Source organism: Mustela nigripes, chromosome 12 (assembly GCF_022355385.1).
Source record: "Mustela nigripes isolate SB6536 chromosome 12, MUSNIG.SB6536, whole genome shotgun sequence".
Taxonomy (NCBI): Eukaryota; Metazoa; Chordata; class Mammalia; order Carnivora; family Mustelidae; genus Mustela; species Mustela nigripes.
Window position 1 is genome coordinate 146,380,016 of NC_081568.1, and position 71,816 is coordinate 146,451,831.

Genomic DNA, 71,816 nt, shown 5'->3' on the forward strand with positions numbered 1-71,816 from the left:
TGGCTCATTCTTTTTTTTTTTTTAAGATTTTTTTTTTTAGATTATTTATTTATTTATTTGACAGAGAGAGATCACAAATAGGCAGAGAGGCAGGCAGAGAGAGAGAGGAGGAAGCAGGCTCACTGCTGAGCAGAGAGCCCAATGCGGGACTCGATCCCAGGATCTTGAGATCATGACCTGAGCCGAAGGCAGCGGCTTAACCCACTGAGCCACCCAGACACCCTGGCGTTGGCTCATTCTAAACATGCTATTTTTTTAAGGTTCATTTATTTGAGAGAGAAAAGAGAAGATGAGTGGGGATGGGGGCGCACAGTGGGAGAGGGACGAGCCGACTCTGTGCTCAGCGTGGAGACCAACGTGGGGCCCGATCTCACAACCCCGAGATCAGGAACTGGGCCGAAACCACGAGGCAGACGCTCAGGGGACTGAGCCATCCAGACACCGCTATGTTTTAGTACTCTGGTTTCTCTTCAGATAGCATAAATCTTTCACCTTTTCCTAAACATGTTGCTACTTTATAAACTCTCCCAATGGCTCCCCCCCCCCCCCCACACACACACACACACACACACACACACACACACACACACACACACACACGGAGAAGGAAAGAGCAAAGGGAGAAAATGAGCATGCCAGGAAGTCACCGGAAAAGAACTTTTTGGTCTGGGAGCCAGGAAATGTCAAGGAAACAAATGTGGCTACGACTGACCCTCCCATCTCCTGCTGTGCCAGTGGGATTCAAAACTGGTTCTTTATTAACGCGTTCACCGTAGAGTGGTCCTGACATGTGGCAGGCCGCTGCAGAGGCTGAAAAAGCTGCATGTGATTCTGCGTTTTACGGTAATTTAACCAATACATATAGTAGTCGATGGTAGGGGCGGAAATTCTTGTTTTCAAACTGATTGGTCTGGACAATGGAAGACCAAGAGCCAACAATAAATCCATTGTAAGCTGGAAATGCTCTCCTCTGAATACGGCTAAATATTTCTTTAATCCTTGCATTAAATTTGTTACTGGAGTATGAAAGCTATTTTATTTACTCTAAAAATTTAAGCTGGTGTAATACTGTAATTATAGGTATAATGAGTGGGGGGGTGATGACTCCGGGAACCTATTTAAGGCACTTTAAAAACATAACATCAGAGGCCTGCTGTGCATTTATATTTTGGGGTCATAAGGAAGATATTATCATTAATGATTTTTTTATATTCCGCAAACCGTTTCTTTCATTTTTGGATCATGGGAAGGGTCTTTAATAGTCCCCCAGTTAGCATGAATATTCCTTTTTTGTAGCTTGTCTATCTACATTATCAGGCACATCAGCCAGTCCCCCAAAAAAGTTATGTCATAGTTCTGTTCCCAAGGGAACAAAGACATCGGGTCCCCTATTAACAGTGGCTTTTGTTGGCTTATTTTTGTAATTTTTTTTTCCTGACATTAAAGTTGTGTGTGGTTGGCAAGGATTTCTCTTCCTCAGTTTGGATGTGGTTTCTGCCTCTGAAACTCTGAAAACAAGCTTGTTGATAAAGGACAAGCTGCAGGCATAACTACTTCAGCAACAGACTCCAAAGAGGCTTCGCTGGAAACAAATCGGAACTGAAAGCCATGTTCAAGTTCAAATGTTCTTCCCTTCAGAGATTTTCAGCTCAGTATTAATTTGTCCTTCCTATATAACCGTTCAAGAAAAGTGTCTTTAGGGATGCCTGGGTGGCTCAGTTGGTTAAGAGGCTGCCTTCGGCTCAGGTCATGATCCCAGCCTCCTGGGATCGAGTCCCACATCGGGCTCCTTGCTCGGCAGGGAGCCTGCTTCTCCCTCTGCCTCTGCCTGCCATTCTGTCTGCCTGTGCTCGCTCTCTCTCCCTCTCTCTCTCTGACAAAAATATAATCTAAAAAAAAAAAAAAGAAAGAAAGAAAAGTGTCTTTACAGGGGCGCCTGGGTGGCTCAGTGGGTTAAGCCGCTGACTTCGGCTCAGGTCATGATCTCAGGGTCATGGAATCGAGTCCCGCATCGGGCTCTCTGCTCAGCAGGGAGCCTGCTTCCTCCTCTCTCTGCCTGCCTCTCTGCCTACTTGTGATCTCTCTCTGTAAAATAAATAAATAAAATCTTTAAAAAAAAAAAAAAAAGGAAAGAAAGAAAAGTGTCTTTACATCTATTTAAAGTCAATTACCGGGGCACCTGGGTGGCTCAGTCGGTTAAGCACTGTCTTTGGCTCAGGTCCTGGGCTTGAGTTCCACGCCTCCTACACACACCCCCCTCCCCCTGGCCTCATCTGTGCCAGGGGGCTTACATGTCCCATCCAGTGACACTGGTGTAGAACAGCTTGTTGCAGGAACAGACTGGTGCCCTGGGAGAGAGATGCCTTCTCACAGGGGTCCCCAAATAGCCAGAAGCTCAACTCCAAGTGCACTGAGCCGTGGCATCTCTGATTCTCCATCCTCCAATCTGTGCATCAAGCGCATCTGCTCTTCAACTAACTAAACCCAACTAAGCCAAGTTTAGTTACCTAGAAATACAGCCTGCCCACTGAAAGTCCTGAGCTCACACTAGCCTGCGGGATGCCCTGCGGGATGAATTTCAAGTGGAAATCCCTAGATGTGAAATTTGCCCTTTGCCTTTCTAACCGAGAGCAGAGAAACTGGGACAGAGACGGAGAGACATGAAGTCTCACCCAGGTGGTATCAGTGCCACCGGAGGGGGACAAGAATGAAGCCCCTGCAGTCTCTCCCCTCCGATCCTTAATCCTCAAGATCCAGGGCTTGGGGAAGCCACCCTTTTCAGCAGTGGTTGCTTTGCCAGGACATCAGCCCCGTTCCCACCACCATTAACCTGGACACAATTTGCAGGTTCCTTGTAAAAAGGTTGTACCGGGATTTCTGATGGACTCAGTCTGGGCTTGCGGTTTATTTTTACTAAGAGGGGTCTCCTCTTGGAAAGAACGGCTCTGGTTATTGCACTAACAGATAGAAATGTTCCTGGGCCTCCATAAATCAACTCAACACCCTGGTCTCTAGGGACTTGCCAAAAAAGACAATGGCCTGCAATTATAGAAGCCTCAGCACCAGTCACCAGTGGGACTCCGGGGAGACTTCCGAAGTCTGGGGCACTTTCAAGACGAAAAGAAGGAAATTGACCCAAGAACCAGCAATTCTGCCCCCAGAGCATGCTGCTGGAAGAGAGGTAACACTGGCTTCAATTAAACTCATAAGAAATAAGTACCTGGGACTAGAAGGTGTGGTGCAATCTTCTCCCATTTCCCCCCAAATCCCAAATGCACTCAACCATGGATACACATGGGATGCATGAGTAAAGATCACAGCTCGCACAGTTGAGGGGAATGGCCAGTAACAGGCCAGGCCTATCTTTCTCTCCTCTATCTTGAAACCCTAGGGCTTTCCCCCACTACAACTGAGGGTGCGCCCCTAGGCAGTCTACTGGGGATCTGCTTTTCCCAGGAGGAAGGGGGTGGTTCAGGCAAGGGAGGTGAGCACAACCAGGAGACCCCCTGGCCAGTTCACCCGCCTGTCGGTTCCCTGGGGAGGGGCACTGCCGCACAAAACGTGGAGGTTTTCACGAACATGATGGATGGATGAGGGTTTTGAGGTTCTAAGTGTGGCGTCTGCTTTGAAGACACACGGCAAGCGATCTTAGCACTCATGTCACAGTGTCCTCTATGACACTTCCAACAAGTCCAAGAAAATTCAGATATATCTGCACCGTTTGGAAGCCAGAATCGTGTTGTTGGTGGTGGTGGTTTTTTTCTTCCCCTCATTCTACCAGGTTTCGTTGGCACTGGGTGGGCACTCAGCTCTAAGAGCTTCAGAACACCGCATCTCTAGGATGGAGGGGCTCGGAACCCTTTCTGGAGGGAGGTGGGCAGGGAAGGTGGGGCTGGCTATAACCCTCTAAGGGCCCAGCCTCGGCTTCCCTCCGCCGTGGCCGCCGGCCTGCTCGGGAGCCCGCTCTTCTCCAGGTACACCAGCACGGGGAACAGTGGCTGCCAGGCTCCCGGTGACGAGTCACCCGACACTTCCCACACGAGCCAGGCACATTAGTCCGACACCGCGAGGCCAAGCGCTCAGCGCCGGCGGGAGGCGACCGGTCCGAGCGCGCACCCCCGTGGAGACTCGACCCCAAGTCTGGCACAATATCTAAGCCCGCAGGCACTCTCCTCCCTCTCCCTCCCCGCGGCTCGTTCCCGAAGCCGCCCGTCCAGCTCGCGTTTCCCGCGGCCGCTGCGCCCGCGACCGCGCGCGACCCCGCGGCTGGAGCGGAGACGCCAGGACCCCCTCGGGCACCGGCCCCCGCAGCCTCCCGCCGCCGCGCAGGCCCCGGGTGGACGGGCGACCCCTCCTCAGGGGGACGGCCGCCCAGCCCGCGCCCAGCCGCTGTCCCCGGCCGCCCTCGCGCCCCGCGCCCCTCACCTCGCGCAGCAGGCGCTCCAGGTGCGGCTCGGCCCAGGCGGCCAGGGCGCTCGGCGACCCCGCGCGCCGCAGCAGCTCCCGCTCCTCCTCGAGCGCCGCCACCCGGCCCTGCAGAGCGGCCGCCTGGGCGCCCAGCAGCAGGCAGGCGGCAGCAGAGCCCACGGAGAGCAGCAGGCACACAGCGCTCACCGCCCAGGCCCCGGCTGCCGTCGCGGGACGCCCCACGCCGCCGCCCGCCGGGCCGTCCTTCCGCGCGTCGCCGCCGGCGCGCTGGCCCGAGCTCATGGCGCGCGGGTCGCGCGTGGGTCTCCGAGCGGGCGGTGCGAGGGAGCCGCGGGCGCAGGCGGGAGAGTCCGAGGCACGAGGTCGGCCGGGCGCGGGGCTTGGCCTCGGGGCAGTAGCGGAGCACGGCGCACGCCCCCCTCTCCGCCGCCAGCTCTTCACAGCGGCCACTTTGGGCAGTTTCCTCTATGCAAATAGACCCTGCCAGAAAAGGAGCCGGGACCCACCCAGGGGAGGAGCGGCCCGGCCGGCCCCGCGCGGCGAGGGGCGGGGGAGGGACGGGAGCCGGCTCCTCCGAGCCCCCACCCACCGCGCGCGCCCGGCGGACCCCTGGCGCGGCGCGGACCTCCTCCTCACCTGTCCCGGGGGTCGGGCTGCACCCCGCTGCCGGACGCGCACCTCCGCGGCTCCCCAGGCCCGGGTGCCCCGCGATCCCGAGAGGACTACAGTGCGTCCTCTCCTCTCCTCGCCGAGAAGACACGGCGTCTTCTGCAGCCCACCTCTGGCTGGAGCATCATCCGTGCCTGGGGGAAATGCCCCTAAACTTGTGAATTAACCTTTCTGACACCTTTTTTTTTTAAGTTGAGAACTTCGAACCCCGTGGAAAACTTAGTGGGTCCGGCCTGGATGGTGCCTTGGCGCCGCTCGGTGGCCGAAAGCGATCTTTGCGCACTCGCGCCTGGAGACGCGGTTGGGTTTGTGATCTCACCAAGCAGAATCTCAGCGCTCTCACCATTTATTAGGTGCCAGACATGGGGTGCTGGAAGCAGAAATTGTTAAGATCTCGCCGCTGACCTAGAGAGGGTTTTCGTTTGAGAAAATCGAGACTATCACGCATGGAAAAGATGGGGGGAAAGAGCTCCAACTTTTGTTCAGGTGATGCCTTCATTCTGTTGTGGAAGCACCGCTTGGCCCAAAATAATAATCCAGTAGCAACTCACTGAGCTATCCCGCGGTCCTGCTGCAGACTTAGATAGGAAGGTCTGAATGAGAACTAATAAGCCCTTAGTCTTTTTAAGAAAGGGAAGAAAGGCTGCAAGTCAGGCGGGGTCTCTGCCTGGTCACACATTCCTATCAAGTGTACTCATATCCGAAAATGGGTCTCACTATTATGCTTCCAGTATCGTTGGTAATACTCAAAGAAAATCACGCACTGCTGGCTTGGAACTTTGTGATTTGGGCAATTCCACAACCATTCATTCATTCATTCATTCATTCATTTAAGAAAAAGACCTGTTATATCTTCCCCTTGCTCTCTGGGTGTCTGGGGATTATTCATGTCAGTGGCTAGATTAGTCATCTCTGAAAACTGTTGAGGACATCCAGCTGGTATGTCCCTCCTTATTCCCTTAATTCAGAGGGTGAAAACCACCTCTGAGACTGGGATAAAACAGAAGTGATTGGCATCTTACTACCTCTACAACTTTGTAGCCATGACCTTCCTTCGGTAAATGAGGCTCATGTAGATCTTGGGGCTATGCTAAAATCCCGTGTGTGCCCAATAAATAGGCTGAAGAGCACTCCCTAAGCAAACTAGATTGTCTACTCAGAAAGAGGCCAACACCAGATTATAAGTCTACCCACACATAGGCTAGTTGCCCATCACCTATGTTAACATTACTGTCTGTCCTCATGTTTGTAGCAGTGTTATCTACAATAGCCAAATGATGGAGGCAGCCCAAGTGTCCCCCGACTGTTGAATGGATAAGGAAGAGGTAGTATATCTATACAATGGACTATTACTCAGCCACCAAAAAGAATGAAACCTTGCCTTTTGCAATGATTTGGAGGGAGCTAGAGAGTATTACGCTGAGTGAAATAAGTCGGTCAGAGAAAGACAAAGACCATCTGATTTCACTCACATGTGGAATTTAAGAAATAACACAAATGATGACAGGGGAGAAAGAGAGAGAGAGAGAAACTGAGAAACAGAGCAAACTGATGGTTGCCAGCGGGGAGGTGGGTAGGGGGACGGGGGAAACAGGGGACGAGAGTAAAGGGGGAGGTTGTCATGATGAACACGGCGATGTAGGGAAGTGTTGAATCTCTATACGGTACACCTGAAGCTAATATAAAAATGTATATTAATAACTGTAATTTAAATGAAAACCTAAAAAAAAAAAAAAAAAAGCCAAGCTCATTGATCTGCTAGGCCCTTGCCCTGGCCTACTACCTCACTATCTGGAATGCTCTGCTCTCAGATCTTTGAACAGCAAGTTCTTCTTCAGGTTCTCAAATCTCTCCGGCCCCGAAGGACCTTGCAGGACCCCCACCCTAAGGTAGCTGCACCCACAGCACCCCTCCAAAGGATTACTGGAGGGATCAGACCCCTTATTGCTGTTTGAAGTTACCTTTCCGTTAGCAAGACCTTTGTCTTGCTGACCACTGTTTTCTCAAAAAACAGAACAGGATCTGACACATGGCTAATGCTCGGTAAATATTTGTCAAATGAATTAAGGCAAGGCGAAAATAGGTTTGCTGCCTGCAGCTCACTTTAAAGGCCAGAAGAAAATACTCTATGTTTTTGTTAGTTGGGGTCCTGGAAGGAACAGACGGCCTTCTTGGACCACAGACAGCCTGACTGTAAATACCCTTCACAAAGTGGGGCAGTTGAAGGGAAGCCGACAGGGGAGGCTTGAAGATGGCCCCTGGGGTGGCAACAGTGGGGAGCATTCCCATTCTTGCTGAAGGGATGAGGAGAAGCTCCTCTTGGGGGGACCCTGTGAATGCTTGGAGCTATAAAAAGGTCTGTAGGGAAGGAGCTGTGGACTTTGGTTAAGGGACACTGTGATTTGGAAAGTGGAGGCTGGAGGGGTGGATGGACAGTCTTTCTCTCCTCCTCCTTTGTGGTCTGCTGGGACTACAGCCAAACCCACAGGGCAGGGAGCCCAGGTGTTGGAGGGCAAGAGGGGAGTCTGCTAGATGGAAGCAGCTCTGTAAAGGGCGGGAAGAAAAAAAGAGAATCTTCACCACATTAACTTAACATGAATATAGCACTCAGCAAGCTCCATATGCCTATGGCTGTGTCCGAATGGCTAACCTGTCAGCACCAGGTGCCAATCCTTGGGGAGCCCAGCTGGTGGCAAAACAACTATTTTGGACTTCCTCCATCCTGGAAGGGCCAGTGATTTGCTCCTCCTGGGGAGAGCCAGCTAGTTGGCTAGTCTTTCCTCTCTGTAGAGCTTCAAGCCTGACTGCTGTCCTGACAGACGGCCCGGTCCATAGGTATGGAATCCCATACCACATAGCATCAGAATGAGGGATCCACTTGACAGTGGGAAGGAGTCCATGAGCGAATCCACGGGTCGGATTACATCCTGCGCCAGCAGAAATAGCCAGGCTCACGGGACACTGGAACCACCTTCCAAAGGCACAGGAACCAACTCCTAATAATCAGAGGCAAAATACAGGTGCAATAAAAGTGCCCCTTTATCCACTGGGGATACATTCCAAGACCCCCAGGGAATGCTTGATGCTGCAGATTGAACTGAACCCTAAGTAAACTTTATTTTTCTCCCATACAGACATTCCTGTAATAAAATTTAATTCATAAATTAGGGACCATAAGAGATTAACAATAAAAATAGGACAATATCCTGCAATAAAAGTTATGTGAAAGTGGTCACTCTCAAAATATCGTATTACACGTGTTCTCCTTTTTTTTTTCTTTTTGGGTGATGGTGTGAGATAATAAAATGCTTTTGTGCTGAGAGGAAGTGAGGCGAACGATGTCGGCATGGTGAGGTAGCATTACTTTTGACCTTCTGATGATACCTAAGGAGGATTTTCTTCTTCCAGACGGTAGTTGACCGTGGATCACTGAAACCCCAGAGCAGTAAACTGCAGATAAGGGAGGACTCCTGTACTAAAGGTCTGCAGAGCGGCCTTTCTGGTCGTGTTCCCAATAAAATATGGTGGTAGGAACCAAGGAGCAGAAACGAGAGTAGTCCCACGCCCCCCTATGACTCCCTGGGGGGGGGGGGTTGTACTGGCTGTCCTCACCACTGTGGGTCCTGCAGGGTTGCAGATGCTAGTTCTCAAAAGGGTTTCACTCTTGCCAGGGGATACAGCAGGGGTCCATTCAACCACAAGCTACTTGCCACCCAGGGCACACTGAGCTCTGTGTCTGGGAACCTGAAGTCCGTGAGTCATCATTTTGGTGGCGGTGACTGGCCCTGATCAGCAGGAAGAGGTAGGGCTGCTTTTAAACAGTGGGGGCAGGGAGGAAGAGGCCAGATACCTGGTGATGCCTCTTTGCCCCCATCTAACTGTGAGCAGCAGTGGGCAGCGACACAGCCTCATGATTCACAAGGGTACAAACTTTCCAGAACAAAAGGGGCATTATAAAGTATTTTATTAAAAAAAAAAAGAGAGAGAGAGACATTGTTTGGGGGCAGATAGGGTTACTAACCACTGCAGAAGATGATAAGTAATGTTGATCATGCAAAAGTTCCAGGGGCACCTGGGTGGTTCAGTGAGTTAAGCCTCTGCCTTCAGCTCGGGTCGTGTGTGATCTCCGGGTCCTGGAATCAAGGCCCGCATCGGGTTCTCTGCTCAGCAAGGAGCCTGATTCCCCTCCTTCTCTCTGCCTGCCTCTCTGCCTACTTGTGATCTCTGTCTGTCAAATAAATAAATAAAAATCTTAAAAAAAAAAAAAAAAAGAAAGCAAGAGTACTTACTCATTTTTGTTTAATTACTGCTAAATATGGTTTAAATTATTCTATAAGGTTTAATGGGCTAAGCTAGAGTCCCCAGGGGAGAGGACCGAAAAAATTCTTTGAATAACCAAAGGCTGAAAAACAATTCCAAATATGATAAAAACTATAAACTCACAGATCCAAGAATTTTAGGGAACCCAAGCATAAAGAACAGAAAGACAACCACACCACCAAGCATGTCATAATCAAATTGCTTAAAAATAATGGTAAAGAAACAACTTTAGCAACTAGAGAAAAAGACAGGTAGACTTTCCACTGGAAACAATGCAACCCAGAGTAGAGGGAAACAGTATCTTTTGTCAGGCCGGAATTCTATACCCAGTGCAAGCAGCTTTCAAAAACCAAAGTCTAAACAACTACTTTGATACAAAAGCTAAAAGGATGTATTAACAGTTAGCCCACAATAAAAATAAATGTTAAAGTAATTCAGGTGGAAGGAAAGGTGGAAGGAAAAGTGTGTGTGTGTGACACACAGGGAGAATTTTAGGTAATAAGCCACCAACAGGGGGCACCCAAGTGGCTGAGTCTGTTAAACTGCTGACTCTTGATTTTGGCTCAGGTCATGATCTCAGGGTGGTGAGATCCAGCCCCATGTCTGACTCTGCACTAGGCATGGTGTCGGCTTGAGGTTCCTCTCTCCCTCTGCCCCTCCCTCTGCTCACATAAATGATCTCTCAAATAAAATCTTTTTTTTTTTTAATTTTTAATTTTTTTTTTAAGATTTTATTTATTTATCAGAGAGAGAGAGAGGGAAGAGAGCGAGCACAGGCAGACAGAACGGCAGGCAGAGGCAGAGGGAGAAGCAGGCTCCCTGCTGAGCAAGGAGCCCGATGTGGGACTCGATCCCAGGACGCTGGGATCATGGCCTGAGCTGAAGGCAGCTGCTTAACCAACTGAGCCACCCAGGCGTCCCTCTTTTTTTTTTTTTTTTTTAAGATTTATTTATTTGACAGACAGAGATCAGAAGTAGGCAGAGAGGCAGGCAGAGAGACAGGAATGGAAGCAGGCTCCCTGCTGGGCAGAGAGCCCCACGCAGGGCTCGATCCCAGGACCCTGGGGATAATGACCTGAGCCGAAAGCAGAGGCTTTAACCCACTGAGCCACCCAGGTGCCCCTCTCAAATAGAATCTTAAAAAAAAAAAAAAAAAAAAAAAGGATATAGGGAAGAAATTGTGAAATAATAGCTATCATTCACTAGCACTTTATGTAAATTATTTCCTTTAATCTTCACAATCACCCTTGGGAAGTCAGGTATTAGCATGCCAGCTCATAGATGAGACTACAGAAGATCTGTACCCTGCCCACCTACCTAGGTAATCCCAGGGTGTGCACCCAGTCTCACTCTGCAGACAAGCATTGCCATGCCGACCAGATTGGGAGACACACATAATAAGGTCAATGTTTCTGAAGCAATTTTAAAAACATAAAAAAGAAATAGTACAATCTTTTTAAAATTAAATTACTCTACCAATGACACAGGACTGTTCTAAATGTCATTCATTCAAAATCGTAGCTGCCCATGTTGTCTTTACTTAAAAGTAAATCCAGCAGTTTTTAAAAGCACTGGATTTTTGTAAATTATAAAACAAAACAAAACAAAACATAAATTTGATTTGTATTTCTCATTGGAAACATTTTAAGTAATGGGGTGAGGGGAGGGGCATGGGAACACCCCCAAATCTACAATTAATCTTTAATTCATCTCATTATATATAACTACTGTTAATAGTATCTGAAAGAATGAGGTCTGTAAGGCACCCGCCTCAAAGGATGTATTCAGGTTTCAAGTCTTCCTAATTAAATCTATGTCTGTCTTGTGATTATGTATGACATTCCCCCATCCCCCTAATTGCTATGTTTAAACCAAACTAAAACCAGGAAAGGAGTGAATGTAAGAAAATGCACCTGAATAGTAGACATTCTTGATTGGTAAAAACAAACAAAACAAATTTCTTTGAAAATGCTATTCTCCTCGACATTTCACTGAAATGTCACAACAAAAACTACAATTTAAGGGGATCAAAATAGAATTCTTTTTTTAAAAAAAATCAGAGAGAGTAGAGGGGGTGAGGCAGAGGGAGAAGGAGAGAGAGAGAATCCAAGCAGACTCCCCACAGAGAACAGAGTCAAACACAAGTCTCGATCTCATGACCCTGAGATCATGACCTGAGCCAAAACCAAGAGTCAGGCACTTAATTCACTGAACCACCCAGGCACCCCTCAAAATAGAATCCTTGATGGTTTAGCAATTTCTGGTGCCATAAAGAACAATTGACTAGGGGAAAAAAAAAGTCATCTGGGCTAAAATGTTTACAGAAAACAAAGTAACTGCTTTTTATTACTGGGACACTAAATGCCAGGTAATCTGCCAGATGCTTGTAATCACCTGATATTATAGATATTAACACTAAGAAATTCCAAGTAACAAAATAAAGTTACTTTAAATCGTATGCTCCCCAAACACAGAGAAGACAGGGGCTGACCTTGGAACCATGCTGTTAAGAAGTCTGAGCTCTTTCAATTCACTGAACTCTTACCCCCAAGGAATTAGCTGATAGGTGAGAAATAGACACAAAGGGCTGGAAGCTTCTTTACATTTTGGTGTTTCAACCTGGAGACTTGATTAGAGCTAGGTCTACCCAATGGTTTTAACCTCCACTGAGGATTGCTGCCTGGATCCATTATTTCATTAACAGTTGCAACATACTGCCTTTCTAACATCCCTTCTGTTTATTAGAAGGAATTCTATTTTTTAGACTCAAAATGGATGAAAGACCTCAATGTGAGACAGAAAACCATCAAAAATCCTTCAGAACACAGTCAGCAACCTCTTCAACCTCAGCTACAGCAACTTCTACCTAAAAACATTGCCAAAGGCAAGGGAAGCAAGGGCAAAATGAACTACTGGGACTCCATCAAGATCAAAAGGTTTTGCACAGCAAAGGAAACAGTCAACAAAACCAAAGGACTACTGACAGAATGGGAGAAGATATTTGCAAAGGACATGTCAGATAAAGGGCTAGTATCCAAAATCTGTGAAGAATTTACCAAACTCAACACCCAAAGAACAATCCAATCAAGAACTGAGCAGAGAATGGGGCGCCTGGGTGGCTCAGTGGGTTAAGCCTCTGCCTTCAGCTCAGGTCATGATCTCGGGGTCCTGGGATTGAGTCCCGCATCGGGCTCTCTGCTCAGCAGGGAGCCTGCTTCCTCCTCTCTCTCTCTGCCTGCCTCTCTGCCTACTTGTGATCTCTGCCAAATAAATAAAATTTTTTAAAAAAAGAAAGAAAGAAATGGGCAGAGGACATGAACAGACATTTCTGCAAAGACATCCAGATGGCCAACAGACACATGAAAAAGTGCTCCACATCATTTGGCATCAGAGAAATACAAATCAAAACCACAGTGAGATACCACCTCACACCAGTCAAAATGGCTAAAATGTACAAGCCAGGAAATGACGGATGTTGGCAAGGATGCAGAGAAAAGGAAACCCTCCTACACTGTTGGTGGGAACGCAAGCTGGTGCAGCCAACTCTGGAAAACAGCATGGAGGTTCCTCAAAAAGTTGAAAACAGAGCTACCCTACAACGGAGCAATTGCACTACTGGGTATTTACCCTAAAGATACAAATGCAGTGATTCGAAGGGGCACATGAACCTGAATGTTTATAGCAACAATGTCCACAAAGCCAAACTATGGAAAGAACCTAGATGTCCATCAACAGATGAATGGATAAAGGAGATGTGGTATATATATAAACAAAGGAATACTATGCCCATCAAAATAAATGAAATCTTGCCATTTGCAATGGTATGGGTAGAACTAGAGGGTATTATGCTGAGCAAAGTAAGTCAATCAGAGAAAGACAAATATATGATCTCTCTGATATGAGGAATTTGACAGGCAGGGCAGGGGGTTTGGGGGTAAGGAAGGAAAAAAAATGAAACAAGATGGGATTGGGAGCGAGAAAAATCAAGAGAGACTGTCTCACAAAACAAACCTGAAGGTTGCTGGGGGTGGGGGGAGTAGGGAGAGGGTGGCTGGGGAGGGTATGTGTTATGGTGAGTGCTGTGATGATTCACAGATCTGTATCCCTGGGACAAATACTACATTATATGTTAATAAAAATAATTTTTTTTTTAAAAGGAATTTTAGTTTTTAAAAATTCCATCTGGTGCCCCTGGTTGGCTCAGTCGGTTCAGTGTCTGCCTTTGTCTCAGGTCATGATCCCAGGGTCCTCGGATCAAACCCCATGTCAGTGTCCCTGCTCAGCAGGCAGTCTGCTTCTACCTCTCCTGCCCTGGCCCTACCCTCTCTCATGCTCTAATTAAATTAAAAATGAATTAAAATTTTAAAAAATTTTAAATCATCAACTTCATCAACTATTAGTTTACAGAATCAGTGGGGACTCTAGAAATGGACACTGCTCTGGTGTAATACTGAATATGGACAAATGAGACAAATGAGCCAGTATCATTAGCAAAGAAACAGAATGGCAGGAAGCAAAAGGTACACACCATGGTTCTAAAGGTCCTAAGACATATTAGCAATGTGTGGTTGCTGAGTCTTGATTCAAAGCACACAACTATAAAATACTTTTTTTTTTTTAAGATTTTATTTATTTATTTGAGAGAGAGACAGTGAGAGAGAGCATGAGCAAGGAGAAGGTCAGAAGGGGAAGCAGACTCCCCATGGAGCTGGGAGCCCGATGCGGGACTCGATCCCGCAAGTCCGGGATCATGACCTGAGCCGAAGGCAGTCGTCCAAACAACTGAGCCACCCAGGCGTCCCTAAAATGATACTTTCTTAAGACAAACTTTAAAAACAGATTCAGCATCAGATAAGAAATTATTTTGTTAGGTATAATGGCAGGGTATTTTTTAAAACTCCAACTGTTAAAAGGTAAACAGAAATATGGGTGAAATGATATGGTATCTGGCATTTGTACATAAATATGATAGGAAAATAGGTTGAGGAAGAGACAAAACAAAATTTGCCAAGTGTTCTGAACCCAGGCTGTTCAAGTATTTAGAGGTTCATCATTCTGTTGCATTATACATATATATTTTATGGTTTTGACAAATTGAAAGAAAGAGGGAGAGCACAAGCAGGGGGAGTGGCAGACAGGGAAGGAGAAGCAGATACCCCCTTGAGCCAGGAGCCTGATAAGACTTGATCCCAGGATCCTGAGATCGTGACATGAGCTAAAGGCAGACATTTAACTGAGTCACAGGTGCCCCACTGCATTCTTTTAAAAAATTAATTACCAATATAGAACTAGTCAGCTTCCCCACATGACTCAAATTAAGTGTATTCACATCACCTATATCCAAGTCTGGATTGACCAAATTGTAAAATGAACCTGTCCTTGACTTTACATTTCCTCTATCAAAAAAATAAAACAAAACCAATTAATCAACCAAACAAAACTTGAGCTTAAGGATTTAGCTGGAGTCAGCAAAAGAAAAAGAAAAAAAAATCAATCTTAAGAATTAAAAATTGTTTTGACCGATTTATTTACGAACATTCGATCATTTGATCTACTAAGCCAATTACTGACACTGCTCTTGGTGCTGTTATTTGAAATTAATCCTTCTGACCATATTTGAAAAGGTAGCTTGTTAAGTAGTAGTGGATGTTTCCATTTAAAATACTTCATCTGCATAAAGTTTCGCGGGAATCACAAACTTCAAATTGGGGAGGATTTAAAAAGTCAGTGCACCTTCCTGACGAAGTTTTGTCTTCATTTCGTCATGTCAAGATGAGCTTTAGGTACTGGTATGTGCCTACATACTTAAAATGTAATTTTACATTCAAATGACCATACCATTTTAACCACTTTGATGGCCAAAGCTATCTATCAACTGTAGTGAAGAAACGTGTGAAGGTGGAATCCAAGTAGTAAAACTCTCTATTAACCATTACTTTCCATTTCATCACAGCTCATTTAGCAGTAGAACTATGAACAAGAATCGAACTGATGGAGTTTTGGACCAATGATGTGTGCTTTCACAGAAAAGTGGAATCAGGGAAACTTGAGAGTTCAAGTCTCAACTCAGCCACGACCAAGGGACTTGGCCAAATCATTTCCAATTTCTACAGCATCTAGTTCTTCGACATTACTCAGAGGAATAGTTTTCAATTTTATGAACTATAACACTTCACAGGATAATTTGCTGCCAGGTAAGTAATAGCCGGTGTCAATTTTATTTACCTGCTCTGAACATTCTGATGAAAGAGAACACCTGAGAGAGAAGCAGAAGCTGAAACCACCTACTCAGCTGCACTTTAAAAAATGCCTCATAAAAACCTAGCTTTCACAATGGACCAGACTGAAATGTACTAACTGAGCCCATAAATTTCCTAGCAGCAGACATAGGCAGGCTTGGATTATTTGTCTTAGTGATGATTTTTTGTACCTGACACCAAAAGCGAAGGCAACAAAAACAATCATGAACAAGTAGGACTTCATCAAACTAAAAAGCCTCTGTGGAGCAAAGGACATCAGCAAAATGCCCTGGTAACCAGAGGTTCCTCAAAAAGTTAAAAAACAGGGGTGCCTGGGTGGCTCAGTGGGTTAAGCCGCTCCCTTCGGCTCAGGTCATGATCTCAGGGTCCTGGGATCGAGTCCCGCATCGGGCTCTCTGCTCAGCAGGGAGCCTGCTTCCTCCTCTCTCTCTCTCTCTGCCTACTTGTGATCTCTGTCAAATGAATAAATAAAATCTTTAAAAAAAAAAAAAAAAGTTAAAAAACAGAGCTACCCTACAACCCAGCAACTGCACCACTAGGCCTTTACCCAAAGGATACAAAAAACTGGCTCGAAGGGATACATGCACCCGTTTCTAGTAGCATTATCAACAGGAGCCAAACCATGGAAGAGCGCGCTAATATCCACCAATGGATGAACACATAAAGCAGATGTGGTATATGGATCCGACATAGTTATTACTCAGCCACCAAAACGATAAAATCTTGTCATTTGCAGCAACATGGATGGAGTTCAAGTACAATGCTAAGCAAAGAAGTCAGAGGAAGACAAATATAAGGATTCATTCATACAAGGGATTTAAGAAGCTAAACAAACATAGGAGGACAACCAATAAACCAGAGGCAAACCAAGAAACAGATAAGAGGACAGAGAACACACTGCTGGTTACCAGGGCCGGGGGTGGGGTGATTAGGTGAGAAACAGATGACAGGGAGCAAGGAGGCCACTGGCTGTGATGAGGACCTGAGCATCAGGTGTTGTATGGAAGCATGGAATTGCGGAATTCTACACTTGAAACTAGTACTATAATGTATGTTAACTGGAATTCAAATAAAAGCTTGGAACAAAACATAAAGCACCTTGTCACAACATACAGTTCAACTATTATGGCAGCTACTGTATGTGGACTGCATCAGAGACCTGCGATTAATTTATGCTGTGCTTCTGAGGCAGAATTTCATCTTTCTTAAATTCCCAGTCAAGTTCAAGAACAGGAGACTTGGGGCACCTGGGTGGCTCAGTTGGTTAAGCCACTGCCTTCGACTCAGGTCATGATCCCAGGGTCTTGGTATTGAGCCCCATACTGGGGTCCTCACTTAGCAAGGAGCCTGCTTCTCCCTCTCCCTCTGCCTGCTAGTCCTGCCAACTAGATAAAATTAAAAACAAAAACAAAAACAAAAAGAACAGGAGCCTTGTTATATTGGCAAATGCCTCCTGTGAATAACAGAGGAGAACCCAGCCTGGTTTCACTGTTTGTCACACAAGAAAATCCCATGTGTTCTATGTTTAAAATGTAAGCCAAACAACTCAAATCTTTGTATAATGCACTTACAAAAATGGCAGTATTTTTGACAAAAAAACCCCCCTGTATCTGAATAATCAGTTATGGTTTTTACAACAAAAAGTATTTCTACCCGGCAGTAGTTCTTACTAAATTAAGTAACACTTACCATGTAGTTTCTACTGTGAAGACAGGTAACTAAGAAAAAATTCCTATAGGCAGACAAAAAGTTTCTTGTGTTAGCCAATTATGGTCTGGAATATTCAGCAGAGGTTTCTTCCCAGGTGTTTTCCAAGCAAATCGTTGTTCTGCTCCATTAGAGATGTAACAGAAATCTAAACTGCTTCATGACCTTAACTGTCATAAGCTGAGGCTCAAATATTTACTTATTACTTCATGTGATATGGAAACTGATGTTCCATAATTTCAAAATTCCTCCACGTGGAATTAAAAATTAAATCCTCAGGCATCAGAATTCCTATTTGTTTGTGACCTGCCAGTTAGACTTGAATGCTAAATGAAGAGTGTATGTGGTTTTATCAAACAACCTGTCACGATGGACCAACTGGAGGCCTTTCGATGAGCGCTATTTATCATCACTGACATCACCCACTGAAGACAGAACACAATTCTTTTAAAATTTAATGAAATTCCAAGAGTAAACATTTTCCTATGGGTTTTGGTTTCCAATACCTGCCTACTGGGAGTTAATACTTATTACTTGTTCAACAATTACAGAAAAAAAAATTACAAAAAGTTTTGAATTTGAGGTATATAAAGAATATTCATTAAGAATAAAGTAGTCAAGATTGCCTTTTACTCAAAAAAATCACTTCAAAGAGTTGACCTCCATGTACAAAAGACAAGATCAATCACATTTATCACTGGACACAAAGAATATTCCAAAGATTTTTAAAAATGGTAATTTCAAAAAGGAAAATTAATTTTAACTTTTATAGTTCATTCATTATCAAGACCATACTTGCTTAACAAGGTAATTATACTATTGATACAAAACATACAGTATTTACACTTAATGTACAAAATAATTTAATGTTTACAAAAATATTAGAATGTTTAGAGTTGACTGACACAGTCTTAAGTAATCTCTTCTAGAGAAGTATATAGTAAGACCACTGATTTCCATTTCATTTCTTGTTTAATAAGTCAAAGAAAGGATGCTGCAAGGCTTCATCCAAGGTGATTCGTTTCACTGGGTCGTATTCTAACATTCTTCGTACCAGGTCAAATAGTTTCTCATGTTCTTCATCATGACAGAGCATAAATTCCTGGGGGGGGAAAATGTCTGTTTAAGAAAGAGATTTAAAAATAGTTTTTAAAAACATTTTTTTTAAACCACCTTGTATCTTTGCTCTTTTACCTTTAATGGTTTGCAGCGTCTCCTAACATATCGGCCAGCGGAACTGTGTTCATCCCAGTCCAGCTGGTTATGGTGGAAGTACTTGCGTTTTCTATAAGAAAAAGTCTGGGTCAGTAAAAACAACTGAAGAGCCACATGTTTACCCTGCCCCCACTGGAACAGATGGGAGCATGGACGGCTCTATAGACACACATACACATGCATACAATTTTTTCAAATCTCAGCAGTTACGGATCAGATACTTCATGGTGCATCTTCCTCACTCTCACACCCTCAGGGGTTTCAGCAGCCCACCTAAGTGGCTCATAAGTACCATACATAGACCAGTGTTGGCCTCCGGATCCAGTCCTCTAGGAGTTCAGATTTCACTAGATCTGGGAAGCAGTGGCGAAGTTCTGTTTGCAAACCATTCTAGCATCTTGTCCAAAGGCAGACACCTAGCTAGCAGTAGTCCGGAATACAAATAGATCGAGAGGACTCCAAGATCAAGCTCTTTTTACTACTCTCTGTATTATGTTTTTATCAAGTTAGGAAAACATTTATGCAAAGGTTAACCTGAATGTAAAAACCACCACCTCTGTTTACTAGATCACAAGGTAAATACTGCATTACTTTTAAAAAATTTGACTGCCTGGGGGAAAAGAATCCAAATCTGAAGTCCTTGGGATAAGCACTGACACCAAAGTTGGGTTCTCTATAGTCTGAATACAGGGCAATACACGTACCTTGTTTTCTGAATCATGTGTGTTGGTATGGGTCCTAGTATTCGTTCCATCATTGCGAGGTGCTCTTTACTATCATGAGTCTAAAACACGTAAGAAAAACAAATTTAGCACTTTCTCTTGTGCTACATGCACAATAAAGGAAAATACAAGAAAACAGCACTGACACAAAGGGCTAGATTAGACAGCTGCACGGCTGATATTACACTCTACTTCAAAGATGGAACAAAACTCAATGAGCCGTATTCTCTGTGGAAACCAGTAAAACCGAAGTCTTTCTGATACCCAACATTAAGGTTCTGGATAGCAGAAGACATGGAATTTAATGTGAAACTGAACGTTTTCCTTACTTTTTCAATTCATGCACTATTTGCTGAAAAACGACTAGGAAAGAGTATCAGAAAACTGGTCTCCTCACTTACTCAGCTGCTGACCCCAAACTGGCCTCCACTCACCAGTGAAAAGCAACATGTTAACATCTACTCTTTTCAGGCAATAAAAATCCAGGGCCAGTAATTCTCACAACAATCCTGAGCTCCATATATGGGAATGTGCGTGTCCAAGAAGCTGAGATACTAGCTTGTAAATGAGGAAAGGTGAATTATGGACCTAAGTCAAAACTCATATTATTAAGTCATACAGGAGCAGAGCTCTGGCTGAAGGAGAGACACCTGCACACTTACAGCTGAGATGGTGAACTCTCTGATGAGAGGGCAGCAAACTTTTGTGAAGGTCCAAACATTAAGTATTTTAGGCCTACCTGGCCACAAATGGTCTCTGTCACATATTCTTTTTTTTAAAGCAGGCATCAGGCAAGGGTATCATTTGCCAACTCTCAGTCTGAAGAGCAGAGGCTGTGGGTAATGCTTTTTAAAATCTATCAACTACTGTTCCTAGCACCCCACCTCCACCACGTGGAGTCCCAAATCCATGACAGGAGCAGGTAATACTAGCTCCACACATTTATCTTTATTAGATCTTAATCACCAGCCTGCAGCGAACTGTTCCTTTTTCAAAATCCTAGACACCAGCCCATATTTTCTGATACCTTGTTTTTAACTGTTGTGGCTTGCTGAATCAAAGCAGCTCATTTGATACAAGTTCAGGGTCATTTCCTTCTAGAATTAACTCATCTTTCTTGGCTTGATACTGAACCCTCAACACCTCGCCGCATCCCAACCCTTCTGGTGTATTTTCACCCAAGAAGGGTCATATTCAACAAGAAAACCATGCTCCTGAACACACTGTTGGGGAAATGAGCACACACAGACCTCATCTTGTAACGGAAGCCCAGTGTCCCTAACACCCTTGCTCATGTTCTATAAAGAACTACAGACAGGAAAGAACTGGCTACAGTTAAGGGCATTTCCTCACCATTGCCCCTGGGGCTCTTTGCAGTACTAGTGCATCCCTTTAGAGTGATTGCTCAGAACAGTCTTCATTCTCAGATGTGGCAAAAAGCTAGCTCCACATTTAAAAAAGAATTCCTTAGTTTAAGACTATTTTGGAGCGTGGAACTTAAAACAGAAAACAAGTCTCCTCAAGTGTTAATGATCTGCACTTAAGACCTCAGAGTGATTTACACTCACAAATCATGGGAAGCAACTTTTATAGGTATCAGAATGAAGGTGGCAAACCATCCGCTCAACTATTTCTGACCCTCACCTTACCGCCACAAACCAGATACACCACACCTCCAAGAACTCACTCGTCACCATGGTTCTAGATCTCAAACTTGTCTATAAACTCAGAGTACTTTTTTTTTTTTTTAAGATTTTTTCTTTATTTATCTGACAGAGATCACAAGTAGGCAGAGAGGCAGGCAGAGAGAGAGGAAGAAGCAGGCTCCCTGTAGAGCAGAGAGCCCGATGTGGGGCTCGATCCCAGGACCCTGGGATCATGACCTGAGGCTTAACCCACTGAGCCACTCAGGTGCCCCACTCAGAGTACTTTTAACAGGATTGCTGGGGATTAGCAACAGGAGAAGGCTGGTGACAGGCCCCACAAGCCTGAGACACACGATCTACCACAGCCACCACCCAAGTGACTCTGAACTCCTCACTCTTCCCCTTCACCCTTCAAGTCATCCTCAACAGGAAGCAGAGTGTGCCCAACCAGCACCCCCATCACTTCCAAAACAGATCACAACACTTCGGTCACACTACAACCCTACTGAAACGTCGTCAATGCGTATACAACTTAAAGCTTCTAGGAGACCGTTAAATTTCAGATGTAAGAAGAATTATGACAATAGAAAGCAGGGACTTAAATAAGGTTTCCTGCTTCGTTTTGCCAAGTAATGATTTTAATTAAAAAACAAAACAAAACAAAAAACTGCCAACAACTATTATCATTATTCCTTAAAAGGGACATTTTAGTACGAAAAACAAACAAAAAACCTGGAGGAATGATCTCCAAATAAATGCCAGAATGACAAAATCACAAAATCATTTTCACTTTGGATTAGTCTACATTCTGGATAACACTAACTTCTAAAAATAAGTACCTTTCTATCCAAACAGGTCCATTAGTCAGTCCCTGCATCATTTTCCCACTATGCAAGATTCTGACAGCACTGTTTATAATTCCCCAACCAGAGTACGTTCTTTTATGCCTCCACTCATTTAAGGGTCCAGCTTCCTCTTCCTAAGCCGACCTCCACATTCTCTGGTTTTCTGACAAAGCCCTCATCTTCCTTCTAGCGCTGGTTTAAACTCACCACACCTCCTCAGTGATGCCTTTTCAGAGGAATCGAACTGTCCATCTTTCCTGGGTTCCCACTACACTTTCCACATTGTCCCACGAGAGCAAATACACCACACTGTACTGTAAGCTCTCCCACGTCTATCTTTTGCACAACTTCCTTGAGGACAGAGATGTTCTTTTCATCTTTATACACCTAAGCGGCTTGAAATGTGCCTAGGGGGTCACAGATGCTTAATACAAACATCTCAAATACAATTTATTCTTCCTGAATCACTTTATAAAAAGGACTAAGTGACTTGCTCATGGTCGTGCTGACAGTTAACATAACCAGAATGGAATTAAAGCTGGCCACAATAAACTAATACAAACGTATGCAGGGACTCAATAAAAAAATGGAAACACAAGACAATATGAACTCCAATCACATGCAAAATGCACTATGACCATTCACTAAGAGTAGTTCCCCCAATTCTGGTTTTAGAGAAGAATGACCATTTTCCATATGTAAATTTTAACCTTAAGAAGAACATTACAGCAACTTGTTAATATGGAGGCCTAAATTTTCATATGCCTTTAACACTGAGAATTATGAAATGTTATTTATTAAATACATACCTGAAAGACTGTGAAACCAAGGTAATATTCAATAAGAATGCAACCTATGCTCCAAACATCACAAGGCTGGGACCAACCTAAAGCTGTAAAAACAAAAACACATACTTGTTTTGTTTTTAATTAATCTGACAGAGAGAGAGAGAGAGAGCGCGCGCGCGAGCGCGCGCACACACACACACACACACACACACAAGTAGAAGCAGCTGCAGACTCTCCGCTGAGCAGGGAGCCTGATGCGGAGCTGGATCCCAGGACTCCAGGATCATGACCTGAGCCGAAGGCAGACACTCAACTAATGGAGCACTCAGGTGCCCCCCAAAACGCAACACTTGTATATGCAACAGTTTTTAATTACCAATACCCTACAGCCTTCCCTGCATGGGGGCCCTTTTCACCTAGCCCATTTGGGAGAATAGGACAGTAAACTTAGGGTTTACTTTTTCAGTTTTATATAAAATGTTACTCAGTATGTTCTCATAATTCTCCACATCCTTACAAGTCAGTGCTTTAATCTAGGGCTGGGGGCATTTTATGTAAAATAAGAAAAGGGCTAGCAAATATTTTCCACATGTAACTATCGATTTGTACAAATACTCCATCATCTTTGAACTGCATGCAATGGGAAGCACGGTTATACCCAGTTCATGGTTGCTCCAGGAAAATTTACATTTGTACAGCAAATACAGGTTGACAATCATCCTCAAAATGTAATTACTAACCATTTATTATTATCAGCTTAAAGGCAGAGTTTATCTCTTGCATTAAAAAAATACCACAATTTTACATAAATTAGGATTGTAATGGTATCGTAAGCAGTTTCACTATAAGCAGAATTATAGAGCCATTTATAGTTCACAGGATCTACTTATTCTACTTATATATGTGCTTTTTAGGCTATCGGTACATGATTTCACGTATACTTTCTCTTTCATGATTCTCAATGGCAGTACCATTCAGGAAAGAATAAAATACCTAGTCTTCTTAAAGCCTACTTAATTGGAAAGGAGAAAAAAAGTAAACCATATGGATGTTTTCAACTTTTAAAGATCAAGCATTTAATAAAATAATAATGTATAAATAAAACCTACTGTAAAAGACAGCCCAATTACTTTCAGTAACGAAAAGCACATTAAAAACTTGACTATGATTTAGTCATTTTATTTACTTATTTCTTGATTTAGTCATTTTTGTTAATGCTCACAATGCCTACTATCCGAACAAATGGGTAACAAATGGGTTCTACCTACAGTGACACACACAAAAAATCTGCAAATGATAGATCTTAGACCTAAAATGAAGGTTTTCTTCTCTAGCCACTCCCATCTTCCAAAGCAGCTTTGTTCCCAGATGACCATAACCTTCTGCCACACACAGTTCTAAACCATCCCATTCTCTGGGAAGTCAGCACTCGGACTCTTTGGGATTTTCCACCATTCACATCTACCTACCTCTCTCAGCCTCATCCATTTACTACCAATGCGCAAGGCAGGTGACCAACTGCCCTCCTCAATGGCAGCCCCTGATTTCATCTTCCTCTTCAACCTAATTCTGCCTCAATCCTCGGGATCAGTAATCCAGAAACACAAAGGGCCCTTCTAATTGCCCAATCTGCTGACTTCTTTTCCTCAAGGGCAATAACCCCAATTCCGGATTTATAGCTGCTATCTAGTATGGCCAAACTTGGAACTGTGTTATGGTCATTCTTAAGAATTACTGTATTTTACCCAATCTAGGAGGCCGTTAACAGAAAGACACACAACTATTTTATGTACTAATAACAAAAAAAATGCCAGTTACTTTGTATTGTGTGTGTGTGGGGGGTAATCTGCATCTTAAAATTGACAACATAGGAAGTCGTATCCTTTCAAGATCTGAAAATAGCTCTCTGTCCATAGACTCTTCCCATACTTCTTTTGCCCTCACTGAAGCCTTTAGTCCTCAACCATGAATACACTTTCTAAACTACTGCAACATAATAGATGCCTGCAGACCATCTAAGCAGAAATCCTATTATCATCCATTTCAAAGACCAGTTGAAGACCTGTGCTGTCCAACACGGAAGCCACCAGCTAACATGAGGCTATTTACAGCTAACATTTAAACTAATATAAAATTTAAAATACAGTGTCTCAGTCACACCACCTACACTCCAAGTATGCAGTAGTCCACATGTGGTGAAGAGTTACCAAACTGGATACTGCAAATATAGAAACATGGAAAGTTCTACTGGCCATCACTGCATAATATTCTCAATTTCCTTATGTCTTTAGCAATCCTCTACTCCAAGTGGAGTTAGTTTATATTCCTACTCTTATTCTGAACTACCAACTCCTGTTGCACAAAAAAAAGGTAAAAAGAACAAACGGACTCTGCAAAAATGTTCTATCCAACCTCAGTTGGACCTTTTTGCTAACAAGCCTATTCCATGTAACCATGTCTCAAGAGCACCTGATCTGAACTTCAGATGGGGGATCCCATCTGAACCCCCAACCTCCTCTCTGACACTTCTCCACTCTATTAACAAGACCTGGTCTCTGACATTTCGCGGTGCAAGATATGCACTCCCTTACTGAAGTCCCTCTTCTTTCAAAACTTGGTACCTTAAAGTAATTTTCTTCTTTAATCTTTCTCAAATCAAGGATTATCAAACTGCTCCTCTTAGATGGGACCCTCTTCTTCTTGACCTCCACCTGCCCTTTACCTACATGTCTGCAAACCAGACCTTTAGCATTTCTACAGCACCATGCTATTGTACCATGAAAATTGGTACCCCCTTTACTTCACACTGCCGTGACACACCTTGTCACTAGAACATGCCCTTTTATGATCTTGTGTGGTTAACTTGCTTAAAAAATAATCACTTGGGGGGCACCTGGGTGGCTCAGGGGGTTAAAGCCTCTACCTTTGGCTCAGGTCATGATCTCAAGGTCCTGGCATCGAGCCCTGCATCGGGCCCTCTGCCGAGCGGGAAGCCTGCTTCTCCCTCTCTCTCTGCCTGCCTTTTTGCCCACTTGTGATCTCTGTCTGTCAAATAAATAAATAAATAAATAAATCTTAAAAAAAAAAAATCACTTGGGGGGCACCTGGGTGGCTCAGTTAAGCGTCCAATTCTTGATTTCAGCTCAGGTCTTGCTTGATCTCAGGGATGTGAGTTCAAGACCTGCTCTGGGCTCCATGCTGGGCATGGAGCGAGCATGCACACAAACATAATTAAAAAAGTAAAAATTAAAAACAACAACAAAAACCAACCACCTGGAATGTCTTTACAGATGGTATCACATTTTTCCCATTCAAAAAAAGTATTTGTAGTCATGTCCAGACAGTTTTTCTTAGGACACATAATCTATTTTCTGTACACTAAGAAAATCACACCCATCCCTCTATCTGTCCCCTAACAAAAGATGTGGAGGAAAAAAAAATCTCTTAATTATAGTATCAGGAAGGGTGGTGTCCACTGACCCAGAATGACCTCTGGAGCTCTGTAATGCCGTGTAGATACCAAAGTACTATGATGTTCATCATCATACGTTGCACTTCCAAAGTCAACAACTTTGATATCCGTATTTTTTAATGTGCGTTCATCACGTTTCTAGAAAAATACAGTTGAGTCAACATGAAGATCATTAAAGACACGAAATACTTTACAGCACTTCAAAAGACATGCACATGAATTATCTTTTTGATTTTCAACATAACTCCATGAGAAAGGTAAAGAAAGATTATCCTTTTTTGGTTAAATATCAAGATATAACCAGCCTCAGAAGTGAAAATAAAATTCCTTATCCAAGATCACCAAAACAAATTAAGTTTAAAAACCACCACCAAAATTAAAATAAAACTGTAACTTACCATTTTAGAATTATATTTGACTACATAGTCAGACTTCACAAATAAAATATTTTCAGGCTTCAGATCTGTATGGGTTAACTTATTATGATGCAAAACTACAAGAGAACAAAAAGACATTTTTAGTTTCACTTATGTATTTCATCTGTATTGGGGGACACTTAAGATTAATAGTGATATAGGAATTTCATCTTTACCTATAATGTGTATTTTTATTTTTTTTTAATTTTTTAATTTTTAATTTTTTTTTAAAAGATTTTATTTATTTATTTGACAGAGAGAGATCACAAGTAGATGGAGAGGCAGGCAGAGAGAGAGAGAGAGAGAGAAGCAGGCTCCCTGCTGAGCAGAGAGCCCGATGCGGGACTCGATCCCAGGACCCTGAGACCATGACCTGAGCCGAAGGCAGCGGCTTTAACCCACTGAACCACCCAGGCGCCGCCCTATAATGTGTATTTTTAGTAACAATATTTTGACATGTTGCTTATACAGTGAAAACTTAATTTTCTGGTGTTTAAAATTTATCAAGTATACTTACAATTTATAGACTGGCAGATCTGATATGCCATCTGCCTGATGTGGTCAATTTGAAATGGTAGAAAGCTATTTTCTTTAATGAAATCATAGGTACTAAGCCCCAGTAGTTCAAACACAATACAAACATGACCATGATGATCAAACCATTCTAGCATCTGGACACATCGGCTAAAACAGATCAAAATAAAAACAAGTCAGTTCACAGAATTCTGGTTATTTTAGGCAACAGGACAGATCACAGTTTAAGTTTATACTTACAAGACACTATTGGGATCAGTACTATTTAAATGCTCCAATACTTGGATTTCTGAACGAGCTGCTTCACGGTATCGACCTACATTTTTTACAATTTTCACTGCTACATGCATGCCATCCCTTAAAAACAAAATTAAGATGAAAACCATTTATGTATAGGAGCAGGATGAAGACATGTGTCCTCTAAAGCATAGTCTTACTGAGTATCAATTACTCTGTTATTATTCTAGAAGTCTTTCAGGACATCTTATATCCAATTCCACATAACATCCTTTCAAAACAACCTGACAAAACACAATTTCTATAAAGCAATTAATTCCTTAATACTCAAAAATTTTAATGTTTTCAGAATTTTACATTTACCTAGACTTCATACAAAAGTTAAAAAAAAAAAAAAAGATAAAAATAAAACCTCAAATAGAACATGCTACTGCTAAAAGCGTATGCTCAGACCCAACCTATGCCAGAAGGCGCACAGGTTGTTAGTGACAAAGACAAGGCTTGTCCCTATGCTCCTCAGTCAAATGGAAAAAACAGACACATGAACAACTTACAAGGTCAGAAGTACTTCCTAGGAGCTACTACACAGCAAAGAGATGGGCAAGCCTAACAATTAGGGGGCTAAGGGAGGCTCAAACTTATTCAGAGAAGAAGCTGACACGTGACTGAGCCCTGAAAAATAGCTCACAGTCTTTAAGATTTGGGAGGAAAAGTGAACACGTTCAAACAAAGGACAGACCATCAGTAAGTCATGAAGCCAGGAAAATATTTACTAAATTCACAGACTCAAGTGAAGAGAAACAGCTAGTGTGGGGCACAAGCTTTAGATCAGGGTATCTGTAATACTTTCTAAAACGTATCAAGTGGGGCACCTGGGTGGCTCAGTGGGTTAAAGCCTCTGCCTTCGGCTCGGGTCATGATCTCAGGGTCTTGGGATCGAGCCCTGCATGGGGCTCTCTGCTTGGTGGGAAGCCTGCTTCCTCCTCCCTCTCTCTGCCCACTTGCAATCTCTGTCTGTCAAATACATAAATAAAATCTTTTTAATAAATAAATAAATAAATAAATAAAACGTATCAAGCCATTTCTTGAGGAAACGGGTTTCTTCAAATTCCCTTTGTCTTCTTTTCTAAATTTGATCTTCCTGAAGATGAAATAGCACTCAAGCCTTTTTTTTTCTTTTTCTTAAAACTCTGGTCCTTCCACTTTACACAAGAAAAAAAAAACTTCATATCCCCCCATTAGTATATTAAGATATGTGCCGTAGGGGGCGCCTAGGTGGCACAGCCCATTCAGCAGCCAACTCTGGATTTCGGCTCAGGTCATGATCTCAGGGTCATGAGTCCAGCCTCAAGTCTTGCTAGGTGAGCAACACCGCAGAATCTGCTTGAGATTCTCGCTTTCCTTCTGTCCCTTCCCTCAGTCTCCCTCAAAACAAACAAATTAACCTTAAAAGAAAAAAAGAAAATATATGTGCCCTAGACTGTAAAATGAACAAACCAACCACCAACCAACCAACCTTGAGCTTTCTAGTGGCTGGACAGCAAACCTTTTTTCTAAGTCTGGTGGTTTCCAATTCACTGTTTTCAAAAAGCCCCAGTGAAACTGTGCCCTGATAAATCATTAAAAACTTATTTTCATGATAATCTCCCTATGACACTTTGCATGTATCTCAAGACTTCAAAGAGTTGCTATGAGACTTCTATGACAAAACTCTTTCTAGTATCATCTATGTATGACCCAAGTTTTCTCAGTGCTTATTAGCTCTGGGAATGAAAAATTAATAAAGCTGTTAGCTAAAACTACCTCAGTAATTACAATGAACACTTGTATACTTTCAACTTACAGATTACATGTCATCTTTTAAAAAAGGAAACACCTTTTTAAAAAGCTATTATTTATTTATTTATTATTTGGTAGAGAGAGAGAGAGAAAGAAAGATCACAAGTAGGCAGAGGTGGGGGGGGCAGACTCTCCCTTCTGAGCAGGGAACCCAATGTGGGGCTCAATCCCAGGACCCTGGGATCATTACCCGAGCTCAAGTCAGATGAAGCTTTAAACCACTGAGCCACCCAGGAGCCCTGAAAAAGGAAACATCTTAAGTTAAGCACTTGGAAGTGTGTTTATGACTACATATATTCCTTTTTTTAAAGATTTTATTTACTGGTATGAGAGAGACACACACAGTGAGAGCGGAACATTAGCAGGGGGAGAGGGAGAAGCAGGCTTCATGCTCAGCAGGGAGTCCAATGCAGGGCTTGATCCCCATGATCTCAGCCAAAGGCAGCCACTCAACCACTGAGCCACCCAGGCGCCCCATGTACTCCTTTTTTTTAAGCCCAAACTAACCCAATACAAGACACATTTCCAATTAACTTTTGTATTTAGGTCAAATAAGTATCAAAATTTGCAAAGATTTCTACTTAATCAATTGAATACCATTAATTGGAGTATCTCAAATACAATTTGGAATCTCAAGAAATTTTAGTTTATTTTTTTAAAAGATTTATTATTATTTGACAGAGATCACAAGTAGGCAGAGAGGCACACAGAGAAAGAGAAGGAAGCAGGCTCCCTGCTGAGCAGGGAGCCCGATGCGAGGCTCGATCCCAGGACTCTGGGATCATGACCTGAGCCAAAGGCAGAGGCTTTAACCCACTGAGCCACCCAGACACCCCTCAAGAAATTTTAAAGAACAATGATAGGGCACTGGTGAAGTCTGAGTAAGATCTGTAGATTATCTAAGCAAAATTTGAAAATATGACACGTGTATATACAGAGAATGAGAAAGAAAATGTAAAACGTTAACCCATGGAAAATCTGGACGAAGGATATTTAGGATTTTTTCTGTTCTAGAGAAACTTTTCTAGAGGTCTGAAAGTATTTCAAAATTTCCCTTGACATTCACATTTTTGTTGCAGAAAAGACAGGGTGATAATAAAAGATACTTAATATACTTTATGGAAAATGGAATGAAAATAACTTCAAGAATAAAACATGTTTAAGCATTCAAGAAGAACTGATTCATGGCTAACATTAGATATATCAAGTTGCTAAAGTATTTAGATTCCCTCAAATATATTTAAATAAAAAAGTTTCAAAATATATTAATGTTTAAATAAGGTAAAAATCACCTCCTTCCCAACTACTTTATTTTTATTTATTTTTTTAAAAGATTTTATTTATTTCACAGAGAGAGAGAGAGATCACAAATAGGCAGAGCAGCAGGCAGAGAGGGGGAAGCAGGCTCCCCGCTGAGCAGAGAGCCCTATGTGGGGCTTGATCCCAGGACCCTGAGATCATGACCTGAGCTGAAGGCAGAGGCTTAACCCACTGAGCCACCCAGGCGCCCCCCAAAACTACTTTATGATGAAAAATTTTAGATGTCATTTTAGAGATGTGCAGTTGAACTGGTTTTAAAAAGGTTCACTTATAAAAAGTTTGCAAACTACAGAACAGAGATCTGGAGGAAAACATTAAAACAAGACACAGAGGGCCAAATCACAAAGGGTTTCATATTAAAGAATCTGGCCTTTATTCTGCAGCCTTTCAATAACAGAATTTCTTCATAGTTAAGAAGCTAACTCAAGGGGTGCCTGCGTGGCTCAGTCGGTTAAGTATCTGCCTTCAGCTTGGGTCATGATCCCAGGATTATGGGATCAAGTCCTACATGGGGCTCCCTGCTCATCGGAAAGCCTACTTCTCCCTCTTCATGCCACTCTATTTGTGTTCTCTCTATATATCTCGTCAAACAAGTAAATAAAATCTTAAAAAAACAAAACACCTAACTCTAATATGCAGATTTGGGAATAAAGGTTTTTGTTCTGTTTTTGTTTTGTTTAAGATTTTTATTTATTTATTTGATAGAGAGAAATCACAAGTAGGCAAAGCAGCAGGCAGAGAGAGAGGAGGAAGCAGGCTCCCTGCTGAGCAGAGCCCGATGTGGGGCTCAATCCCAGGACCCTGAGATAATGAGCCAAAGGCAGAGGCATAACCCACTGAACCACACAGGCGCCCTGTGTTTTTGTTTTTTTGCCATAGAAGCTTTTATTTGATGAAGTCTGAAGAAACAATGTACAAAATCTGCATGATATAAAGCACAACTGTGATAAAATGAAATTCTTCTAGTAATATCTAGTACTTAATAGCAGACTTTTCTAGTTGTAATTACGAATCACTCCCCCAAAAGCTGGAAGGTTCCAAAACCTTTTATTTTTAAGATATCATTTATTTGAGAGGGGGAGAACAAACTCGCTTATGAGCATGAGCAGGAGGAGGGGCAGAGGGACAAGCAGATGCCCCACTAAGCCTCCCTAATGGGGGCTCGATCCCAGGACCTGGAGATCATGAACCTGAGCCAAAGGCAGACACTTAACCAACAGAGCCACCCAGGAGCCCCTAGAAGGTTCCAAAACCTTTTAAACAGAAGATGTTCCCTTCCAATCTTTAATGACACTCCAGGGTAGACTGCTTTTTGCTAGGCCATTTCTTCCACTGTGTGATTTTCAGATGGGGAATACATGTTTCCCACTGAGATTAGAAAAGCTTTATTGTCTCTGCTATTCAAAACTAAAGCAAAGCACTCTAAATCTCACATAAGGGTCAAGGCCTAAGGTCTAGGAAACCCCTTTACTTGAAGACCCACTTTAATTTCAACAAACACCATCCACAGAATTAGTCAGGTTTTTGTTTACTTTTAAGTAATCTTTACACCTGCCCTGGAGCTCAAACTCACAACCTGGGAATCAAGAGTCGCACACTCCACCAAACGAGCCAGCTAGGTGCCATTTGTCAGCATTCTTGACCAAAATCCACATTCTTGGTAAATAACCCAGACACAGTTCAAGAAATTCTGGGTATTTACACCACCCAGGAAAACACGTGGCTAATACTTAAAATACCATTTCATCTAAATAACGGATGTTTCCCAAGAAATATCAGAATGTGCAAAAAAGAAAAAAACAACTTACATGCCATGATCAATACACTCTACGACTTTGCCAAAGGCCCCTTCACCCAAAGTGTCCACGATTTCATCTAAAGTAAGGGAGGAGAAAGATGAGTAAGTACCTGAGATCAAATTATCTAGTTATTCAAACAATGAATACTTAAGTGTGGAATATTTTCAAATGATCTCTATCAAAGCATAACTAAGGTTCCAGCACTCAAATTATTTTATTTTCAGCTGCTACAAAAACAATTAGATAGAGCTATCTTTCTTGCTCTAATCTCAAATTCCATTGATTATTTTGGAACTTTAGAGTAGAAATATTTTAAATTCTACAGAAAAGAAGAAATACAAAACAACAAACAAACCCACAAAAAACAAAACAAAAAAGCAATGAAGAGTTCTTTAGCCCCCCGCTGACAAACTATTCTTAAAAAGATTATTCTGTCTGCAAAGTTAAAAAAGTGTTGAAAAATATTCTATACATCTTGCTCTTAGAACGTCTCCACTTTGACAGATCAGGTGACCCTCCTCATCATCCTCTATACTCCTGGATCTTTTCCTTCGGTGGCTCTTCTGGAACGGCAAGTGGGCAGCACCAAGATCGTCCAGCCAATCAATATATCAGAGTGAATTCAGGGCAGAATACGCAATTCATTCAGCGGGGAGATATTCAGGCATTCAGATAAGCACCAGGCCACGAACAGTTGGCAGGAGCAATTTCAAATTCAGTCCCCAGAAATTCACAGGGCACAGTTTATGTTACAGAAGAAAAACATGGCAAGGAACAGATTTTCAGATAAGATACTTAAAGTGGCAATAGAAAAAAACAACACAATTGTCTCTTTAAAATACTGATTTAATTGAAGTCTGAAATTTAAAGAATGCAATGTCATGATCTACTAATCTCTTGTGCTACAATAGCATATGCTGTGAACTGAGATGTCTAGGTTGTCAGGAAAAGGTTTTAAAATGTCAAGATTAGTTGGAATGTTTAGCAATATTTTAAAATATACATAAAGTAAAAGGGGAAATTAAAGCTAGTTAATTTCAGCATTCAATCTAATAATCAAAGCAACCTCTACTGAAAAAAACTTGGGGAAGAAAACAATTTATTCAAAGTTTACGATTAAACTGGTGAAGATGTCTGAGTATAAAAAGAGGCATGCTTTTGGCTAATGCATTTTCCATTCAGCACCCATTTCAGAATTTCAATGGAACTAGCTACGGACAATGACGCACTGTACTCTGGGACTTCCCTACCTAGAGAGTAACAACAGTTAAGTATCTGCCAGTGCAATGTTATATATTTGTTTCCATCTCTCAGGAAAAGGGCTTCTTTTGAAATAAAAAATATAAATAAATAAATAAATAAATAATAAAAAGCTTAAGATGAAAGAAAAGATGGGTGCTTCATCTTTTCATAAAATTATATTACAAAACTAAAAAAAATTTTAATATTAAGATCAAGAACTCATGATCTGGACTACAGAAAATGAGTAAATGTGGGCAAATGAAGGCTACCTAATAAATACAGATTAGCTATGAGAATCTGAATGTTTAAGGACTCAAATAATATAAACACAATTATAATATATCCAAATAATATTATATGTATATATAAACTTCTTCAAACTTACTGGCTTCTTAAGAGCTTTTTACACACAAATAAACATCCACCCAAATAAAAACAAAATCAATCATACCGAACGTGACTGATGACTTGAACAGTGTCTATTACGCTTCCTTTTAGGACTGCTTCTCCTGCTTCGGACGGAAGATTTACTGCAATGGACTCGATAACCGCTTTCAACGTCTCTATGATAATGTCTAGGTACATAGCCTTCGCAGTAGTCATTTCTGTATTCATCAACGTATCTCCGGTCCCGATAATCTCTCTCATTCAAGGACCTCGCTTCTAAATAATGACTGCGAACACAGTAAAGGATTTCAAATCATTCTCTTCATTCTGCAGCAGTGTAGCTCAAACAGAACATTCAATAATTCCTGGTTAAACAGCTAACTCAGTAAAAGAAAAAAAACCTCAAATTGATGGATTAGTTTATACTTATCTCACAAACTTAAGACATAATTTTGCTTTAACCAACAAGTGGGTTCACATTCTCCATCAGATACACTGCTATCAAACACCTCACATCAAGGAACAAAGCTTGAGTCAATTATGTTATGTTCAGGATTTACTAAGTGTCCCTTTACCTTTTGGAGACAGTTAAAACAGAAAACTTCACAAAACTGCTCTTCTGCAATTTATCAGTCTTATGATATATGCATCTGTAACTAAGCTCACTCGCTTTCCTCACAGAGCCACATACAATCAGAGGCAGGCAAAAACAGGATTCCTTTCTCTTTTAATATTAAGTGAATTTTAGTTATCTCTGGCACACACAGAATTCTTTCATGAAAGGTATACTAGAGCTAGCAGGAATCTTACATGTATTCCATAGTCCTTTCATTTCACAGATCACTGAATTAAGATCCCTAGAAAGAAAAGGATTTGCCATGGTTGTAGAGCACATTCTAACTATTACATGGGCCAATTTTACTACACATATCACCCATCCCATCTCCTCTCCTCTCCGTATTCCTAGCTTTCTGTTTTTCCTTTTAGAGAAACAGACAACACAGCTTTTGAAGGTTGCCTCATGTGCCAAAGACATTAAAATATATTCCCCACAAATGAGAAAAGGATCTTGTAATTGCTTGCCTAGGATTACAAAACACCCACCCGCACCACCCGTATTTCCCTTTGCGTTTCTCATTTCCTGTCATTCCTGCTTGCAAATACTCAAAAATTCTACATGGGAAACCTTATCATCTAGTGCCATGGTGCTTAACTTCTGAATCTACAGATCCCTTTAAAAATCTGATGAAAGCTACGGACCCTCTCCCCTGAGAAATGCACAAATGTGTAAACAAAACTCGGCAAGGAATTTCATAAAGGTCACAGACCCCAGGAAGTCAACAGATCCCACTTAAGTAGCCTTGATCTGATGGAAAGAAAAGGACATAGATTCAATTGGCCCAGTTTCCCGTCCCCCTCTCTACCTGGGATGGTGTCCTCTTCAACAGAGTGCGAAGCTTCAAGAGGGATGCACATGGAGCACTGAGGGAGAGAGGGGACACCTGCCCAGTCAGACAAATCAGCTAAAAGAATCCTGACAAGCAATGGAGTGACAGATGTTGACTAGTTGCCCTCACCAACATCATTCTTTCCCCAGAATATGCTGTTGTTCTTTTTCCCAGGGGGGCTGGTGTAGGCAGAAATAAAAGGAAAAGCATCTCTAAACTCCTACTCAACAGGGCTGGCATCAAATCCAGGCTAGGGAAATGCAGAACCCCCTTTACTCCCTTTTGTCAGTTTCAATCTTAAGTTCTAACCATTGGAGAAACAACTCCGAATATTACAATAAAAATGTGGGTCTAGGTCAGGGATCTGATCACTTGGCCTCAAACTGTCAACGAGAAATCTACAATACATCAGGCTAGAAATTACCTCACTATTAAGGGCATCCTTTTTAATTCTGTAAGGCATCCCTTCCATATAAGTCCAAAGCCTATCAGAAAAAACTAATGCTCTTTAAAAAAACTAATAATGTTTAGCTGAAATAGTACATAAAACTAGAGCTGCAGTAATCCATAAACAAACTACAGACTGACAAACATGAGGTGAAATAAAGCCATGAGGATAAACTAGAAAGATGAGGGACCTCTTCAACCTGTAACAACCACGCTTTAGAGATCATGTAAAGTCTACAGAATTATAAAGGCTATGTATGGACAGAGTGGACAAGATGAATAGATTGATTTAAATTCTAAAAATATTCACTGAACGTCCAGTGAATATTTCACTGTGGTCCTTCAAAATAGCCAAGACTAATGAGGCTACGGGCATTCGTTTTTATTTCCACACAGGTCCTGTGGAAGATAAAAAAATATATATAAGGCAAAATCCTTGCCAACAAATGAACAATTTGAGATTACTAACATAAAAACAAAACTCGACAATGCAGGTAATGCTGAAAGGCTGCATAAGTGCTTAGGATCATGGGGGTGGGGTGTGGAATGGGACTTAAAATGCTTAAAATGGCGAGAGAAGACTTCATAAAAAAAGCAGAGTTGCATCTTAAAGGGAAGTCAAGATCTGGATAAAGTAGAAAGTGGAAGAAATGCCAGGGGAGAAGAATGGCATTAGTACCATCTCACATTAACAGATCACAACAGTGTTCTGGGAGATGGGTTGTCTATGTATCGCCCAGAAAACAGTATGTAAACAATTAGAGCAAGACCAATATTCCATATAGGGGAACAAACAGAGGCAAATAAATAAGCAGGGAACAGATCATGCGAATCTTGCATGCCAGGCTAAAGAGTTTAAAATAGTGTTTTCAAAGGGTGGTCTTTCTTCAATATTATCTAAATATGAATCATTAAAAATGAAGATCTCTGGGCCCCAGGTCAGAATGACTAAATCTACATCTGGTAATATGCATTTAAAACATACCTCTGAGGCGATCTGTTCATTCTCAAATTTGAGAATCACTGGTTTAAGACTTGACACTCTAGGTTACATAAGAAGACACTTAAGAACTTTTACCACAATATACAAAGGCATTGTTCATAGCCACATGAGTCTTAGTGATATAGTACAGAACTAATTAAGCCTGTACCAACGGAGACCAATTCACAGGCTACCGCCAAAAGACAAATCAGAAAGAAAAGACACTTTGCAATATGTATGGAAAAAAAAAAAAAAAGCTTAAAAAAAAAAAGATTCATAGTAAAAGCTCTTCTAATCAGTGCAATACTCTGAAAGAGAAAAAACATGTATTGGACAAACTCACTAAAACCTTAAAAATTCAAATTAAAACCACTATTCTTGGCCTTTCAAAATGCCAAGATTGGTAGGAGCATGGAAACATGTTGTAGAATCTGGTACAAACTTTCTAGAAAAAAAAATACATGAATATATAGCGAGAGCTTTATAATAGTTCACACCCTTTAATTTAGAAATGTCCCTTCTTAGAACCTATTTTCAGGAAATAATCAGAGACAAGGACTTGTAAAGAATGAATTTTTTTTTTAAGAACAAATAGAAATAATGGGGGCCTAACAACCTGCCAAGGTTACCTTCTTTACAGTTTACTGCAGTTAGAGACCTGTAGTAATTCCAATTATTTTATAAAAAATACCACTGTAAAGTTTCTTAATCTTCAAAAAAGACTATTAGAATATTCCAGATTATTGGGGCGCCTGGGTGGCTCAGTGAGTTAAGCCTCTGTCTTAGGCTCAGGTCATGATCTCGGGGTCCTGGGATGGAGCCCCGCATCAGGCTCTCTGCTCAGCAGGGAACCTGCTTCCCTCCCCTCTGCCTGCCTCTCTGCCTACTTGTGACCGCTCTGTCAAATAAGTAAATAAAATTAAGAAAAAAAAAAGAATATTCCAGATTATAGAGCGCAATTACCAAGATTGGCACTCTAGTGCCGATATCAAAGAAGCAGCTTGGCTTACTGGTTAATTGGACTGATGTAGTATCATGTTTATGCAGTTAACTGTGAACATGAAAACTGTTCATCACTCAAATCCTCCTTCCTACATTTACAATAACAAACTTATCAATTATTAGTACTATGATGTTAAGCTTCACAGGGCATTTTTATTTGTTAATAAAAGGGTACAGACGTTTTTCTGCAGTGCACTCATTAGCTCAGGTCACGGTCATCCTGGTGAAAACCCTCCCTCTTCCCCACATGACAGTATGTGATGAAGAAAGATTAATCTACAGTGACTACCAACAAGCTCATTGTTCCACTGAACAAGTCTGTTTTAGCATGGAGAAGGAAAAAAATTACATACTGTTTTTTAAAGTAACCCCAGCTGGCTAATTTAGAAAGCAATCTGGCAAACAGTCTCAATGGAACATCTGTACAAAACAAGGAGAAAACATACAACCAACAAAACAAATGAGAAAGGGAAGTCAATGGAAGACAGACTGAAAGAAATGCTACTCACCTAGCCTTTCTTTAATCCTTTAGGAACTTTAAAATTTCTTTAATTCTATATAAATGTACCACCTCTGAATTTTACACAGTAAGCATATACTTAACAGGACACATGCTATTGAAAAATTTACACTGAGGCCCTTTCTTAAATTACTGGTTCTTACAATAACCAAGTTTCTAAAAATCGTACACACCTTCACTAGCCTTATCTACAAACATAACCTATAGAGTACAGTTTAAGTGACTAAGCCCCCCATGCACTCTACCATTCCCAAGCAGCACATGCTGGTTTTCTCATCTGGGTTAACTCTCTCTACCCCCTCATCATCTCTCATTTGTGCAACCCTAAATGAGCACCCTAAAATACATATCTACTCCTACATACCAGTTAAAGGCACTCACTGGGCATCCTAACATCACTATGACTAAATTGTTCATGGCTCACCGCCCTGACTACACTACTGGCACCTGGGACTCAACTGTCTCCCACCAGTCCCAGACAGACATCAATAAGTAAGAGTATGAACTGTTTTATTCATAGCTGTAGCCTCAGCACCTGTACAGTGTCTAGCCTATAACAGGAATTCAATAAACATTTTCTGAGTATTTGTTGACTTAATGAATTATAAATCTGACAAAATAAAGCTATATAAGCTAATAAGAAACATTAAAACTACTTGTGTTAAAATCCTACTAATTCAAAAGTAATTTACCAATCAGATTCTTTAAACTGGTGATGTGGTTTACAATGTCTGTTTTCTTGCGTACTACTGTGGGACCTCCTCTTCCGTTTGTGACTTCCACTGTAGCTTTCATGTCCCCAGCTTTCTCTGCTATCCCAATCAGGGCAGTGAGTTCTTTTGGAATGCCGCATCTGTTAATGGAAATGAAAAGTGAGCTATGGAGGCTATAGATGATATGTTCAGTAAATAAAATATCAGACAGTATTTAAATATAAACACTCAGCACATGAGCTCATACTGGTTCTAAAGTATTTGTGGGTGATATTTCCCAAGGCATGGGGCACCATTTCCATTGTATGTCAGATGACTGTAAATGGCATATACAAATCTAGTACCAAATGATGCAAGACACTGTGAGACCTTAATAATACATTTTCTTGGAGCGCCTGGGTGGCTCAGTTGGTTAAGCAACTGCCTTCGGCTCAGGTCATGATCCCGGAGTCCTGGGATCAAGTCCCACATCGGGCTCCCGGCTCCATGGGGAGTCTGCTTCTCCCTCTGACCTTCCCTTCCATGCTCTCTCACTTTGTCTCTCTCTCTCAAATAAGTAAAAATCTTTAAAATAAATAAATAATACATTTTCTTTCAATTTTTTTTTAAGATTTTATTTATTTATTTGAGAGAGAGACAGTGAGAGAGAACATGAGCGAGGAGAAGGTCAGAGGGAGAAGCAGACTCCCCATGGAGCCGGGAGCCCAATGTGGGACTCGATCCCGGGACTCCAGGATCATAACCTGAGCCGAAAGCAGTCGTCCAACCAACTGAGCCACCCAGGTGCCCATCTTTCAATTTTTCTAAATAAATGCTCACTTTGGTGTTTATCTCCAACTAACCTTTGCCAACTGCTATTGTAAACATAGTTGAAAGAGCCACGATTCAGATTCAGAACGCCAGTAGACCATATCCAGTTAGAAATTAAAAACTGGAGGAGTTTTAACTCACTTTTATTACATTTTTAAGGTTTTTTTTTTTTTTTTAAGGATTTTAGTTATTTATTTGACAGAGAGAGAGATCACAAATAGGCAGAGAGGCAGGCAGAGAGGGAGGGGGAAGTAGGCTCCCTGCGGAGCAGAGAGCCTGATGCGGGGCTCATGCGGGGCTCTATCTCAGGACCCTGAGATCATGACCTGAGCTGAAGGCAGTCTTACTTAACCCACTGAGCCACGCAGGCGACCCTATTTTTAAGTAATCTTCATACCCAACGTGAGGCTTGAACTCACAACTCAGAAATCAGAAGTCACATGCTCTACTGACAGAGCCAGCCAGGTGTTCCTTACCTTCTTTTTATAGTAAATGATCTCCTAATCAAGTTATTAATATGAATTCTTTAAAACAAAACGTTAACTTTTATGGACTATTTTATTTTTATTTTTATTTATTTTTTTTTAAAAGATTTTATTTATTTATTTGACAGACAGAGATCACAAGTAGGCAGAGAGAGAGGAGGAAACAGGCTTCCCGCTGAGCAGAGAGCTAGATGCGGGGCTCGATCCCAGGACCCTGGGATCATGACCTGAGCCGAAGGCAGGCACTGAGCCACCCAGGCACCCCTTATGGACTATTTTAAAGAGAAATATCCTAAGTTTCATATGGCTTTGGCAAAATTCTGTAATACAGACAACTGAAATCAGAGAAACACTAGGAATGCTAAATATAGGGGATGACATTTTAAAGGTACAGAAATTTCTTTTTTTAAAAAATGCACTAGAGTTCCTTTTTCTAATCTCAGAATGACTCCAAGCTTTGGGGGAAAAGGTAGGACATGAGTTGAACACAGTATTCAAACACAGAAACTGAATAGCAAAACAAAGATTTATTTATAAATGCATTTTCTCTATTTCCAGATCATCTTGCAATTAGTCTTAAAATGAAAAGGATGCATATGGTCAGTGAAATCAGATGAGGATAGTGAGCAGTCCCTAATTTCCTGCCTCCATCTACAACCTCAAATGCGTGTGTTCCTTCCAGGCTCAGGATCTATGTTCTAACAGTGTAATCTCGGATTGCATGGAGCACTGGGTGTGGTGCAAAAATAATGAATACTAAAAAACAAAACAAAACAAAACAAAAACAAAAAACTGTTATGCTGAAAATAAATAAAAAATAAATAAATTTTAAAAAGCAAAAAACAGTGTAATCACTATCTGCTGCTCCCCATCTTAATTCTTTTACAAACCAGTTAAGTTTTAACAGTGATACCCAAACTGCTCAAAGGGGGAGCTCTGCAGTTAAAAAGCTGAAACAAACAAACAAAAAAAGGTAAAATGGAGCAAATTCAGCTTAGTTTACTGCCTTTAGCTTGCCCAAATGACTCAGTAACAAGCAAACAAATTCAAGTAAAAATTTAAATGATTTCAAATGCATTTAAAACAGACTTGAAATGAGGCAGCTGCAATTCTCTTGGGAGGTATTCCCTAAGAAAATATTTGTATCATACCTTTTGCTTAAAAAAAAAAAAAAAGAGAAGGCATTGGTCAGGTAAATCAAAAATTCTAAAACGTGTTAGGATTCTCACTGGGTATGATTAAGTGAGCATTCCAGTGTGATAGAGTCACCCTCAAAATGAGAAACTGAAGTGAATGACACTACAAATTAACTTGAGGCAAAGGCCAACAGAAAAGCCATCTAAAATAATGTGTATTTCTAGTGGAATTCTTCCAAATCTTCCCTTCATCACCCCAACTGTCTTTTAACCACATTAGTAATTCTTCAAAATAGCTTGGTTAGGTGTTCTTAAATCACAGCCAGCAAAATTACATGGGATGATGGAGGATTATTACCATGACTATCCATTACGATTGCCGTTTTTGAAAACATCTCTGCTTTAGCTCTGTGGGGTGTTCCCCCCCCCCCCCCCCCCCCGCTTCTGTCAGTCTGCCAAAACCACCTCACCTCTAACAATGCAGAATTCTCAAATCACCAAAATTATCAATACCCAAACATTAAAATAAGAACCAGCACCTGGGAGGACCAGAGGTTTTTTGTTTGTTTTTTTTTTTTCATTTCTCTAGTCAAGTTCACTGCTTTAAATTTAATCCAGCTGTCATGAAGTTTTTCCCTTACTGATGTTCAGAAATACTGTCTGAGGAGCCAAGGAGAAGAATTCCAGATCTACATGTTACAGATAAAGTTCCTTCACATCCACACAAAACGGGGGGGGGGGGCACCATTGATAATTATTACTCTACCTTCAATTAACAAAGAATCTTACACGTGAGAATCACCACCTTCCACTGAATGGATCCACTTAGCAATGGATTCTCTCACTGCCCTTTCATATCCCACGATTTTATGCTGTGTACATGGCTTTATTTATTTTATTTGACAGACAGAGACCACAAGTAGGCAGAGAGAGAAAGGGGGAAGCAGGTTCCCTGCTTGAGCAGAGAACCCGATGCGGACCGATCCCAGGACGCTGGGATCATGACCTGAGCCAAAGGCAGAGGCTTTAACCTTTTAAGCCTTTTAACCTTTTTTTTTTTTTTTAAGATTTTATTTATTTATTTGACAGATAGATCACAAGTAGGCAGAGAGACAGGCAGAGAGAGAGGGGGAGGCAGGTTCCCTGCTGAGCAGAGAGCCCGATGCGGGGCTCGATCTCAGGACCCTGGGCTCATGACCTGAGCCGAAGGCAGCGGCTTTAACCCACTGAGCCACCCAAGCGCCCCGCCTTTTAACCTTTTAAGCCCCCATGTGCAGGGCTTTAAAAAATGGAAATGGGGGAAAGTTCCGATTAGATGGCTCCGGAAGGACTGCACTTAACCACTAACGAGACGTCGGGAGGTGTGTGTGCCCGGAGCACAGTCACACCAGGACGGCTATAAAGCAAGACTAGGCTGGAGGGTGGGGGTGGGGGTGGCGCTTAGGTAATCAAGGACAACCTGGGGCCCCAGTTTCGGAAATGCACATCTGCGCAGCAACGCTGTGCTCCGTTTCGGCGGGGGTGGGGGGCAACAACAGCGCTGCACGAGGCACAGACCCCTCCACAGTTGGCCTCTCACGCGCACAAGCTCAACTCCACCACCGGGACTCGCAGACTTGCAGATCCCCCGACGCGCAGTCAGTCCCCACCCCGCCCCAGGCACCTGGCCAGGGCCTCTGGCGCACTCGCAGCTGAGGCTAGAGGCTCTGACTCTGGAAAACCCCCGGAACGCTACCAACGGGCAGAGACCCGGCACTCTGAGGAGAACTCGATCTCCGACTGCACAAGCCCTCAAGGGCGGCTCTCAAAGGGTCTTCCCGGTAGGTCCTGGCTCTTGCCGGCGGCACGAGCTAGGGCTTCTGGAGCCGCGGTGCGAGCGGCCGGGGCCACAGAGACGAGTCAGCGACGGAACCGCGGCCCCGCCGCCCCAAGACTTTAAACCTACCAGGGCACCTGAGCAGCTCTAGGTTTCAAACGCCACCAGCGGGCTGTGCTCCGAAGAAACCCCGATCGCCAAGGCCCCGAACTGGGTCGTTTCTCCGACACCTCGCTTCGAGACTTAAAAGAACGGAAAAGGCCCACCCAACCCACCCAAAACCTCACCTCCGGAAAAGCAAAAGGCCTTCTGGCCGAGAAACGCCTCCAAACCGCCGTCGTCTCTCTCCAGCCGCTGCGACAAACACCCCACAAAATGGCGGCAGCGCCGTTTCCTCACAAACCCCCGGCGGCCTCTAGCGCCACCTACGCCGCGCGAACGCGCCTGCGTGACAGAGGCTCGCGCGCTCCCGCCGCTTCGCGTAAGGGGCGGGGCTTCTGTGACGCGCAGGGCCGGGTTCGGCCCTCCACACTGCGGCTGCGCGGTCCGGGTGGACCCCGCCCGGAGGCCTGGGAGTGTGGGTGGTGGAGGGGACCCTTGAGGTTGTTTTCACTGCGGTAGAGTCTAGATGGGTCTCTGCCCTAACGTGGTGGGATGAGTCTGCTCCTTGAGGTGGGACCGAGTGCGGCATCCCTCGGCAGAATCCGCGGTGGCCGCGTGTCCTGCTGTCTTGCTCAAGTGGACCGCACTATGGCCCTTGAGCTGTCGTCCCTCGGTCTCCCTCGGTCCCAACGAGCCAACAGCCAAGCCCCCAAACCTGCCCTGTGCCAGGCCCGGAGCTGGTGCTGGGGGCAGTTCAGTGAACAGGATAGGAGAAGTCCGGCCCGCCTGGGAGCTTCTGGTCTAAAATGGAGTGAGATAAATAAAGAGGATGACTCAGAAAATAAGCTCAGGTTGCTTCTTCTTTTGAGGCCCGTGCTCCTCATCAGAAGGACACAACAAAAAATGAAGTTTCTGCTGAGGCTCCTTACAGGGTTCTTCCCTGTAAGGACTCTTGTGGTTTCTGGTTCCCCCCGGCTGATGGTAGCTGGACAATTCCCCTAACAAAGCTCCTATTTTTGCGTCCCTGCTGGGTGGGTTTCCTTTAACCGAGGCAGAGTTAGCTAGCATCTATTAGCTCAACTAAAGTATTTTGCAGTTCTGAGAGTCCCTAGGAGATTCTCCATTGTGTGTAGGGGAAAGAGAACCAGTCGGAGCCCTAGGAAACGCTTTCAAGGAAAGGAGGGAAAGAGCCTGGGTAGGAATGATCAGAAGGAGAGGAGAACCAGAAATATGGTCAGAGAAAGCTGGTGGGAGAAGAACTGAAACGAAGGAAAAGCTGGCAGCCAAATGCTGGGAAGGGGTCAGATATCCTTAGTACTGAAAAGCGTCAAGGGGATTCTGTATTCATCCTGATGAGGATTTATAGAATAAAAGGGAAAGCCAGAAATCAGGTTTGGGAGGGCAGGTTTGAACGGGTTTGGGTATAAGCTCATGTCGAAAACCTGAGCTCTTGTATATTGTTAGGTGAAAGGAAGTCCCTGTAATTTTGTGATCCGATATCCGTAGAAACCTGGCCAACCTACTTAGGATAACCAAAGGCCTTCAAAACTTGAAGTAGAAAATATGTAAGTCCTCATGGAGATCATGACACACTTGTTAAAAAGATAATTGGAAAACTGGAAATGAGAATTCTTTGTGCTATAGAATGAAACAGACAGATTATTCTCCTCTGGAATAGGCAACATTTCTGTAGATAAAACTTTAAATCTTGCCCATCCTTCCAGTCCATCTCTGAGATGCTGCCCCCAACTAGATCCATTCCCTTCCTCTTGACTACATGCCAGTTAGAGATGAGGTCTCAAAACAGGTAGCCACAGCATACTCTTATGCCTGGAGCCACCAAGATTCAATTTTGCCCAAAACGTGAAATTTACTGGTTTTCCAACTGATTACCCATACTGCATCAGGGACATCTATCAGAGGGAGTGTTGAACTGAGTGGAGTGGGCCATCTTGCAAGGTAAAGTGGGGTTCAGCTTGCTGCCTATATAGAGGCATAAATTAAAGATGGCACCAAAGAAAACTTGCTTTTTTCCTTTTTGCTGAGAAATTTTTGTCTTAAGAGGTTATAAGACAATGAGGTCAGGAGCACCTGGGTGGCTCAGTGGGTTAAGCCTCTGCCTTTGGCTCAGGTCACGATCTCAGGGTCCTGGAATCAAGCCGCACCTCAGGCTCTCTGCTCAGTGGGGAGCCTGCTTCCCCCTCTCTCTGCCTGACTCTCTGTCTACTTGTGATCTCTCTCTCTCTCTCTCTCTGTGTCAAATAAATAAAATCTTAAAAAAAAAAAAGAATGTGGTCAGGACCATGCACAGTGCTGCTCAAACAGCAATACGACGTTTGTCACAAGGCAGCCCAGTAAAAGGCTTGGACAGTTTGGGGTCCAAGTCTTGATTTTGGCTCCAGTCACGATCTCAGGGTAGTGGGATCCAGCCCCACATTGGGCTCTACGCTCCCCCTGATTGTGTGTTCTCTCTCTCTCTCTAAATCTTAAAAGAGGAAAAAAAGGCAGCCAAATGGAAAGATACCTACAGAGGCATTTATAGATATCACAGAAAAGTGTTACCCAATAGCAGAGTCTACTTTGTTGTTGCTGTCTTGTTTTAATGTCACGGGGAGTATTTATTTATTTATTTATTTTAAAACTTTAAAAAATTTTTTTATTTTTTATAAACATATATTTTTATCCCCAGGGTTATTACTTTTTTTTAAGATTTCATTTATTTATTTGAGAGAGAGAGAGCATGAGAGAAAAGAGTTCAGAGGGAGAAGCAGACTCCCTGCAGAACAGGGAGCCCGATGTAGTACTTGATCCCAGGACTCCAGGATCATGACCTGAGCCGAAGGCAGTCGCTTAACCAACTGAGCCACCCAGGCGCCCCTCATTTGGAGTATTTAATCTTAAGTGTTGGGTACCTGGGTGTTAAGCATCTGCCTTCGGCTCAGGTTGTGATCCGAGGGTCCTCAGGCAGAGACCCACATCCAGTTCCCTGTTAAATGAAGAGTCTGCTCTCCCTGTGCTCCTCCCCCCACCCCACTCATGCTCGCACTCTCTCTCTCCCAAAAATAGTTAATTAATTTTAAAAAAATCTTAGTTTTGAAGAGTAAGCAGAGGAATGTTCTTGTATAGTCTAGCACCGTTATTCTACTTGCTTAATTTCAGACATAGAAAACAGTCATCTGGGGCACCTGGGTGGCTCAGACGGTTAAGCCTCTGCCTTTGGCTCAGGTCATGATCCCAGTGTCCTGGGATCAAGGCCCACAGCAGGCTCTCTGCTCAGGAGGGAGCCTGCTTCCCCCCCCCCCCCCCTCTGCCTGCCTCTCTGCCTGCTTGTGATCTCTGTCAAATAAATAAATTTAAATTTAAAAAAAAGAAAGAAAAAACAGTCATCTATGAGAGCAGAGTTCCAGAGGAAAAGTCTAAATGATCAAGTAAATTAATTTTAATCAAACCTTATCATCTCTATAGCAAAACCTTTACAAAGGCATAACCAATCCTTTCACAGAGTTATAACTTGTCTTAAGTTGCGTATTCCTTATAATTACCAATCTGTGTTCAATTAGATTTTTCATTTGTGTTTAGCTATCAATTAACTACCCATTATATGCTAACCACTGTCGCCTCAATTAATAATCTAAACGACTCTGTAAAGTGATCGAACTTTGGTTACTTGCTCTAGATCCCGGTTAACAAATACCAGAACCAAGATTCAGTCTTAGCCTTGCTTGCTCCAAAGTACTTGTGTTTAACTATTTTGCTAGTGCCTCAACTCCTAGAACAAAGTATATAGCAACTTACTTTCTTTAGTGTTTATGGGAAATATGCCGAGCCCATCTTTCAGTAACACCAAAGGAGTCTGTCTTAAAAAAAAAAAACCCAACTACTCTCCATGGTGATGTATCATGGAGGACTGCTTATGATGAAACAATGGGTCACATTATCTCCAGCCCACCCAGGTCATCAAAGGCCTCAGCAGGCTTCATTAACTGTTTGACTGCAATTTACAAAGGATATACCTGCATCCCATGCTGCCCAAGATGGGTAACATCCCCCGTTCCTCCCATATTTCCTGACACTGGTTGTGATGGGATTCACCCAGCACAGAATTTATAAGCAGGATTCAGTCCCACCAGACAGTGCTAGAAGAGTTCACTGATACACAAACCACTTTGCTCCGTGTATGTGAGGAGGGGAGTCAAAGAGTGCTGGAAGAGATTTAATTCAGGGGTTCAGGAGGGAAAAGGATAGGGTTTTTTGTGAATTTCCACTGCCTCCAAAAAAAGGGCTTCCAGAGCAGGTTAATAAGTTACTTTCTCAACCCCTTCTTACCAATAGTCTCAGCTGTCCACCACCCAGTGAAACCATGGCAGGGAAAATATATTTACCTAACTCCTGAGTGTCTTCTGAACATTGTAGAAGCCCACATGAAAGTCTGAAAACATGTCATATATATTTGTCTTCGAATCTTCTGGGATTGGCCCTTTTTTTTACTGTAGAATTGTCAAGTTCTTTTTTTCCTTTTTTTTTTTTTTAAGATTTTATTAATTTGACAGAGAGAGGGGAACACAAGCAGGAGGAGTCGGAGAGGGAGAAGCAGGCTTCCCGCTGAGCAGGGAGCCCCATGTGGGGCTGGATCTCAGGACCCTAGGATCATGACCTGATCCCAAGGCAGACACTTAACAACTGAACCACCCCGGTGCCCAGAATTGTCAAGTTCTTATGCCATGTGCTTAAATGACACACTGATCTGGGTGCCAAGAATACAAAAGTATACCAAAGTATTTGCCCTCGGAGAGCTTAGATTCCAGTGGGGGAGAGAGAAAGAAAATAGAATAAAATATTTCAACCTTTTTAAAAGATTATTTTAGGCACCTGGGTGGTTCAGTGGGTTAATGCCTCTGCCTTCAGCTCAGGTCATGGTCCCAGGGTGCTGGGATCGAGCCCCACATTGGGCTTTCTGCTCCTCAGGGAGCCTGCTTCCTCCTCTCTCTCTCTGCCTGCCTCTCTGCCTACTTGTGATCTCTGTCTGTCAAATAAAAATCTCTTTAAAAAAGACTATTTTAGGGCGCCTGGGTGGCTCAGTGGGTTAAGCCGCTGCCTTCGGCTCGGGTCATGATCTCAGGGTCCTGGGATCGAGTCCCGCATCGGGCTCTCTGCTCAGCAGGGAGCCTGCTTCCTTCTCTCTCTCTCTCTGCCTGCCTCTCAGTGTACTTGTGATTTCTCTCTGTCAAATAAATAAATAAAATCTTTAAAAAAAAAAAAAGACTATTTTAGAGAGAGGGAGATAACAGGATGTGGGGCAGAGGGAGAGGGAGAGAATTTTCAAGCGGACCTCTGCTGAGCGTGGAGCCCAGTGCAGGGCTTGATTTCATGACCCTGAGATCATAACCTGAGCCAAAACCTAGAGTTGGGCACTTAGCCGACTGAGCCACCCTGATGCCCCCAAATACTTAAACATTTTATATATGTATGAAGGAAACCAACTGGGGACTGAAGGAATAACTGAGGAGGGTCATCTTTAAGTAGGATAAGAGGAGGACTCTTGGCAGATAGGACAAGCGGAGCTAAAGGGAGAGAAGAAAGTGGTCATGGGAATAGTGGAACAGAAGCCCACTGGAAATACAGAAGCCCACCGGAAGTCCATTTAATTCCATAGGGCAACAAGTGTGAGGATACTCTTTGACATTTAGTGATGGGAGGAAATGTAGATGTTCCTCACTAGGCAAGTGGGCAAATGAAATGGTACACAGTTGATCCTTGAATGGTGCAGGGGTTAGAGCCACAGACCCCTGTTGCACCTTTGAAAATCTGTGTGTAACTTTTGACTCCCACGAAACTTAACTACTCAGAGCCTATGGTGGATGGGAAGCCTTGCAGATAATGTCAATAGTCCATTAAAACATTTTGTATGTTACATGTATTATACACTGTATTCTTATAGTAAAGTAAGCTAGAGAAAATGTTAAGGAAATCGTAAGGAAAATACATTTACAGTACTACACTTTATTTATTTAAAAAAACCTATGTATAAATAGACCCACACAGTTCAAATCTGTGTTGTTTAAGGGTCAAGTATATACTACACATCAGTTAAGGCAATGAACTAAATTTACATATAGCAATTCAGACCGGAGAGCTTAACACTGAGTGAAAAAGAAAATGTGATTTGTAATGCAGTGTCAATTTTGCTGTTTTTTTTAAAATACTTTAAAAAAATTTTTTTTTTAAACATGTAGCAACTATGCTACATGTTTTCAAGGATACATATATATTTAAATAAGCGACTTGGGGCACCTGGGTGGCTCAGTCAGTTGAGCATCTGCTTTTGGCTCAGGTCATGGTCCCAGGGTCCTGGGGTGGAGTCCTGCATCAGGCTCCCAGCTCAGTGGGGACTGGTTCTCCCTCTTCCTCTGCCTCTCCCTCTGCTTGTGCTTTCTCTGTCTCTCTCTTTCAACTGAAAAAATAAGATCTTTAAAAAAAAATGAAGTAGCATGTGCTTTCTCAAATCTCTACCATTGGCTTTGATATGGGGGTATACTGTTTGTTGATCCTGTTATATGTGGAGTTTCCTCCAACCTAGCTTGCATACACTTGTTCCAAGCTTCATGCTTCCTTTTTTGGCCCTAATAAGATTTTATTTATTTATTTGTCAGAGAGCGAGAGAGAAAGAGCAAGTGAGCTCAAGCAGAGGGAGAAGCAGGCTCCTTGCAGAGCGGGGGACCCAATGCTGGACTCAATCCCAGGACCCTGGGATCATGACTTGAGCCGAAGGCAGACACTTAACCAACTGAGCCACCTAGGCGTTTCCTTCTTCTGGCCTAATTCTTAAGCTTTTATGTCTTCTCTGGTTCTCACCTGGCTCCCTCTCTTGTGTTTTCCAAAAAGTGGTGCCAAAACTCAAGTTTGTGGTTTCTCCCCTGACCACAGAAGGAGGGAAAGACCCTGGCCTATTTTCTGAGATCACTCAGTTTACCAGACTCGTTCTCACTGCTGTACTTGGGAGCATGCATGTGGAGCTGTCCACCCCATAGAACTATGAGGAGGTGCCCTTGTATCATCGTCCTCTCAGCTTTTAGGGATTTTTTTTTTCATTTTTACTTACCAGTTTTATAATTATATAACTCCACCATCAAAACTGTGAGACAAGGTATCTTAGAAGATATCTAGATTGTATTCCTGTCCCCTCCATCATTTTTCTTCCATTGTCTTCCAGACCACTGCTTTATTTTATTGGGGCCTTGTCTTTTTGTTGGGTCTATCTTTTTTTATGAAATATGCAAAATTAGATATATATGTTTATATATTTTATGTACATTATAATATATAATTCTATCTCCTTTCTCTGATGAAATTGCAATACACAGTTCTCCATCTTTTTTTCAAGAAAGTAATATATTCCATGGATCCATCACTCCATTGTGGAATTTATGGAGATTTTCTTATCCTTTTTTATTTTTTATTTTTATTTTTTTAAGATTTTATTTATTTATTTGACAGAGAGAGATCACAAGTAGGCAGAGAGGCAGGCAAAGAGAGAGAGAGAGGGAAGCAGGCTCCCCGCTGAGCAGAGAGCCCAATGCGGGACTCGATCCCAGGACCCTGAGATCATGACCTGAGCCGAAGGCAATGGCTTAACCCACTGAGCCACCCAGGTGCCCTCTTATCCTCTTTTAAAGCTGCATAGAGGGCACACAGATGGCTCAGTTGGTTAATCGACTGCCTTCTGCTCAGGTCATGGAGTCCTGGGATGAAGTCCCACACTGAGTTCCCTGCTTGGCAGGGACTCTGCTTCTTCCTTTGACCCTCCCCCCTCTCATGCTCTCTCTCTCTCTCTCTCTAAAATAAATAAAAATCTTAAAAAAAAATAAAGCTGCAGAGAATAGAATTGCTCTGTATAGATGTACCATAGTTATTTCAACCAGATTCCTATTGATGAATATCTGGATTATCTCAAATTTCAGTGTATTTGGAACTTACATTGCTACTTGGATGCCTTTAAATCAGGTTCCAAATTCCTAATTGCCACACACCACATTTCTAATATCTTAGCCCAAGCTGGACCTGTTGAGCTAATGTCATTCCAGGCACACATTCCCAAGACCAGCTCTCCCTGCAACCACGAATGGAGCCAGCCTAAGGCCCTTCAAACCACTCCTCAGCCCCCTACCTCCCTGATGATGAAGTCCTCTTCTGCAAATGTTGGATCCTGGCCACAAACAACTGCTGACCAGATCTCATTGCACAAACCTTTGGTCCTCCTTCTTTTGGGGCTTCAAAACAGTGATGTCAGAATGGGGGCTTCCATCCTTCAAGAGACTGTTGGGACTCCCATCTGCAGTGTGTGTTTAATCTCAGTATCCCAGTATCCCTAAGGGCTCAGCTGTCTACCTGGGAGCTCAAGGAGAAGCCTCTTCTTTTCATGTCCCCCACCTGTGCCATCAGGACACTTCCTGGATGTTTTTCCATGGCTGATCATCTGGTCTAACTCAGCTTCACCTTTCCCCTAGGCTACCGAAAAGTTCTCGTAACTGGTTTGCCTGGTTGTTCTACAATTCTTTTTTTTTTTTTTTTTTAAGATTTTATTCATCCATTTGACAGACAGAGATCACAAGTAGGCAGAGAAGCAGGCAGAGAGAGAGGCGGAAGCAGGCTCCCCGCTGAGCAGATAGGCCGATGTGGGGCTCGATCCCAGGACCCCAAGATCATGACCTGAGCCGAAGGCAGAGGCTTAACCTACTGAGCCACTCAGGCGCCCCTGTTCTACAATTCAATTCAGTTTGGACACTTACCTACCTGGCGATAGAATCAGATTCCCCAAGTCCTATAGGACTGACCTTTCATGCCCTTTCAGATGCCAGTTGCAAACCCATGTTACTTCTGAGCAACAGTCTTCTGAGTGACCAGTTGTAGATTGGAGGTTCCCACACCCCTCTGTAGACTTCAGCTGCCAAGTTGCTAACCTGTATTTCTGACCAGCTGGCTATAAATCAGAGGTGACCTTCTCCCTTGGGTTCAATTAAGGTTTTAGGGTGGTGCACAGAACTCAGAAACATTTTACTTCCTGGATCACTAGTGTGTTATAAAAGGATGTGACTCAGAAGAGCCAGAAGGAAGAGATGTGTAGGGCAAGGTTCAGTGGAAAGAGCAAAGAGCTTCCATGCCCTCTTTTGATGTCCCACTCTTCCCAGATCTCCACATGCTCACCAAGCAGAAGCTCTCTGAAATGCTTGAGTTTTTATAGACGTGTGGTTGCATAGGCATGATTGATTAAATTGTTGGCCTTTGGTGATTGATTCAACCTCTAACCCCCTTTCCCGCCCCCAGAATCAGGGGGTGGGACTAAGAGTTCCAACTCTCCAATCACAGGTTTGGTTTCCTGGCAACCAGGGGGCACCCTTAGGCGGGAATCAGAAAGTCACTTAATTAACATAACAAAAGACACCTTTCCAGCTCTCTTAGGAAACCTTGTCACTTAGGTTTTTGAAGTTCTGCACTAGAAATAGAGATGAAGATCGTATTATTTCTTATTATAAATCAGAATAGCACGGAAGCTGAAAAGTCAGCCTTAGAAAAGGTCAAATGATTTCAAAGCCACCCACGAGCATCATCAAAAAAGAACTCAAAATTTTTTTTTAAAGATTTTATTTATTTATTTGACAGAGATCACAAGTAGGCAGAGAGGCAGGCAGTGAGAGAGGAGAAAGCAGGCTCCCTGATGAGCAGAGAGCCCAATGCGGTCTTGATGCCAGGACTCTGGGATTATGATCTGAGCTGAAGGCAGAGGCTTTAACCCACTGAGTCACCCAGGTGCCCAAAAGAGCTCAAATCTTTAAAGGTATATAACAAATTCCAGCACAAACAACATAAGACTGACACTGGCATAGAATTAAAAAATATATATATATATACATATATTTTATATATATATATAAAAAAGATGGAAAGAAGCAGGAAAATATAACTCACAAGGAGATTAAAATTAACCAACAAAAATAATGTTAATCAATTAATCAATAATAATTACAATTATATGATTATGATTAATCAATTATAATTATAATTACAATTATTACAATTAAAATTATATGATTATGATTAATCAATTAATAAAAATAGTTCTAGAAAAGACATGGATGATAGAATCAGTAGATGAGGGCCTTCAACAGCAATTATAAAGATACTATTCTCACTTTTTTCAAGACAGTAAAGGAAAAATCAGGAGCACAAAGTGATTTTATTAGGGTTCTTCAGAGAAACAGAACCAATAGATCTCTGAGTGTGTGTGTATATGTTCTATTCCAAGTCCAAAGGCTCTCAGCGGCAGCTTCCATTCAAACAGAAAGTCCTAAAATCTCACTTATTCAATGTCTGGGAAACTTACTTCCATTCCCCAGCATTGGCGTGTTCCAGGCATTCAGGAACCCTTCGATGGACGACAGCAATTGATAACTCTGCCTGCATTTCTCCAAGGATAAAATCCAGACTACCCTGGTTACTGCCTGCAACCCCAGTTCCTCGGGCCCCTTCCTGGACATCATCACATCTCATCCGGATCCTGCTCAGTACACATGCTGCAGCCACGTTGACCTTCTCTCATTTCCAATATGGTGGGCAGTATCTTTGGCTCATGGCCCATAGCTCTGCCCCCTTTGCCTTTCCCTCTCCCCTCCACCCATACTCCCAGTCACCTAACTGGTATCAGCTCTCAGGTCTGATGAACAATGCACACCCTCCTTGCGAGGTCTTCACTGACTCTGAGACTCCCCGCGGATCGCGCGAGGTGTTCTGCCCTCCTTTACCTCTTCAAGAACTTTACAAGTGGAGGGTGCCTCCTCTCCTATTCCTCTGCAAACTCGCTGACACCAAGGGTCTTGTGCTCACCGCAAATGAACCAAATGCCCTGTGAGAACGACGCTGCTTCTCGCTATGTGCACTGAAGTCCCCCAGAAGGCTTTTCAAAACGCCTAAGCAGGTGCCTGGGTGGCACAGTTGGTTAAGCAACTGCCTTCTGCTCAGGTTATGATCCCAGAGTCGCAGACTGAGTCCTACATTGGGCTCCCTACTCCACAGGGAGTCATGCTTCTCCCTCTGACCTTCCTCCCTCTCATGTTCGCTTTCTCTCTCTCTTAAACAAATAAAACCTTAAAAAAAAATATTGCCTAAACTAGAATTCTACTCTTCAGCCCTGGGAGTGATTAGCACATGGTGGGATTTACGTTGTTTGTTAAAAAAGTTTTTGCGCTTCGTTCTAATAGACACAGTTTTGAGAACCATGGCCCTAGAAGTACCGAGAGATTTTCAGTGGTTTCTGCCTAAATTAGCTTATAGCATTCAGCGAAACAGAGACTTTATTAGCTTCTCGACACAATGTGGTAATATGGGAGAATTTCCTGGAGACTCTCTAAACTTTTAAAAACAATTTTTAAAATATTTTAATTATTTACTTTGAGAAAGAGAGAGAGTGTTTTCACACAAGCAAGTGCGGGGAGGGGCACAGGGAGTGAATCCTCAAGCAGATCCCCGCTGAGCAGGGGACCCCCCCCCCCTCCCCCCGGCCAACACTGGGCTTCATCCAAGGATCCATGACCTCACGACCTGGGCCAAAATCCTGCAGATTTGCCACACAGATTTGGTCAGCTCTTGCTCATCAGACTTGATCTAATCCCAAGTGAGCCTGACCAGCCTACAGTCTATGGTTCCCAATGTTGGTCAGGGGCATTCAAGGTTGAGATGTTTCTGCTCTCAGTGGTAAATCGCTCTTTGTCCTGTTCTCTGAGATGATGCGAAATTGTGAGCGATCTGACGATCGGTCTCTTCATAGTGATTCACAAACACCAGAGAAGCATAATACAACTTCGGAGCCTTTGTTCTAAAAGCTCAGAGCCCCAGATGCCGCCGCTCACAGACAATGGGTGTTCCCGGACCAAGTCTGTGCCCCAGGATACCTTGCCATTCACACTGGTTTCTGGGGCACCACAGAGTGAGAGGTAACCTTGACTTCTGGGTCTTCAAGGGAACATAGTACCATGACGTTCCCATGACACACTTGGCATACTCCATACTGTCATATGGCATGGACTTGTCCCTGGAGTCCTGGGACAGATGGGGAACAGGGAGCTGGTGGTTGAGTGTATGGGTCTTGAGGCCCTAGCCTAGGATGCCCCCAGCCTACAGATGGGAACACAAAGGGGAAAGTGCCTAGATCCCTTGGAATGCCTGGGGCATCTGCTTCTTCTGTTCACCTCATGGAGCAGAGACCAAGAAGACTGAGCATATTCAGGGCCTGGGAACCCACGGGCATCTGCTTTACAGCATAGAGTCCCCAGTCAACCTGGAGAATGATTCCCAGGGAGAAGGGCAGCTGAGCCCAGACCAGGCCACTTCAACCTCAGTAAGGTGGATCAAGCCCATGCATGCCTGTAAGTGACCAAAAAACTCCTTTATCTATAAGTGTCCCTTATGTGCAGAAAGAATGTTGGGGAGAGGAGAGTGAGGAGAGTGACATCCTAAGTCACCCAGGAAGCTGAGTTCCAAATTGTCCCTTGGCTGTTGTCTCCATTATTCTGGGATCCTTCCAATACTGGCCCTCAGGTAGAAAGAGAGGAGGTCTGTCTTACGCAGTTTCAATTTTCAATTTCATGATGGGTTTGAGGAAGAGAAAGAGTCACGAGTATTGGACTGTGATATTCCTTTGTCCCTCAAAGGTCAAGCTTCAAACTGTTTATAAGACCTGGATCTTGTTCAGGTCATGAAGGATGCCCTGGGATGGTCAAGGAGTCTCAGTGCGGGAGGGAAAGGGGAGAGGTGATGAGTAGAAAGACAGGTCCCAGATTCCTGAGGAAGCTGAGCATCCTCCCTGCCCCTTGTTCTGTTTTAGGGTCCCACCCAAGCCCCAGTCACAGGATATCTCTTACCTCTCAAGCGGAACTGGGGTCTGGGTTCAAATTTTCTTAAAGTTCAGATCTGGATCATAATCAGAGAAGGGTTCCATCCATGCTGCTAGGGACTCTGCAGGGATGAAAGGCAGGAAATGGGCATGGACTTGACCATGGAGGGTTCGTGTTTGAGGCCTTCCGTTATGGTTTCTGAGGATTCTCTGTGTAGCTAACATGTGTGGGGGTCCCAAAGCCTCTCTCCAGATGGAAGGTGGGTGGTGGTCCAGGCCTGGATCAGGTAACGGTGAGCTGGGAGGTCAGCTGCATCTGTACTGGGAAGACTTGAGAGAGAGAAAGGCACATAGAGAGTTCATGAGGACATCACTCACCCTCCTGAATCCTTGCCAATGATCCAGCCATGCCCAGGGGCCATGTCCACTCTAAGAAAGCCCAGGGGAAAAGTTCTTCAGGACGAGTGCTCCGTGGACAGGGTAACTAGCTTTAATGGAACAGAATGACTGTACAGTGAAATGTTGTATGCATTCTGGCTATTGCAGAGAAAGCCTTAGGAACCTATCCCTGGGGAGAATGAGTATTTTGGTCTTTTGACTTCAATGCCAGTGGCTTCCATTATAGTTCTCCCCTTAATAATCGTCTTCATCTTCCTCTACCGGCAATGAAACCTCTGGTTTCTTTGAAGCTCCTCATTCTCCACCCTCCAGACATCTTGACATCAGACAGGAATGCAGCCTTGGGCAGAGAGACTCACGGGTGTTGATGCACTTGTGATATCCCCCACCCCCATCAAAGCCCCAGCAGCCTCCAGGGCCTTTCCTGTGCTCCAGTCCTATATTCCACTGCCTCAACACTGCCCATGGCCATAAACCCTTCCTGTCTGATTCACGGGCTGAGTCCCTGTTGAACATGCGTAAGAAATCTCCCCGCTATTCTGTCCTCCAGCTTCTTCAGAGAAACCCGTGCGTTTCTAGTCAGCAACACAGCAAACTCCTCCCTGACAGACTTGATTAGCTCCTCGGCAGGACCCAGGTCCTCTATCTGTCTGTGGGCTCATTGTCCACTTTGGGCCTCTCCCAGTGGCTGGGCTGCCTCTTCCTTTTCGTCTATTGGTCCTGCTCTTGACCTGGTTCTAGCTCTCTCTGTCCTGAGGTCTGTCCTTGTCTTAGTGTCCTGGTCACAGAGGGCACATAAGCTGCAATTTCTTTTCAAATATGTTCATGTTTGACTTTGGAGGTTTCTATTCTTTTTTTTCTTTTTTTTTTAAGATTTTATTTGTTTGACAGACAGAGATCACAATTAGGCAGAGAGGCAGGCAGAGAGAGAGAGAGGGAGAGAGAAAGAGAGAGAGAGAGAGGAGGAAGCAGGCTCCCCGACAAACTGAGAGCCCAATGCTGGGCTTGATCCCAGGGATCATGACTGGAGCTGAAGGCAGAGGCTTTAACCCACTGAGCCACCAGGTGCCCCTGGAGGTTTCTTTTTTTCTGCCTGCTCTTGCCTATCCGTCTGGGTGGTGGGAACGCTGCCTCGGGGAGGAAAGGATCTGGGTGAGCTCACTGATGACCATATTGCCTTGGTCAGTGTGGACTGGGCTTCTGAGGTAGGGCAAGGCACCTTGCTGTGGATGGGGCAGGAGGGATACTCGTGGAAGCACGGCCTCCTTTGGGCCCATCCCATGGACCACGTGGCCTGGTGGGACCATCTCGTGACTCCTCAAGAGTGTGTGGTAAACTCTGGCCTCCAGAGGTGTTTTATTTATTTATATATTTTTAAAATTTTATTTATTTACTTGACAGAGAGAGAGAGAGCGCGCGCGCGCGAGAGAGAGTTGGGGGGCGGGGAAGTGGGAGAGGGAGAAGTAGGCTCCCCACTGAGCAGGGAGCCTGATGCAAGGCTTGATTCCAGGACCCTGGGATCATGACCTGAGTGGAAGGCAGACGCTTAACCAACTGAGCCACCCAGGTGCCCCCTTCCCTGGAAGTGTTTTAAATTCCCCCCCCCTTTTTTTTTTTTAAGATTTTATTTATTCATTTGACAGAGAGAAAGAGATCACAAGTAGGCAAGCAGCAAGCAGAGAAGAGGGGGAGGGAAGCAGGCTTCCCGCTGAGCAGAGAGCTGATTTGGGGCTTGATCCCAGGACCTTGAGATCATGACCTGAGCCAAAGGCAGAGGCTTAACCCACTGAGCCACTCAGGTGCCCCTAAATTCCCTCTTCATCTCAGGATCTGATCCTCATCTTTACGGGCTTCCTTCTATGGATTTTCCAGCAGTTCCTCTTCCTCTTGCCCTTTGCTGGAAATCAGAGCTTGGACCTTCTGAAGCAAAGAAAAATACAAACCTTTTCAAAAGTTGTCAAGTCAGTTTGATTCATGGTACTTAACTGCACCACAGAACAAAGCCAGTATTATTTAAAGGAATAGAAAGTATCCAATACCTAACAATGTAAAATGCCCAATGCTGACCTCTGTATAAATTACCGAATGCTGAGGGGGCCTGGGTGGCTCAGTAGGTTGGGTGCCTGCCTTTGGCTCAGATCATGATCCTGGAATCCTGGGATGGAGCCCTAAGTAGTCAGGCTCTCAGCTCAGCAGGGAGCCTACTTCTCCCTCTCCCTCTGCCTGGCACTCTGCCCACTTGTTCTCTCTCTGTTGAATAAATAAAATCTTATTTAAAAAAACATATTGTAAAAAAAATTACCAAATGCTGTTTAAAGAAGAAAGAAAAAAATAATAAAATCGCCAGGCATGATATTAACTACCAGCAGGAAAATCGCTCAGAAATTATAGAGAGGGTGAAATTACTAGACAAGGGCTTCAAGAAGCTGTTATGAATAGGCTACCTGTGGTCCAGCACGTGGGGAGAGCATGAGCACAGGAAGGAACTCAAGAACATCAATAGGACCTAAACAGAACTTTGAAGATGCAAAATGAGTGGGTCAGACAAAAAAAAAAAATCAAAACAGACACACAGTCCCATTAAAATCAGGAATTTGGGGGCACCTGGGTGGCTTAGTTGTTAAGCATCTACCTTCAGCTCAGGTCATGATCCCAGGGTCCTGGGATCGAGTTCCACATCGGGCTCTCTGCTCAGTGGAGAGCCTGCTTCTTCCTTTCCCTCTGCTTGCTGCTCCCCCTACTTGAGCTCACTCTCTGTCAAAAAAGTAAATAAAATCCTTAAAAAAAAAAAAGATTCATCCATGTTAAAAAAAAAAATCATGAATTTTGAGGGGCACCTGGGTGGCTTAGTTGGTTAAACAACCGACTCTTGATTTCTGCTCAGGTCATGATCTTTGGGTCCTGAGATTGAGCCGTGCATTGGGCTCCACGCTCAGTGCACAGCCTGCTTGAGATTCTCTTCCTCTGCCCCTCCCCCTCCACCCATGCGCACTCTCCCTCTTAAACAAACAAACAAAACAAACCCAGGAGTTTTTTTTTTTTTTTTTTAAAGATTTTTATTTATTTATTTGACAGAGATCACAAGTAGGCAGAGAGGCAGACAGACAGAGTGGGGTAAGCAGGCTCCCCGCTGAGCAGAGAGCCCGATGCGGGGCTCGATCCCAGGACCCTGGGATCATGACCTGAGCCGAAGGCAGAGGCTTAACCCGCTGAGCCACCCAGGCGCCCCAAACCCAGGAGTTTTTAAGGATTGTCCCAGGAAGTATTTCAGAAGCAGTATCCACAATGTCATGTCTTCTGGAGCCACAGTGGTGGGTGTCTGGTCCCAGCTCCAGGAAGTAGCTACCGCCCACTCTGCCCAACTAGCGTGGTTAAATCTTTCATGACACATGCCTTGAGGACTGTTTGAGTTTACTATTTGTGACCATCAGAGAAACATGCAGGGCTCCTAATTTAGTAGCTGCATAAGTGCTTATGAAATGAAAGACAAAGAATCCAGCCATCTTCCCATGGACACCCAGGAATGATGATCCTGGCCTTGTCTTTTGACTTCAGGAGATCAGCTGCATGGGAGGTTTCTGGACCCCACTCAGAATAAAAGTCGAGTCTTGGAGACCATCCACTCCAATTGTCCCTACTCCTTCAGATTTCTGGCATCTATATCAGGACAGCGTCTGAGGAGGCAGGGAAGGGGGCTTTATAAGGAGGGGCAACTTCTTAAGTCAGCTCAGGCTCAGGGTTTTTCTAGCTCAAGAGGAATCCTGAAAACATCACAGGCTCTTTGTTTCCATAGACAGATTCCAGGTCACCCTTTCCTGATGCCCAGATGACCAGGGAACCCTCTAATGAGACACCGAGGCTCCCACTCCAGGCCCGTCCTATCCACCCCACCCAGACTGCTTAAGGGACCACGTTAGACTAAACCCTGACCATGTTACCCCCAGCCCCTCCCCAGATGCTACCAACAACCAAGTTTCCCTCTCCAGCCTGGCGCCCCTGTCATGCAGTAGGAAATCCAACTTTCAGGATCCCCTTGGCCTCCAAGCTCAGCGGGACCCCACTCAGAGTATCCTCCCCCAGTGTCACCCTCGTCACCTGCGATAGAACTCCTGTTCAGGGCTCCTCCCTTTGGGTCGATGGGGACCTTCCGGGCTGTTTCCAGAGCAGAAATGCAGAAACAACTCCTGGATTCTTCTGACCACCACACTCACCATTCTTCTCAAGCAGAAATGACAGACATCCCATCTTCTAAATATATGTGTCATTAACTGTTTTGTTTTCCGAGATGGGAATGAAACCTGTCCAGGCGTTAAGAGGATTTCCACCAATGGCAGGCATTACACCTCCTGGGAATCCTGCTTGTATTTGCCTCCGTGGGCCGCCCACCGTTCTGTGACTTTTCAGAACATCCTTGTGCACCGGACAGCTTCAGGTCAGGCTGTGGCTCCGGCCACACTTAACTTCCCTGTTACTCTGTTCTTGACTACCCCTCTGTTTAGCAGAACTTCCTGGTCCAGTCTAGCTCAGCCCCAGGTTCTACAAATTCAGCAAACTCATGAATCCTTGCCTGTAAGTGAATTCATGTGTAAAACAGTGGCCTGGGCGGTGGGGGGGCGCCTGGGTGGCTCAGTGGATTAAAGCCTCTGCCTTCGGCTCAGGTCATGATCCCAGGGGCCTGGGATCGTGCCTTGCATCAGGCTCCCTGGTCAGAGGGGAGCCTGCTTCCCCCCTCTCTCTGCCTGCCTCTCTGGCTACTTGTGATCTCTCTCTGTCAAATAAATAAATAAATAAATAAAATCTTTAAAAACAAACAAAAAAACAGTGGCCCAGGCCTGATTTTTCAATGGAATCAACTGGAAAGCATTTCAAAGGTCCATCTCTGTGGTTAAAAGTTAATCATCCTGGGACGCCTGGGTGGCTCAGTTGGTTGGGCAGCTGCCTTCGGCTCGGGTCGTGATCCCAGCGTCCTGGGATCGAGTCCCGCATCGGGCTCCTTGCTCAGCGGGGAGCCTGCTTCTCCCTCTGCCTCTGCCTGCCATTCTGTCTGCCTGTGCTCGCTCTCTTTCCCTCTCTCTGACAAATAAATAAAATCTTTAAAAAAAAAAAGAAAAAAAAAAAAAAGTTAATCATCCTGGGCTGGGTCCCAGGCCTTGGTGTTTGGGGAGAGCTGCCTGGGCTTGTCCTGTCTGCAGCCTGGGCTGCGATCTGCTGCCCCCTAGAGGAACATCGTGCCCTTTGCGGTGAGCTGCACCTGAGTCCTTGGTCCTTCCCACCTACTCATGCTCCAGAGACTCTCCTAAAGTCTCAAGGAGGGGGTGTGTGCAGAGAAACTCTTCTTAAAATAGGTTGGATGGGGGCACCTGTATGGCTCAGTGGGTTGGGCCTCTGCCTTCGGCTCAGGTCGTGGTCTCAGGATCCTGGGATCAAGTCTCGCATCGGGCTCCCTGCTCAGCGGGGACCCTGCTTCTCCCCTCCCTCTGCTGCTCCCCCCACTTGTGCTCTCTCTCCTTCTCTCACTCTCTGTCAAATAAATAAATTCTTAAAAAAAAAAATAAGTTGGATGCGGGGGGTGGGCTTTGCTTTTTCTCTGAGGAAAAAGAACACTCTCGGAGGCTCTTTAGGGTAGAGGACTCAGACCCGATCTAGGAAAGATTTTTCTGAGATTTCAGATTTATTCCAGAGGAGCACGTGGATTTTGAGGACATTATGTGGCCATTTTTAGGGCTTCTTGTCTTCCTACAGATGAGGAAATACAGGCATTGAGTTCTAAGACTTGAAAAAAAATCTTCTAACACAGAGGAAATTTTTTCAAGATTTCACTGTAACAAAACAAAACAAAACACCCAACTATGACATTTTTAGGGTAAATTTTTGAAACATGAAGGACACTTTCTTGGTGGGCTAGAACATGAGGAAGAAAAGCCATTGAAGGTGAAGCAAGCGTGAGGAGATAGTGGGGGTTGCTGTGTGAAGGACTGTCTTCCAGGTCAGAAATGCGGGTTATCATGAGCCAGGGGTCATTTCTGATGTGGCAAGATGGTGACAGGGAAGGATTTTATTTCCAAAGATAAAATGGAGTCTTCTGAGTGACAGAAGGAAAATTAAGAGGGATCAGGCATCCTGAAATAAGGGAATTTGGGCAAATAAGAAAAATGTGGGTGGAGAATCTATGGCAATTTCTACCTAATGATGTCCTAAGAAGCTGAAGTAGGCTTTCTCAAAAGGCTGGAGTTGAGTTCATCATGGGGGCGAATGCTTGGTGTGAGGCCCAGTTTGTGGAGAGAGTCAGTGAGAAAGAGAGAGAGTGAGGGGGGAGGGAGCAGAGAGAGGGGATAAAAGACTTCAGGATGGTGTCAAGTCTCCCTGGGAAATATGCCTTCATGAAGAGGCCATGTCCACTTTGAGGCCAGGACAGTGTCCCTCAGGGCCACGGCTAGGCCTCCCACTTACTGAGGAGCAAACGGGAGAGAAGAGCAGGGGGCATGCTGGAAAGGCCAGGACTTCTTTCTGATAGGTGCAAGGAACCTATGAGCTGGCCTGGGTGAGAGAATTCTCTGGAGATCATGGGCCAGGCTGGGCTTAAAGTTACTCCCTTAATAGCCAGGAGCTGGAAAATAGAGAAAACCCTGAAAACTGTGGATCTTCTACTAAGAGCCCAGGATTCTCTGTGGGGCCTCCCCATAAACACAGGCGCAAAGCTTCCCACCCTGGCCCTTGGCTTTTCTCCTTAAAGGTCAATAGGAGTCTTGTAAAAAAGGAAATGTATTTCAATATAATTTAGAGTTGGTTCTATCTATTTTCTAAAAGATTTTATTTATTGATTTGACACAGAGAGAGAGAACACAAGACAGCAGAGAGAAAGGCAGAGAGAGAGGGGGAAGCAGACTCTCCGCCAAGCAGAAAGCCCGATGTGGGGCTCGATCCCAGGACCCTGGGATCATGACCTGAGCAGAAGGCAGACACTTAACGGAATGAGCCACCCAGGCACCCCCAGGTTTGTTTGTTTGTTTGTTTTTTAAATTCCCTGTGGAACTTCAGGGCTTTATGAAAATCCCACCACTTGGGGCAGAGTACCTGAGCCTGACCTGGAACCTAAAGGTGGACTCTAGAGGGGTGGGTGGATTTGATAATCTGTTCTTCAGATGTCTGTAGGGTGGTTTTTTAGGGGCCATGTGAGGAAAGGCTGTGTTCAGTTTCAGATTACAGAAAAATCATCAACATAGGGGAAATTGTTTTTATCCTTCAGGTTACAGCAACGTTGTCAGTGAAATATAATGCAATTAAAAATACTTCGTGAGTAAATTGAAGTTTTTCAGCTGAGCATTAGAAATAGGGACTCTGGTGTTAGTATCTTACAGGCAGAAATACTTGGAGTTAACATGCTAAGTTTTCTTGGAGGAAGGCCTTCAGGCATCAGAATTGTGAGTGCCTGGGTGAGCCCCAGGAGAGTTGCTGAAGTGCCATGGAAGTAACTAGAAGTGTTTCCAGAAGTAGATCAGATTCTTGGATGGCATAAAAAAATTTTTAGGAGTGACCTGTCAGGGGGATGGAGATTGGAGCAGAGAGAGAACACAGTGATCAGCGCACCTGGGTGGCTCAGTGGGTTAAAGCCTCTGCTTTTGGCTCAGGTCATGATCCCAGAGTCCCAGGATCGAGCCCCACATCGGGCTCTCCGCTCAGCGGAGAACCGGCTTCCTCCTCTCTCTCTCTGCCTGCCTCTCTGCCTACTTGTGATTTCTGTCTGTCAAATAAATAAATAAAATATTAAAAAAAAAAAAAAAAAAGAACACAGTGATCGCCGGAATGTTTGAGGCCATTTTAACCCAAATGTGTGAGGAGAGGCTGAGTGTAGTGACATGGGGTCTGGGGAGAGGGGCTCAGACGCACAGTTACTAACTCGGTGCTATTGGTGACTCCCCCTGCCCCTCCCACCAGAGGCAGCCTTGCCTCCCCCACTATTAGACTTTCCAAACCCTGGAGGTGGTGGGTGGGGGGAGGGGTGTCTCTGCTGCCCCCTGGTGGCCTCTGACTCCTCCTGCAGGTCTCTGGGGAAAGCAGGGACCAGGAGGCCCTGATGTCTGCATCTTCCACGTCAGAACCTGGGTCAGAGCAGCTTCATGTTCAGTCCTGTCTTCTCGGATGCTTCCTGAAATCTGAGGGCAGCAAGCTGTCTCTGGAGGCCTCCGAGTGGCTAGGTTGGGGTGTGTCCTGCCTACAGCCACATTACAAGACCCCTTTGTTAGACAAAAGAGGGGAACACAGCCCCTGGGGGGCCTGGGGCTGCTGCTGCTTTTCTGTGCCCGGAAGGTGAGGACGTAGAGCCCAGGCATGATCGGGTTCAGGCACCAAGGCCTCTGCTTACCTAAGATCGTGGAGGAGGGAGGAGGGAGTCCAAGATGGGGTGGCTGTGCCTGTGCCTGTGCCTGTGTTGGACTAATCTGTGGAGTGGATTGCCCACCCCCTCGCATCTCTCTGCCTGGGCTTTGGCCCAGAAAATGAGGCCTTTCAGGGGTGTCCTCTAGGGACCAGTAAGCCACCTCGGTTCTCCTTTTTTTTTTTTTTTTTCTTTTAAGATTTGTATTTATTTGTCAGAGAGAGAACACAACTAGGCAGAGCGAGAATCAGGCTCTCCACTGAGCAAGGAGCCAGATGTGGGACTCAGTCCCAGGACCCTGGGATCATGACCTGAGCTGAAGATGTTAAAAAGAAGTGTTGAAAAGAAAACGCTTAACTGACTGAGCCACCCACTGACTGAGCCACCCATCTCTGTTCTTCTAAAGCTTCCATTCCCCACAAAAGGCAATATTCATCAAAGGATAGCACTCCTCCGTATTTTGAATAATCTTATTAGTAAAAGGAGTGTGAATTGTGCATAATAAGTTTTTCCTTTTTTTTAAGATTTTATTTATTTATCTGATAGAGAGAGAGATCACAAGTGGGCAGAGAGGCAGGCAGAGAAAGGCGGGGGGGAGCACACTCCCTGCTGAGCAGAGAACCTGATGCAGGGCTTGATCCCAGGATCCCAAGATCATAACCTGAGCCAAAGGCAGCGGTTTAACCCACTGAGCCACCCAGGTGCCCCATAATAAGTTTTTTAAGAGAAAGACTGGACTAAGTTGGGATCTACAATAGAAGAAAAAATTCATCAACTTCTAAGAAACGTGGAGAAAGATGTGACTGAGTGACCTCTTGTACACATAGACTGCAAAGAAAATATTTCCCCAAGTCTGACTATGAAAAAACTTCAGCTCAATTTTAGCAGGAGGATGAGGTCCAGTACTGGTCAGTTAGCAGACAGCGCTGAGGCAGGGTCGTGGGGATTTGCCTCAGAAGGGGCCTTGTTCACCTTCCCGTCACTGGGACTCTGGGCAAAGACAGAGCTCCAGGTGCATAGAGCCGTAAGCCTGCCCCCATCCGCCACCTGGAGCTGCCCTGTGGCCTTGGAGGGTCGTAAAAAGCTGGATAACCCCATTGCTAACTTTCCAAAGATCAGGAATAATTGCTCTATGGACCTAAGAGCCAGTTCTATGAAAGGCAATCGCGGAGGAAGGTGGCACTCCCAGGAGCACACTTGGGCAGGTGCGAGGCTCTGAGTGACAAACCTACCTTTGGTAATAAAGTATTAGAAGTGTTTCTTTGGGGCGCCTGCCTCTCCCACTCTCCCTGCTTGTGTTCCCTCTCTTGCTGTGTCTTTCTCTGTCAAATAAATAATATCTTAGAAGGAAGGAAGGAAATAAAAAAAAGAAATGTTAAAAAGAAAAGAAAGAAATGTTTCCAGAAAATAAATAAATAAATATTTCCTTTGGGTAACAGGAACTAGGAAACCAGTAGCAAACCTACTTGCCCAGTGAAGCTCTATGTGGTGAGCTCTATGTGGAAAATGGCGCTGTCAGGTCTTCCGGCTGGTTGTGGTTTGTCTTGTGTATGTGACGCCCTGGGTTAGGAGTCCATCTCTGTAATCTTGCTAAGGGATCGTGTTGTGGCTGCCACAGTCTGGTTTAATGCTTATTCAATTTTTTTTTTTAACCTGTTTTCTTTCTACCTTTGTGGAGGAATTGTTTGGGGTGGCAGGAGATCTTGTTTTTAACCTTTTTTCTCCCACAGGAAGTGGGTATCCTTGTGCTAGAGGGAGCCTAAGACTTGACCCACAGAAACCTTCCCCTCCTCCTACAGTGACCAGCCAGTGCCCAGGATGGGAGCCCCCCACCCCCTGCAGTAGAGTCTGCTGGATCAGGGACCTCTGGAAGGCAGCTGGGAGCAGCCCATCCCTCCTCCTTTCCTGGTGGTTCACCTCTTCCTGCTGCTCTATGGGAGGCTCCACGCTCCTGCGCCCCACCCTCCCATGTTACAGCCAAGTCCTGGGCGCCACTCTGTTCTGTCCTTTGTCAGGTCCCAGCGAGCCAGTGAGGGTCCTTGGGAACAAGCCCCTCCCTGTGCACCCAGGACACTCCCAGCTGGCTGGGATCCCTTTTCTTGCAGAGCAAAGCTGCTAGCCAAGCAGCAATCCTAGATTCAAATGAGTCCCAGACACCAATAGCTGCCAAATGGGACCTTTCTCCAACTTTCCCCCTCATTTTAATGCTAAGAAAATGCTTAGCATTTTAATGCTAAGAAGCGACTTGTGATGGACCTCTAGACCCTGTCCTTGTTCTGACCGGTTACTAGATGACAGAGAGACTACCATCCTCAGTAGAAACCCCAGACCCTAAGCAAAGAGGAGACACTCTCTCCTTTCCTTTCTGAGTGTCGCAGGTCCTCTGTCTGTCCCTGCACTCTCTATATACCTTCAATAAACCCGCTCTCACTTCCTCTTAGCTGGAGTTTGATTTCTTTTATTTTATTATTTTGTTTTGTTTTGTTTTGTTTTGTTTTGACAGAGAGAGACACAGTGAGAGAGGGAACACAAGCAGGGGGAGTGGGAGAGGGAGAAGCTGGCTCCCCACTGAGCAGGGAGCCTCATATGGGGCTTCATCCCAGGACTCTGGGATCATGACCAAGCTGAAGGCAGATGATTAACTGACTGAGCCACCCAGGCACCCCTGGAGTTTGATTTCTGTCCTGTGAGAAGCCAAGGCCCCTGTGGGCTGGTTTTGTGGGACCATCTCTGGGTCCTGAGACCCAGCCTGCCTGGATCCCTAGACGTGTGATCACACCTTTCCCTTATCTTCCCCAGTAGAGAATTTGGCTCATTCTGGTTCTTGTTTCCAGATAGGTAGGAGTCCTCTGTTCCTTCTGCACAGGAGGGCAAGGCCCACATATGCACAAAGGGAGGTTAGTAAAATCATCTGGGTGACCTCAAAAAAGAAAAACATTTTGCTAAAGAAATTGCTAGGCTAATCAAAGAGCTGAAAGGGCTTCAAATGAGCTTGCTGGCTGGCCTCTGGGGCTTGGGAAAGTTCTGGTCCTTTATTCCTCAAGGCTGATGGTCTGTCTGTTGTGGATCAAGGGACTAAGGTCAGCAAGTATGGAGGGTGCTAAGTTGAAGCAAGTTAACCCTTAGGACAAGTCAAGGTGTTATTACACTCCCCACCCCTAGAGCAGTAAGACTAAATCACCATTTGGGGGACTTGCAGGGCTTATATCTGGCTTTGTACTAGTCCTTTTTTCTTGTACTCCTCCCTTAGGTGACTTTTGTTTTTAAGTGTTTTCTTTTGGATTAACCAAATAGATAATCTCATTATATTTTCTTTGTATTCACCTGTCATATATATGTTTCCTTACTATTTTATTTTAAAATACATTCCAAAGAGTTTAGAATCCTAGGACAATAATTCACTTTGGTACTTTAGTGATGTCTTTTCAATGCCTTTTTTTTGGTCTCCCCTTTTCCTTCAGAAGTTCCCCTGTCTTCAAAATTCGATTCTTCCTTGGTCTTTCTTGTTTCATCGGATTCAATTTAGCACTTATGAGTCATGCTGCAGAAAACACGGGGGTGCACTTATCTTTTTGAATTAGTATTTTCATTTTCTTTTGGTAAATAGTAGTAGAATTACTGGATTAGGGGCAGCTGGGTGGCTCAGTTGGTTAAGCATCTGCCTTTAGCTCAGGTCATGATCCCAGGGTCCCAGGATGGAGCCCCTTGTCAGGCTCCTTGCTCAGCAGGGAGTCTGCTTCTGCCTCTGTCTCTGCCCCCTACTTGTGCTCTCTCTAACATAAAATCTTTTTTTTTTTTTTAAAGAGAGAGAGAGAGAGAGAGAGAGAGAGAGAGAATTAGTGGATTGCATGGTATTTCTATTATTTTTTTTTTTGAGGAAACTCCACACCGTCTTTCCACAATGTTTGCAACAATTTGCATTCCTATTAACTATGCCTAAGGGTTTCTTTTTTTCCACATCCCTGCCCACATGTGTTATTTCTTGTCTTTGTTGATACTAGATTTCTTGTCTTTGTCGATACTTTGTTGAAGCAGTAGCTCATTGTAGTTTTGATTTATAGTTCCCTAATGTTGAGTGATGCTGAGCACCTTTTCATGTGTCAGTTGGCCATCTGGGTGTCTTCCAAGGAAAAAGTCTATTCATATCCTCTGCTCATTTATTTTTTATTTTTTTTTAAGATTTTATTTATTTATTTGACAGAGATCACAACTAGGCAGAGAGGCAGGCAGAGAGAGAGGAGGAAGCAGGCTCCCCGGTGAGCAGAGAGCCCGATGCGGAGCTCGATCCCAAGACCGTGGGATCATGACCTGAGCCGGAGGCAGAGGCTTTAACCCATTGAGCCACCCAGGCGCCCCTCCTCTGCTCATTTAAAAATCAGATTTTTTTTTCTTTTTTTCTTTTTGGTGTTGCACTGTGGAAGTTCTTTATATACTTTGGGTATTAACCCTGTTATTTGATATATCGTTAACACATGTCTCCTCTCACTAAGAGACTGACTTTTTATTTTAAGATTTATTTGACAGAGAGCCAGCAAGGGATATTTATATGTTTATATATAAATAAATATATAACATTTAAATTTAAATAGATTTATTATACACTATATACAAAAGAAAAAAAATAAATAAAAATAATAACCTTCCAATTAAACCTCAGTTTCAAGTCTCAGTTTTAGCGATCCTGTCAGTAGGGCCAGGAGTGACCTAAGTGTTTCCCCAGTGGTATAACTTTTTGCCTCCATGCCCTGACTCCCCCTACCTGGTTGTGGCATTCCCAATCCATTTCCTTGAAGCCCTGATCCCTGTTGACTGTTTTCTCCTCCTTGGTGAGACAGAAAGGTTAGAGGGAGGAATGTTCTTGCCCCAGCCAGCATAAAAGTCTAGTCCACTTTTTCCCCAGGAGAGTAGGGTTTTTTTTTCTAGGTATATTTTGCAACGATGACCCTTCCCCTGCCAGAGCCCTAAGGAGATATTTCTTGGGTTACCACCATGTAAATCTACATGGGTTTCTGGAGCTAATGGCATTGGAGATGTGGGGGAACTCTCACTCTCAGGCTAGCCCATACTCGAACCTCCAATAATTCGCCATAACTATCATTTGAATGTTCCGACATGTTTATGGCTCCAGCAGTTTCTGCTCCCGGTAAGCAGACCTCAGCTGTACCTCTCAGGATATGTCTGTTTTTTGAGATCAGTGTTGCATTATGCCTGGTAACCTCAGTTCTTAGGAAGGGAAGTCATTGATTTTCAGCTTGTGCAGCTTCTTGTTAGAAGCAACGATTTTAAGCTGTTTACAGGTCATAACTGAAACCGGAAGTTCAAATAAGTTTTTGAATGCTAGGTAACTGAAGAGAGTTGAATAGCAAACAAAGTCACAAAAATTTAAAAAAAATTTTTTTAAATTAAAATCACAAAAATCCTGTAACTGCTCAAGGGTTGCAACCTTTTCCTGAAAATTGCTTCAGTGTCAGTAGCAAGGCTATGAGAGGTAGCCTGCGGCACTATGTAGAAATGCAGAATATGGGCAGAACCACCATTGTTTCCACAGAACCTATGATACTTAGTTTCAATCTTGAAGAAATTGTCTGTACTTTCTGCACAACCACTAAAATTTGCATTTGTATTATCTCTATCTCTTCCAAAAGCAGTTCACTTTTCCTTAACTTACTGAGTTTTCCAATTCTAAACGTAGAGTTTCTGCAAACATTTTCTATTTTTGAAGTCTCGCTTGGAAGGGATTTCTACTTGCAATCTTTTCTTTTTTAATTATTTTTTTAAATTAAAAAAAAGATTTTATTTATTTATCTGACAGAGATCACAAGTAGGCAGAGAGGCAGGCAGAGACAGAGAGGAGGAAGCAGGCTCCTGAGAGAGCCTGAGGTGTGGCTGGATTCCAGGACCCTGGCCTGGGATCATGACCTGAGCTGAAGGCAGAGGCTTTAACCCACTGAGCCACCCAGGCACCCTACTTGCAGTACTTTCTAAGCAAGGCTTTTTCACAAGAAACACATTGCATTAGCAAAGGGACTTTCCCCCTGCAATTGTGATTACCTGTATCTTGGGCTATGTTGTAACAAGATGAAGCACTTTAGATCTTTAATAAACTCTGAGATAGTAAATAGAGCAATTACATTTTCATTACTGTAGTAGTTTATGCTGAAACTTGAAAATTCATTTGGAATTTTAGGATCAGAAAAAAACTGGTATGTGCGATCAGTCATTGGTGCTAAAAAGACTGATGATACGGTGTGGATAAATATTACAACCTTTGATTATTTTCATCTGAATTTCTTTTAATCAGAAAATTTGTTATTTTATCCCTTCACAGGTGAGGTGATCATAAATCTCTTACGTTTAGCTTTCAGTATATGCTGGTTTATGGCTTTCTACTAATTTTGATAGTTTCAACTGTGAAAATTTCATTTAAAATTTTTTTTCTTTAAAAGAGTGAGAGAGATGGGGCGCCTGGGTGGCTCAGTGAGTTGGGCCACTGCCTTCGGCTCAGGTCATGATCTCAGGGTCCTGGGGCTCTCTGCTCAGCGGGGAGCCTGCGTCCCCCTCTCTCTCTGCCTGCCTCTCTGCCTACTTGTGATCTCTGTCAAATAAATAAATAAAATCTTAAAAAAAAGAGTCAGATGCTTAACCCTGTTAAAATTTCAAAAGGATCCTCGCCAGCATCTGTCATTTCCTGACTTGTTGATTTTAGCCATTCTGATCTCATTGTGGTTTTGATTTGTATTTCCCTGATGCCGAGTGATATGGAGCACTTTTTCATGTGTCTGTTGGCCATCTGGATGTCTTCTTTGCAGAAATGTCTGTTCATGTCCTCTGCCCATTTCTTGATTGGATTATT

General features: G+C 43.8%; 2 protein-coding genes across 3 annotated transcripts in view; both read right to left on the minus strand.

Annotated features, from left to right (window-relative positions):
- The window catches only part of COL23A1 (collagen type XXIII alpha 1 chain), a 313,942-nt gene extending 308,996 nt beyond the window's left edge, over positions 1–4,946 (minus strand). Inside the window, exon 1 of the mRNA XM_059416135.1 lies at positions 4,426–4,946. Within this exon, the coding sequence (XP_059272118.1) occupies positions 4,426–4,710 (285 nt within the window). The 5' untranslated portion in view covers positions 4,711–4,946. The remainder of the gene's footprint in view (positions 1–4,425) is intronic.
- Positions 4,947–17,821: 12,875 nt separating this feature from the next.
- Positions 17,822–43,643, minus strand: CLK4 (CDC like kinase 4). 2 transcript variants are annotated; one of them, XM_059416136.1, is made up of 13 exons: positions 43,493–43,643; positions 38,938–39,098; positions 33,911–34,133; positions 32,690–32,780; positions 32,227–32,293; positions 27,263–27,379; positions 27,006–27,172; positions 26,471–26,565; positions 26,081–26,210; positions 22,622–22,704; positions 19,304–19,383; positions 18,579–18,669; positions 17,822–18,486 (listed from the first exon to the last, which is right to left on the minus strand). In XM_059416136.1, exons 2-13 carry the CDS (start codon positions 39,096–39,098, stop codon positions 18,346–18,348), a joined length of 1,446 nt encoding a protein of 481 aa, XP_059272119.1. In that variant the 5' UTR covers positions 43,493–43,643; the 3' UTR covers positions 17,822–18,345. The 2 variants fall into 2 exon arrangements, with proteins under 2 accessions (XP_059272119.1, XP_059272120.1); XM_059416137.1 differs by lacking the exons at positions 32,690–32,780; positions 38,938–39,098; positions 43,493–43,643 and having other exon boundaries at positions 33,911–34,002.
- Positions 43,644–71,816: the final 28,173 nt, after the last annotated feature.

What these genes read in the sequence shown, in the direction of transcription:
- CLK4 (XM_059416136.1), bottom strand. Translation starts at nt 39,098, where the DNA reads ATGCGGCATTCCAAAAGAACTCACTGCCCTGATTGGGATAGCAGAGAA. An exon ending in AGACGTTCTAAGAGCAAGAT is followed by an intron (nt 32,294 to 32,689) that starts GTATAGAATATT and finishes CCCTTACTTTAG; the next exon opens with ATGAAATCGTGGACACTTTG. An exon ending in TTGGTTTCACAGTCTTTCAG is followed by an intron (nt 19,384 to 22,621) that starts GTATGTATTTAA and finishes TACGTGTTTTAG; the next exon opens with ACTCATGATAGTAAAGAGCA.